The 60,242-nt window shown below is 41.7% G+C and overlaps 6 protein-coding genes across 19 annotated transcripts; 5 read left to right on the forward strand and 1 right to left on the reverse strand.

Moving 5' to 3' along the window:
* Positions 1–264: 264 nt before the first annotated feature.
* Positions 265–32,879, forward strand: mfrp (membrane frizzled-related protein). Of its 12 annotated transcripts, XM_076892176.1 has the most exons (25): positions 265–553; positions 1,260–1,467; positions 2,605–2,723; positions 3,995–4,114; positions 4,371–4,459; positions 6,072–6,243; positions 6,320–6,454; positions 11,170–11,310; positions 11,453–11,737; positions 13,078–13,218; positions 15,044–16,130; positions 18,397–18,460; positions 26,820–27,126; positions 28,366–28,474; positions 28,838–28,975; positions 29,190–29,357; positions 29,432–29,651; positions 30,034–30,164; positions 30,252–30,377; positions 31,061–31,137; positions 31,297–31,445; positions 31,566–31,696; positions 31,782–31,916; positions 32,147–32,277; positions 32,383–32,879. In XM_076892176.1, exons 13-25 carry the CDS (start codon positions 27,073–27,075, stop codon positions 32,605–32,607), a joined length of 1,794 nt encoding a protein of 597 aa, XP_076748291.1. In that variant the 5' UTR covers positions 265–553; positions 1,260–1,467; positions 2,605–2,723; positions 3,995–4,114; positions 4,371–4,459; positions 6,072–6,243; positions 6,320–6,454; positions 11,170–11,310; positions 11,453–11,737; positions 13,078–13,218; positions 15,044–16,130; positions 18,397–18,460; positions 26,820–27,072; the 3' UTR covers positions 32,608–32,879. The 12 variants fall into 12 exon arrangements, with proteins under 12 accessions (XP_076748291.1, XP_076748292.1, XP_076748295.1 ...); XM_076892177.1 differs by lacking the exon at positions 13,078–13,218; XM_076892180.1 differs by lacking the exons at positions 6,072–6,243; positions 6,320–6,454.
* An 18-nt stretch (positions 32,880–32,897) lies between these two features.
* nudt8 (nudix hydrolase 8) lies at positions 32,898–36,217 on the reverse strand. 3 transcript variants are annotated; one of them, XM_076892187.1, is made up of 6 exons: positions 36,068–36,179; positions 35,564–35,631; positions 34,526–35,350; positions 34,292–34,424; positions 33,876–33,953; positions 32,898–33,644 (listed from the first exon to the last, which is right to left on the reverse strand). In XM_076892187.1, exons 3-6 carry the CDS (start codon positions 35,347–35,349, stop codon positions 33,459–33,461), a joined length of 1,221 nt encoding a protein of 406 aa, XP_076748302.1. In that variant the 5' UTR covers position 35,350; positions 35,564–35,631; positions 36,068–36,179; the 3' UTR covers positions 32,898–33,458. The 3 variants fall into 3 exon arrangements, with proteins under 3 accessions (XP_076748302.1, XP_076748301.1, XP_076748303.1); XM_076892186.1 differs by lacking the exon at positions 35,564–35,631 and having other exon boundaries at positions 36,068–36,214; XM_076892188.1 differs by lacking the exons at positions 33,876–33,953; positions 35,564–35,631 and having other exon boundaries at positions 36,068–36,217.
* Positions 36,218–36,473: 256 nt separating this feature from the next.
* On the forward strand, positions 36,474–41,071 carry ftr86 (finTRIM family, member 86). The gene is made up of 11 exons (XM_004567049.4): positions 36,474–37,267; positions 37,589–37,684; positions 37,786–38,019; positions 38,109–38,262; positions 38,340–38,465; positions 38,574–38,624; positions 38,755–38,796; positions 38,894–38,935; positions 39,120–39,182; positions 39,274–39,476; positions 40,516–41,071. Exons 1-11 carry the CDS (start codon positions 36,758–36,760, stop codon positions 40,849–40,851), a joined length of 1,857 nt encoding a protein of 618 aa, XP_004567106.2. The 5' UTR covers positions 36,474–36,757; the 3' UTR covers positions 40,852–41,071.
* A 3,331-nt stretch (positions 41,072–44,402) lies between these two features.
* Positions 44,403–45,982, forward strand: cbln20 (cerebellin 20). The gene is made up of 4 exons (XM_004567046.2): positions 44,403–44,461; positions 44,802–44,909; positions 45,005–45,145; positions 45,233–45,982. Exons 1-4 carry the CDS (start codon positions 44,455–44,457, stop codon positions 45,655–45,657), a joined length of 681 nt encoding a protein of 226 aa, XP_004567103.1. The 5' UTR covers positions 44,403–44,454; the 3' UTR covers positions 45,658–45,982.
* A 1,696-nt stretch (positions 45,983–47,678) lies between these two features.
* LOC101477901 (complement C1q tumor necrosis factor-related protein 3-like) lies at positions 47,679–49,019 on the forward strand. The gene is made up of 4 exons (XM_004567045.3): positions 47,679–47,731; positions 47,823–47,927; positions 48,007–48,147; positions 48,232–49,019. Exons 1-4 carry the CDS (start codon positions 47,698–47,700, stop codon positions 48,663–48,665), a joined length of 714 nt encoding a protein of 237 aa, XP_004567102.1. The 5' UTR covers positions 47,679–47,697; the 3' UTR covers positions 48,666–49,019.
* Positions 49,020–54,350: 5,331 nt separating this feature from the next.
* cbln18 (cerebellin 18) lies at positions 54,351–57,315 on the forward strand. The gene is made up of 7 exons (XM_004567044.3): positions 54,351–54,455; positions 55,731–55,830; positions 55,951–56,130; positions 56,217–56,375; positions 56,462–56,550; positions 56,650–56,730; positions 56,825–57,315. The coding sequence occupies exons 2-7, from the start codon at positions 55,731–55,733 to the stop codon at positions 56,951–56,953; spliced, it is 738 nt and encodes a 245-aa protein (XP_004567101.2). The 5' UTR covers positions 54,351–54,455; the 3' UTR covers positions 56,954–57,315.
* Positions 57,316–60,242: the final 2,927 nt, after the last annotated feature.

The raw sequence follows: 60,242 nt of genomic DNA on the forward strand, positions 1-60,242 counted from the left end.
TGGATACAAATAGAAATCCCTGGAAACAATTCTTTCTGCGCTTAAGAGCAGCTTCCTATTGCAACGCTGGAGGATTTGTCACCATTACTGGATACGCTGCAGAAGCACAGCAAAGCAGTGACTGTGTGGAGTCGAAAACTATTACACCAACTACACTACACAGTCACCCACATTACTCCCTCCAACAGAGGTGGACAACGTCTTTGGGACAACGTCACAGAACACAGAAACGTCACAGGGCTTTGGAGCGTGACGTTACATGAGGCGGGCCACGCCCCCCGCCGCCATCACAGTAGGCCAGACAAAGGATACAGCTTCAGCTATGGTACGTGTTGTGTAGTCGGTTGCAACGTTAGAGCTCACGATCGTGAAGGCAAGAAACTGGATTAATCTTTTCATCGTTTTCCATCCTGGCGGCAACGTGAGGGATCCCATGTATCCGATATCACCAAACAAAGACGCCAGGCATGGATTGCAGCGGTGAGACGAGCGGATATCGAGTTCCGTGCAATCCCCAGCTTTTTGTTGGTTTGCTCGCGGCATTTTCTCTCCGGTGAGTTCTAAAGTAATTCATATCACTATCCGATTGTTCAGTCTGACGTCACTAGCCGTGTCTGGGCCTAAACTCTGCTGCAGGTCCATATATCAAATGATCACTGTGGCATTACTGAGAGTTAAAACACTGTCTTAAGTCTTTCATCTTTAATAAAATTATCAGCGTTCTGCTCTACCAGGTGTAACAACTGAGTTAAACATCCAGGCATCCATGACAATGGAATTTATGACATATGAGTTAGAAGTTAGCAGCAAGTTAGCTCGCTAGCTTCTATCTAAATACAATATAGCATGTCCTGACTGCGGGGTTTTGGAAACAAATTAAAACGTACAGCTTTCTTATCACTTCCAACATAAATGAAGACAGAAAACTAAACAGCAGTGACATTTGTAGGGTTACTGAAGTTGGGCTAGCTGGTATATAATGATGTGCTACGTGACCGCTAGCGACACAGCTATGTTAGCATAATATAAACACGCTAACTTTTTTTCCACTCGATAAAAGTTAACGTGAGTGTTCTCGGTGGTCAGGAACAAATGTAATCGCATGGCAGGATGCTGTAAAAGGACCAAACTAAAAGGCTTTTAGTGGGGGGTTTTTCAATGCGCTGCGGTCATAGATAATGAGATAAAACATGCTAATGTGTGATGCTGCAGAACCACGTCATGTCGACTGAATAGCTTTTGATTTGGCATTATTGCAGGCAAACCAGCATATGAAATGGATGTAACAAATCCAGTGGTGATGGGAGTGACAGCGTCACGGAAGCTGAAGGGCAGACGAAGGACTGTGTGTGCAGTCAACAGGGCAGAGCAGAAATAAACCGGCTGTTGGAGGAGAACAGACTGCTTCGAGCACAGTTGCAAAAGACAGAGCTGAATGAAACTTTCTTAAAGGACGATACCGAAAAAGTAAGATATTACACTGGACTATATTGTTATGCAGTCTTAATGTCCCTCTTCAACACTGTCAAAGATTTCCTGCCAATATCGAAGAAACTGACAGGTTTCCAAATGCTCTTACTCACACTAATGCGTCTGAGACTTGATCTTCCAGTCCAGCATCTTTGTCATCTATTCCATGTGTCGCACAAAACACTGTCTTCTGTCTTCACCGATACCGTTGATGTTTTGGGCAGACTGACAGAAAGAAGGATGACCTCAAAAAGTGATATAGTCCAGACAGAGCTTACAAATGATGTGCCATTTGCTAAACCTGCAGCACACACTGCTTTCTATGTGAAAGAACCATTCTGTGAGAAAAACTCTACTGCTCATTTGATCTATGACCTCTGAAAAACAGTTCATGATTTCCATTACTATTCAATTATATAAAAAAAAGTACATTCCCTGGGTTATACAGCACTGATATGCAAAGCTTAATTGTATATCTGTAACTCTAGAACTGCAGTATTTATAGTTTTCTTAGTTTAATATTTCAATTTCATATTCTTCTTCTAAGTATAAAATCCCTTTTGTTATATTTGTCTCGTTAATTTAACTGAAATACACTGAAAATTGCTCACAAATTAAGGTTTATGTGTCAATACAAATGCAGGTTTTATTGCTGGGAGCTTCCCGTGATGCACTGACTATTTCTTCTTCCATGACACTAATGTTTTGTCTTTGCTTCATCATTTATGTACTGTACTGTATCCCCAGTTTTCCAGCGAGGGCTGCGTACATTTTGATTGCATTAACGTTTTTATCCAGCCTTTATGTGCAAGCTTGAGGCTATACTTTTACACTGTAGTGTAAAAGTATAGCCAATCAGAAGCTGCAAAATTCAAATGTAGTTACTGACAGGCCAAAGTGCAACAGGGAAGAGATTAAATGGGATCAAAGGGAGTGGCATTATAAATTCCTTCCTTCCTGAGATTCAAATCCTCCAATCAAAACGGTGCCAGCAATGCAAAGACAGATTTCTTTAAAAGATTGGACACAATAACAAAGTCAGTCGTTTATTTATTAAAGCACTGTTAATAATTTTAGTTGCTGCTATTTCAAATAAATGTTTGGTACAACAAATTTCTCCGTGTTCTGTCTCAGGCTTTATTCGGGCCCTGGTACTAGAGCTATGGTCTGTTCTTGAGTGCAGCAGTGACGACATCAGAGTGGTCCGTCCCAAACCAACTCCCATTGACCCCACAGATAGGAGTTGCATTAAGGTATTGTATGTATGTGCGTGCGTGTGTGTGAGAGAGAGAGGGAGAAGGAGAAACTTCCTGGAGCCCACAATGCCCCAATTTTTAGATATCTACATAATAGTACAGACACGGATCTCTTAGAAGTTTTGCTTTTCCATCATGTTTTTAGCTCACTGGTTACAAAGGTGTTTAAATTGATTAAAATTAAATTGATTCCAATTATTATTAACCCAGGACTCAGAATAGTGGTCCATGTGTTGCTGTGATACCAGCAGCCATGTAGAAAATTCACTTGTGAATATTCATATTTAAGAAACTGGCAATAGTGATTTTGTTAACAAGAAAGGCCTTTTGCTGATTGGTTTATGGGTGTCTGGGCAAATAAGCCTTACTTTCATAAGACTGCTTTTTTAGTTATGTTTTTGGCAGAATTTCTCTCAGGAAAGCTTCAACAAGCTCCAGCGTGAGCCTGTCTGTGTGTGTCTGATGCTTGGCCTCTGACAGCAGCCAAGTCATCTCTCTCAGAGAGACTAGCCAAGTGAATACGGACAGCCAGTGATGTGTAAACTGTGTCCTGCCACAGGCGACTTTAAAGTCTGCCTTATCAGTGGGTTATACATATATGCTGAGGTCAAAGGAAAACTAAATATACACACACCAGCACTTTGGTGAATTAACTCGAGTCTTTGCTTTAATCTGTGCTAAGTACAGTAGGAGGTTTGGTAGTACATATGAAGATAAGTTCACACATGCACAGAAACATCAGAAGACACATGAAAGTATAGATATTTCTATTTTAGAAAAAAAAATCCATCGTATCTTGTTTTTTTCTTTACGTTTCTTTGAAGCTGTTTAATATAATCTAAGTTGTAGCTCGTTTGTGCAAGTGTCTCTCTTTTTTTCCTTTGATGCTTTTGATGATATGTTTTCCCTGTTCTACCAGACCCAGTGAAAAATGCAGGGAGCTTTCCTCTAGTTTAATATTCTTCAGGCTGCAATAGGTTTCTGCTCAACCACTCTGCTCAGAATATATGTCTTATTCAGTTTTGAGAGTGTGGTAAACCATGTTTTATCTTTGCAATCATAAATTCTTTTTACATTTTGTTTTGCTTTGAATACTACAGATATTATTTGTCATATTATCGGTAGTGTTTGTAGTTGAATAGTGTTATATTATTATTATGTGTTAGGATTTGATCAATCCATGACGTGCACAAATGCATTCACAATGGTCTTTAAAAGCAAATACATTTTTTCTCTCTAACAGCTGCTGTATTTACTTTCCTCTTCAGTCCTTCCTGTACTTGGTCAACCTCCTCTCCTCTTCCCAGTCGGTGTGGCAACTGCTGGGCCGACAGTCTTTGGCCAACAAAAGCGAATACACCCTGAGGGAGATGCCAACCTCCATACCTGTAAGTGTTTTTCTTCTTCTTCTTTTCCACACACTGCAGTTTTTTTTGTCATCCATCTGAGGGCATGTTTGCACTTTTTATTTCGCCTCCAAACACCACCCACCCATTTGTTTTACTTCAAACGCATTCAAATAAACCCTCTCACACTGAGACTGATATACGTTCTCCACCTTACCCATTGTAAATTTCCACACAGTTTTCGTTTTGCACCCTATCCGGTGCATTCTTGTTCAAAGCCTCTCATTTTACTCCACAGGATTTGATTGACAGACTGATTGCCGTGAATTCGGATGGGAAGATTCATTCTCTCTTCCACTACGAAGAGAGTCACACATTCGGCCTAAGGTGGGATTCTTTTTTTTTTTTCATATTACTTAACATCAGTGGGGAAGTACACGATATCAGATTATCACCTGGTGACTGCACACACACTTCAGCCTCTGGCAATAGGAGACTGGCATGGTTCTTTATACTTTGATTACCCAGCATTGAAAGGCTGATGAAAGGATTTCTCTGGATAAGAGAGAAATAAGCGTGTGTGTGTGTGTGTGTGTGTGTGTAAATACTCACATCAGCCTGTACTTTGCATTCTGTGAGAGCCGTATAAAATACAGCAATGCATAAGTGTTTTGAATGAATAGAAATGTGACACATGAGAAGGTGTGTCTGTGACTGTTCCTGTATAACTTATTTTCAGACTAGTTAACAAGTTATGCTCCGGTCATTTGATGTTACCAAGATAGATGTCCTTTTGTAATATAGTTAAATTTTCTTTGTACATTTCATTTATCCAACATCATACATTAAGCCAAGAAGAGTTCATTATACTAACAAGAGGTATCAACGCTGGGCCAAAGTGCAGCACGTGGTTAAAGTTTGTAATCCAGCCGGGGTGTAAATATCACTCAGCAGCCAGTCGCAGAGATGAAGCAGGCAGCATCAACACATAAATCTACTCTACCCGGCTTAAATCAAAAGACCACCTCTGACTGAAAAGCTGTAGATTTTACTTTTTTGCACAAATTAATTCAGATTCACACAAATTCTGTTCACAGCTCCAACAAAATGAGGAAGAGGAGGGGGAGAAACACAAGTAGATTGAAGTACAATTGGATGAAAGTCGAGGAGAAGGAAGTTTAGGATGAGGAGGAAGAAAAGCAGCAGGAGCATCTTTAGGGATCCCTATGATGTCATTGAGGTTTATTTCATTAATATTGTCCTCTCACAAAGAAAGATGACTTGTTTTAGTTCACCTACCTACTTCCTGTATTAAATAGTGATGTGCAAAATGTTGTGGAAAACCACGGAGCAGGCACGTATAGTGCATCTGCAGGTAAATGAACATCAGATCTCTCAGACTAAAATCTGTATTATACTTTTAGTCTTAAGAACATATGTTGTATATTTATCACCCTTATGATAAAACCCATGTCAGCCATTGGTTTATGGACTTTGTATTTAGAAGCCTCAACATTTGCTTTATTGCTATCGCTATGTTGTTTTTTGTGAGCCTTTTAGGACCATATTAGGACGAGGGATCAGAATCTGGAGTCGTGCACACTACTGTTTCATTTAGCGTGTATCCATAAGATTTGTGCAGCAGATCCAAGTTGTGCCTTGAAAACAGGAAGGTTGTCTGCATAGAGGAGAACTTTAATAGCAGGCTTGTACAAAGTGAGGCTTTGTGCTCACATTTGCTGCAAACACTTGTTTTAATTCTGTTACCCTGTTTTGATGCAGAATTGAGTTGAAATCAGGCACCTTCTGTTTTAATGTGTTCTTGTGAATTGATTGTGTATCGCATACATTTGATTTGACTTTCTGCGAGACAACAGTCGTCCGCTGGCCAAAAAAAGTTTTCCAAATACCTCCACGTGATCAAGCCTGGATTTAGAAAACAATAGCAAAAAAAATCTGCACCTCCTGCTTCACATGCAATTTGTGTTTGTGTGTTCAGAGGCGGCGGCGAGAGGGGAGACCTCGGCTCATCCAGCTGGAGAGCCTGACCAGGAGGAGTCGAACATTAACTCTGCTCTTCCAGGGCACCCTGCAGACTTGGCTGCTGGCATTGGCGAGGGAGTGCGGCCGCCGCTGGGATGACGTGAACGCCAATCATAGGTCGACTGCAGGTATGCGAGTCAGACCTTCTCAGGAGGGTTTCACTTTTCTCTCTTCTTTATAATTGACCCTTGTTTTCTCTCTCAGCTCCTTGTCTCAGAGTGGGAGGGATTTGAAGCACAAAGGGAGGAGCTTGTCGTTTGGTTGGCTGATATGGATGTCCACCTGAGTGAGGTTGACCAGCTGACAGGAAACACCTGTGAAAAACTGAAACAACTGCAGGTGTGGGGTTGTTTTGATATGACATATATTTGATATGATACATACGTCATCCTAAACTGGACTAACAAAGAACCATGAGTCCAACATGAAACTTACCTTGCATAAGCAGGGCTCGCAAAATTTCAAAATCCCTGGTAGCCCTTCGGGCAGGCACTCTTCAGTTTTTGGTAGCCCAAAATAAATTTAAGAAGCCCAAATAAAAAAATAAAAAAGAGGACAATTTTTAGATTGATGTTTTGTTTACTTTACAATATTGTAAAGGAAACTTGCAAGAACTGTGTAGGACATGAAACAGTGTGTGTCAGATCCTGAATTTGAAATTTCCACTGAAATCACGGGTAAGAGGCAAGTGGAACCAAGCTGACTTCTGCTAAATGGGTCAAACTGGGCAGAAAGTACACAAACACATAACATCCTTATAGAATATGATGTAACACTATAGATCAACTTACCTCAGAATATATAAAGCATATAAACAATTACAGCAATATGATGCAACAAACACAGCAGTGCTACTAATCCAAAATACTCATAGAACTTCATAGAACTGAAACAAACATTTATTTTTAGGCCTTCGTCGCGTCGCTGTGACGTAATCGGCCTTAAAATGTGGCCTTTAAGGCTGCAGACCCTGAATTGGGATACAGCCTCTGAATCGCTGCATCTTGTAGCTGTGTCGTCTTAAATTGGTCATGTGATTTTGACGCGCCGACGCGTCCGGCAACCCCAGAGGTTTAACTTAATATTTAAGTGTCTCTTGGTTTTAGACTAGTTGTTTAGTCTAATTTGATGTTTTAAACCAGAAAAGGAAGAAGAGGGCTTAGAATTACAGGTAAGAACTGCTCAGTGGTATGTGATAAACTGTAAATGTAAAGCTTACAGGTCAGTCCTCATGTTTTTAAATCAGATTTTGAGTCTGTACATGGCACATTATGCTTTTGCATGTTGTGAAATGTGCTGCAAAACAAACTGAGGTAAACTAACTGGTTTACTGTGATGGATTTAAAGTGCGTGTGACTGGTGCGCAGTGGCTGTGGTGCTCACGGTCAGAGTTCAGTCACAAAGAGGGTAACAGAGAGAAGCTAGCGAGCTAACTTGCTGCTAACTTCTAACTCATATGTCATAAATTCCATTGTCATGGATGCCTGGATGTTTAACTCAGTTGTTACACCTGGTAGAGCAGAACGCTGATAATTTTATTAAAGATGAAAGACTTAAGACAGTGTTTTAACTCTCAGTAATGCCACAGTGATCATTTGATATATGGACCTGCAGCAGAGTTTAGGCCCAGACACGGCTAGTGACGTCAGACTGAACAATCGGATAGTGATATGAATTACTTTAGAACTCACCGGAGAGAAAATGCCGCGAGCAAACCAACAAAAAGCTGGGGATTGCACGGAACTCGATATCCGCTCGTCTCACCGCTGCAATCCATGCCTGGCGTCTTTGTTTGGTGATATCGGATACATGGGATCCCTCACGTTGCCGCCAGGATGGAAAACGATTAAAAGATTAATCCAGTTTCTTGCCTTCACGATCGTGAGCTCTAACGTTGCAACCGACTACACACGTACCACCATAGCTGAAGCTGTATCCTTTGTCTGGTTTTGGTTTTGGAAACAAATTAAAACGTACAGCTTTCTTATCACTTCCAACATAAATGAAGACAGAAAACTAAACAGCAGTGACAGTGGCTGCAAATTTTACCAGGGTTTTAGTCAAATGCCCCCCTGTGATTTTACCTGCACCCTGCGATTTGATTTTTAGTTATTTTAACAGCAAACTGAAGAAAAGCCTTGACTCCGTTGCTCCACTCACCACCAAAAAGATTAACGTAAAACATGCATCACCCTGGAGAAACGAAGAAGTCAAAAAACTCAAAAGAAATTGCAGGGCAGCAGAAAGGAGATGGAGGAAAAATAAAAATAATATCAACCATCAAATATTTTCCGAGCAACTTAAAATGTACAATAATACATTAAGGAAGTCAAGAAATTCATATTTCGCCAAAATAATCAGTATTAACAAAAATAATCCCAAGGTCCTCTTTTCCACCATAGATCATTTATTTAACCCTGATTTTAACAGCTCCCAAAGAACCCCCACAGACTCGCTCTGTGAGCAGTTTGCAGACCACTTCAGGGGAAAGATCAGCGCCATCAGATCTGATATTTTATCTAATCGCGATATGATTGTAAACACATCTGAGGGCTCGATTGTACCTGAGGAGACACTGGACAGCTTTGTCCTGGTTAATGCTGAGAACTTTCAGAAGGTTTTCTCCACAGTGAGACCCACCACATGTCTTTTAGATCCAATCCCCTCTTCACTCTTTAAAACACTTTATGGATTTTTTGAGGCTGAGCTTTTATACATGATGAATTGCTCTCTTCAGTTGGGTGTCTTCCCTGCTGCCTTTAAAACGGCGGTGGTGAGGCCCCTTCTGAAGAAGAGCAATTTGGATTGTAATGATTTTAATAACTACAGACCTGTATCCAACTTACCATTTTTAAGTAAAGTCTTAGAAAAACTTTTTTTTACTCAGATTACTGATTTTCTCAATGATAGACAGATCCTGGAGATATTCCAGTCTGGATTTAGGGTGAACCACAGCACAGAGACGGCTCTCCTAAAGGTTTTAAATGATCTTAGATGTAACTGGGACACCCAAAAGCTCTCAGTCCTGGTGCTGCTGGATCTAAGCGCAGCCTTTGATACAGTAGACCACGCTATTCTTTTAAACAGACTAAAACACATGGTGGGCCTCTCTGGTGCTGTACACAACTGGTTCACTTCCTATCTCTCTGACAGATCTTTTATGGTGAGTATGGATACATGCTCCTCTAAGATCCATAAAATGACATGTGGTGTGCCTCAAGGGTCGGTTCTAGGCCCTGTACTTTTTAATTTGTATATGTTGCCTCTCGGCAGTGTCATCAGGAGGCATGGAGTGAACTTCCACAGTTACGCTGATGACACGCAGCTGTACATCTCCGTGTCTCCTGATGACACCAGACCAATGGATGCCCTTTTTAACTGTATCTTGGATATAAGATCTTGGATGGCAGAAAACTTTTTACAGCTTAACCAGGACAAAACTGAAGTTTTAATTGTCGGTCCTGAGGCTCAGAGAGAGAAACTCTTGTCTAAATTACAGGCATTTTCACTATGTCCTTCGCTACAAGTGAAAAACCTGGGTGTTATTTTTGACTCTGAGCTTGGTTTTATCCCACATACTAAACATGTAACCAAAACTGGATTTTATCATCTAAAAGATATAGCCAGAGTCCGCCCTATTCTCTCTCGGGCCAACACGGAGATGCTGATGCATGCTTTTATTACCAGTCGCATTGATTACTGTAATGCCCTGCTCTCTGGTCTTCCTAAGAAGAATATTTCAACTTTACAACTCTTGCAAAACTCGGCAGCTCGTGTGCTGACGAAGACCAGAGGGCGGGCCCACATTACACCGGTTTTAGAATCGCTGCATTGGCTCCCCGTGTGTTTCAGGATCGATTTTAAAGTTCTTTTATTGGTTTTTAAATGTCTTTAATGGTCTTGGGCCTTCTTATCTCTCAGATCTGCTTTTACCATACGAACCCTCGCGGACCCTGAGGTCCTCTGGTACTGGCCTTTTGATTGTCCCTAAAGTCAGGACACATACTCACGGAGAGGCAGCTTTTCAGTGGTATGGTCCTCGTCTGTGGAACAGCCTGCCGGAGGAGCTCAGGGCCGCAGAGAACGTACATGTTTTTAAGAACAGGCTCAAGACCCACCTTTTTAATTTAGCTTTTACTTAACGTTTATTTATTTTATGCTTATTTATTCTATCCTGTTATTCTATTATTAATTTAGGATTTACCTAATATTTTTTGATTTTATTCTTATTCATTTTTTAATCTTCTTACTCTATTTATATTTATATTTATATTGTATCCTGTTCTTATTTATTTTATCATTTTACCCTGTATATATCGTATTGCGTCATATCTCCAGTGTTTCCTCGGAGGGCGCTCTCTGCACCGGGGCTGTTATTGACCGTGGCTGCTGGTCTCTGGGGTCCTCTCAGCCTGGTTGGGGGGCTCCTTGGCCTCCCTCCTGCTGTGTGCCCAGCCCGGAGGCTGCGGTCTGTGACCGGCTCCCGGTGCAGACGGCTCTCTGTTATAATGTTTCCTCACTTGGCTCATGCGAGCCCAGCCCAATTTTTACTCTTTAAGTGTGCGCGTGTGTGTGTGTGTGTATGTGTGTGTGGGTGGGGGTGGGGGGATATATGTGTATTGAGAGTGTGGGGAGTGAGTTGGAGGGTGGGGTGGGCTGCTTTTAACTATGTAAAGCACTTTGTGCTACATTTTTTCTGTATGAAAAGTGCTTTATAAATAAAGATTGATTGATTGATTTGTAGGGTTACTGAAGTTGGGCTAGCTGGTATATAATGATGTGCTACGTGACCGCTAGCAACACAGCTATGTTAGCACAATATAAACACGCTAACTTTTTTTCCACTCGATAAAAGTTAACGTGAGTGTTCTCGGTGGTCAGGAACAAATGTAATCGCATGGCAGGATGCTGTAAAAGGACCAAACTAAAAGGCTTTTAGTGTTTTTTTTTTCAATGCGCTGCGGTCATAGATAATGAGATAAAACATGCTAATGTGTGATGCTGCAGAACCACGTCATGTCGACTGAGTAGCTTTTGATTTGGAATTATTGCAGGCAAACCAGCATATGAAATGGATGTAACAAATCCAGACTGGGCACCAACACTGCACATGGGGCACGACGACAAACCTGTGTCAGACTCGGACCGGCACGCAAGGCGTATGCAACGGAAGCGAAAAAGAGCACCCATTGCAGGTAAACACCCCCCTCTGAAAACATACTAAATTGCTCTTATGGTACACTAATCCGCACATAACTTAAAGATGAATCACACACCTGTCATTGGAATATTGGTGTACATTAACCTTAAGTCTATGCACTATTTTTTATCTTACAGGCTTGATGATCGATGAAGGTCTGACAGAAGAACAACAACCATGTCATGGAGGCAGTGGACAGCAGTTGTGTTGGACAAGTGGAGGTTGACGTACCAGCTGCAAATGTGGACAGTGGTGATGGGAGTGACAGCGTCACGGAAGCTGAAGGGCAGACGAAGGACTGTGTGTGCAGTCAACAGGGCAGAGCAGAAATAAACCGGCTGTTGGAGGAGAACAGACTGCTTCGAGCACAGTTGCAAAAGACAGAGCTGAATGAAACTTTCTTAAAGGACGATACCGAAAAAGTAAGATATTACACTGGACTATATTGTTATGCTGTCTTGATGTCCCTCTTCAACACTGTCAAAGATTTCCTGCCAATATCGAAGAAACTGACAGGTTTCCAAATGCTCTTACTCACACTAATGCGTCTGAGACTTGATCTTCCAGTCCAGCATCTTTGTCATCTATTCCATGTGTCGCACAAAACACTGTCTTCTGTCTTCACCGATACCATTGATGTTTTGTATGCCCACTTAGGAGCACTGGTGCACTGGCCTGAGAGGCACTGTCTGCAGGCGACAATGCCTCCACAGTTTACTGAAACTTTTGGAAAACGAGTAGCCATCATTGTTGACTGTTTTGAGATTCGAACAGAAAGACCATCTAATTTAAAGGCACGCGCACAAACATACTCTCATTACAAGGGTACACAGACCATAAAATACCTCATCGGGATTACACCCCATGGAGCTATTTCTTTCATTTCCAGGGGATGGGGGGGTCGTGCATAGAGCAGGGCGATATGGCCAAAAATATTTATCACGATATATATTTGAAAATTTGCGATAACGATATAACCGACGATATAATTGATGCGAGACAAAATACAACTCCACAACATTACTAGCGCAAAAAGACAACCTTCCATTTATTTTCACTTAAACAAGAAGCTGGTTTTTATGTACATTAAAGCTTTATAAAAATGTAACAGTGCAAATGCAAATTCCTTGCTGAAAGTTTAACCAAAAGGCATTTCCAGTAGAAATGGGCTGACATATTGTGATATTATTCTGTTATTATATGTTACCTTATATATGTAATCAAAGTAGTTGAATTAGAATACTGCTGTAGATCATATTATACCCTTTAATATAGAGTGTGTGATCTGTATGTAGTTTAGTTCTCGTTATACTTTTGAGTTAAAAGAACATATTCACTGATTAGTTTATTAGATAAGTGTGCATCACTCTGTATCCTTGATCTGCTGTGAATGTATTACATGCTTAATTGTTGAATCATGAAGAGAAGATTGTAAGCAGGAGACTCTGTGTCTAAGACAGGGGAGATAGACAGACCACATTCCATACCCCCACCTTACAGAAAAGCGGAGAGACAACTGCCGAGGTCATAACTTAGGAGCTGTAACAGAGAAAGAATGTGATGTTTTGGCTTTTACGACTAGATGGGGGCCACTAGAGACTATAAAAAGCTGAGCAACCTGTCACCATTTTGAGACTTGCTGTGACCCTCTGCATGCAGCTCTCCCCATCATGATGGCTTAAATGCTCATAAGTGTTGAATTCTATGGAAATAAATGATTGTTGATTGAGCATTTATACACCGAGTATTGTCCTTCCTTCAGCCCAAAGATTCAAAGAATTGGGAGATTTCAACAACTTGGTGCCGTGTGACCCGGATCTTTGGTGTGCTGAGGAAGTGCAGATTTGGCTTTTTGGTGAGATCGTGGGGCGAGGTGAACAGAAGGCCGGCCTAAAACAGAAAGGTAAGCACAGCCTGTTGTATTATAAATACCAAATGTGCATATTGGGCTTTCCAAATTAATCTGTTCACTGAGTCACATGTATTTTCACAGTAAATTTGTCGGTGTCTGGTTTTTGGCGCAAGATACTAACAACATAAGTTGAGGCTGAATTCCAGTGTGTTAAATAAACTGCTTCTACCGAGACACTAATAACATACTACGTTGGACTAGTTGCAGTAAACTGCTTCTACCGAGATACTAATAACATACTACGTTGGACTAGTTGCAGCCACTTTACCTTCCACATTTAATTTTGTCTAATACTGGCTTCTGTAGCAATAATACGTTAGAATTTCTTCTGAAGACGCGGCCATTAGTCCAGTACATTGAAGTCGAGGTTTGTTTATTTTGTTTATGGTGTCAGTGACGTCCTGGCTTTTGCCGGCTATGAAATAGAAGTTGATTTAAGGAAAAGCAGATGCTGGCTTCACGGTGCAGTTGAACGCTGGCAACGCGAGAGCGAAACACGTCCGTAGGTTTGGTTTATGATACGGCCGTGTTCCGGTGGTGCGGCCGTGAAGTGCAGTAGTGGTTGGTGCTAATTTTAGTACATTGGATAGAGGTTTGACGGTGGTTTGTGGCGTCAGTCGAGTTTTAAGGGCTGCGGTCATAATACAAAGTAAAATTTTAGGTACATAGATTAGTAAAGAAATAAAAAGGTTAAAATTGTTGTGTGCCTGTCCCCTGACGAGTGAGAAATTAAAATAAAGAGGGAATTTGGAGCCACATAGAGATAGACGGGCATAATTGGGTGTATTACTCTGTGGTGTAATAAAAATAAAAAGGAGAGATAGTAAGAGGTGTGTAGTGGAGACTTATGGAGGAGTAGAGAGAGGAATGTGTTGGGAGACTGCCGTGCAGTTTACGTTGTCGAGGTAGGCGTGTTGCCTGCTTATCGGTTTAAAAGTGATGAAAATGAAATTAAAATAAATCTCTTAGTGTGTTAATACAGGAAGCTGCGGACCTGGACCAACTGCCCCCACAAGCACAGCGGCCGAAGCAAAATTATAGGTAATGGGAACCACACCCAGCACGAATCAGCAGCTGTGAAACAGACAGCAGCAAGGAGAGAATTAAGAGAAGTTTTTAACTCATAAAATTGGGGCCAACGGACTTGTGGAGGTTGGGAAGGCGTCCGGAGCATCACAACAAAAAGGTGACACACAAGTAGAGAAGTGTGAGAGAAAGGCTCCTTTTAAGGTAACGCCTAGTTTGAGAAAAAGTTAAAATTAACCTGCTTTTATACAAATGCACATACACGCAATGAAGAAACAGCTTACACTCATGAACACGTGAAGATTTTCCAGCAAAGTTAAAGAAAAATTTAACATACTTAAATGATGAAGTCTATACATTACTGACAAAGAAACCCTCTGGGTTGCAGGACAACAATTTAACTAAAAAAAAAAAAAGGGGACACTGGTCTAACCAACCAGGCAAGACACAACAAATTTAGGGGTTAAAAGATTCAAATTGTGACATGTTTTCTGCTGATTGATTACAAGTGATTACTGAATGAAAGAAAATTTCTTTTTGGGCTTTTAAACATGATCTTAAGAATTTTAACAGGTGCATGTTGTCCTGTCAACTTGGTGGGTTAGGAGTTGATTATATTGGGAGAGAAAAAAAAACAAAAAAAGGGGGAGAGAAGGCTGACACAGGGCCTGGTCCCGGTGTTTCTCCCCTCTCGTTGAAATACAGCCAACACAACATCATTTTCCTGTTCGTTTGCTTTTGTTTTTTGTCTGTTTTTGTTTTTTGTTTTTCTCTTTATGTTTAATTACAGGCTGCTTTGCCGGCCCTGAAAGCCGAGGCTGACTGGACTCCTGCTCTCCCCCATACGTGACACTGACCAAATGCTGCAACAGCTGGACCCACAACAACGACCTGAGAATGTCAACAGACCTGCAGGAATGTGATCTCATGCAGACGAGACGGAGAGCACTAAACCTAACCTGACGAGAAGCCCGCCAAGCCCAGAGGAAAAGTAAGGCCGAGCAAAAGAATGCTGACCTTGATAACTTTGCATTCACACTGTGCAGGACAGTGATGAACCAACACGGATGATCGGGCGGCAAAAAGGGCGTGACCGAGACAGGAGGAGTAACTGAGGTCAGAAGGCACCTCAGAATGGACAAAAAAACACAGGAGAAGATGCAGGTTTCACCTGCGGTGAGCATGGACACTGGAGAAAGGACTGCCCCAATTGGGGTCAGAACCAGGACGGACAGAATTTTGAGCAGCAGCAGCAGCAATGGTCGCAAACAAACTGAAAAGGAGGAGGGCAGGACCCCAGGGCATGCTTCAGGCCGTGGTTTACCCAGAACACCAGAACAGGAAAGTGATGAACAAACACACACACACACACACACACACGTCTCCAAATACACAGATTCAGAATGAAGTGAAATAAACACATGAACACGGGCACTCGTTGAGTGAGTGAGAAATGACACACACACACACACGCACACACACACATGGGAATGATGATTCACTGAGAAGTGATGCACACACATACACATGCACACGCTTGTGCAATGAAGAGTGATCCACACGCACACACACATACACGCTGATGCAATGAAGAATGCTTTGCTTATGCTGATATGCAAAATGCTGCACACAAACATCCAGATGCATAATTTTATAAGGAGCCATTGATTACCATTGATTACTTAGAATGTGTTATATGTCACTCAGAGGGCATTTGTGTAGATTTTAGGAATAAGGTCTAAAACGGTTTGGTTATGAAAACAATGTCTGTGCGTGATGTCTGTTTATGGCTCAAGGCCTTGACTGAATTCTTTGCTGTGCTTCACACAGCCCTGATGAGGAACAGTGGCACAGAGTGAAGATGATGAATTAATAGGGTAAGTTTAGGTTGGAGTATGGCATTTTCTGTGATTGAGATCTAATTCAAGGAGGAACAAAAGGAGTTACGGCACCTGAGGTTCTCATTCCCACACAATATTGTCCCGGCAGGAAGCAAAACGTTCCTGTGAATTTCTGGTTGATTTTTTGGTTTTGCTTAGCGCTAGCTTGATGTTATCAGTGAGCTTTGGCTTGTGTTCTTTCTCGTAAGCGAGAGAGGGATAGCTTTATGCTGGACATGTCTGCAACGGGCCCTAGTTTGTGTTATTTTAGTAGTATTTTGTTGGTTATGTCTGTTTTTGTTTTTGTTACAGTGCACTGAGGAGAAAATCTGAGAGGTGTGATCCACCGGTGGTGATATGTTGATATTTTGGGAGTTCATGATTTAACAATCAGCTCTTTAAACCAGGCCTGAAAGATTGAGGTTTAAAGCGCTATAAAATATTATTACTGTAAACAGTTGCAAAGTGTGTTTCTCCATGATTGTAATTGGCTTGGGAGAAATTCACTTATAGGGAACACTGAGAAGTTCTGAGTCTAAAAGGATTGCACCGAGTCAATCCGGCCCAAAAAACTGAGCATAACCATGTATAATATCCACTGAAGTTAAAAAGAGGTGCTTTGCAACATTAAACTGCAGTGTGCAGTACGCATTTTTCGGACAATAAGGTGCACGGGATTATAAGGCACATTAAGCGAAACAAAGCAGTCAGATAAATCAAACTTTATTAAACTCATTCTTCTTGCTTCCTCCACTTCTGTACCATTGATTCATTAAAACCCTTGGTAGAACCTGGGACCATTTCGTGGCCTTTCCGTTTTTTAATTCCACGCCATTTCCACTGTGTTTAATGGAGTATAGCCAAATTTTCAAACATGTATTTTTTTCCCATTTTATTTTAAAATTTCAGTCTGAGTTTTTTAAATGAGCTTAAATGGCTGAATAAAAGGCATACATCCACTATCGAACCTCGTGGCCGATTTGTGCCCCATTGAAACCCATTATAAACGCTATTTTTCACGCCAGAAAAATTACGGTCAAAGGGATCGTCAGGTTTCCAGCTTAGGTTTTGTTTTGGACTACAGGCCTTAGAGTTGTAATTTTTTTATTTGTCCACCGGGTGGCGCCCTTGCTCCACATGTGACGCCTGCTGGAACATACACACCTTCTCCAGCGGCCTGCTCGAGACAGATACCCGGAAAAGGCAGACTAATTTCCCGCGTACAGCAGCAGCTTGGCCCGCTGCTCGTTCCGGACCATTTTCTGACCTTAGGATCATTTGAGGGTGCATTAATTTTTTTTAATCAACAGGAAATGACGTATTTGTTTTCACGTGGTAGCGGAAGTGTGTGCTGCAGACACGGGAACCGAACCATATGCTCCGGCGCTGCGCAAAACACACCCGCGGCAGAGGCACTCCTCCCCGGGGGAGCAGGAGCAGCAGCGCCGCCTGGGGACATTTTTGGCTTCTGCAAAAAAAATTAAAACCGGATCGAAATTAATGTTGGTGCCAATCTTTTGTCCATCTAAAGGCCTAATTATAATAACAATAAAATATTACTTCAAATGTTTTTTTTGGAAAATATTTTATGTTTTATGTTTTATGTTTTTGGGGCAAAAAAAGCAGTGCGCTCATGTGACGAAACCGGGATATAAAGGGTTAAAATCCGCGAAATGTAATTAAAACTTGACATGAATATTTCAAGGAGAAGTAGGTCTAAAAGATTGGCTAATTTAAAGTGGAATAAAATATTAATATATAAATTTTTTATAGCACTTTTTGGGCGTGGTCGATAGTGTGCATTTTATGAAATACGCTCCTGGAAAAAAAATAAAAGGCGATCGAAATGACTGTTGGTGCCAATCTTTAGTCCATCTAAAGGCCTAATTATAATAACAAACAAATATTACTTCAAATGTTTTTTTTGGAAAATATTTAGTTTTTTTGTTTTTTGGGGCTAAAAAAACAGGGCGCTCATGTAATAAAACTGGGATTTAAAGGGTTAAAACAATGAAAATATAATTAAAAGTTGATATGGATATTTTAAGCAGAAGTAGTTTTAAAAGACTGACTAATTTAAAGTAGAAAAAAATATTGATATATAACATTTTTAGAGCACTTTTGGGGCGGGACCATTTTTGGTCCCGAGGTTCACGAAAGGATGGGATTTTGAGGTTTTACCAACAGACACAAGGTGATGATGTCAGGAAGAAGAACTGACTGAAGATCACATTATGTAGGTGATTAATTATCTTTGCTGCAGGTTTGCTGGCTCTGATGCATCTTTTTACAGTTTTGGAAGAGAAACTAGGGATGGCAAAACACAGGTACACACACACACACACACACACACACAACAGAAATGTTACCAAATAATAATTAACTCACCTCCGTTTTTTGTAGTTCCACTTGCCTTCTTATGAATCCTACAAGACACTGTTCTTTATATAGAGATCAGTATCATTAAATACTGATCAGATATCAGTATTTGATGAAAGGTCTGCCCCTCACAAACTCCTCCCAGCTGACCCAGTTATAATGAGTTTGGTGGTAAAGATGTGTTGATAAAAATTATGAACCAAAACTTTTTTATCCATATTCTGTTTGCATTTAAAAAATATTGTTTATAGCACCATTTAATCTATTTAATAGCAGTATTTCAAAGCCCGAACTTATTTCAACATGAAATGCTATCACATATAGATTGTCTGCAGTCCAAAATCCAGTGTAACCTAAATTTGTTCCAGTATTATTCTTAAAGTGGTTTTAGCTGCAACACAAACAGTAAAGGCTTTAGAGTGAAAGTTGCTTATTTTTCTGGAATTGAAAACTCAGTTTCTATCTTTAGGGTTAAGACTGGAGTAAAGCCGTATCCATGCTGTACTGTTTAATCTTTTTTTTTTTTTTTGTTGCCTGTCCCGTTTAGCTCTTTTGCCATCAGAATTGTTGTCTAAAGGCAAAGAAAGCACCACAGACTAGAAGTCCACTTGTTTGGTCTCTGTAAACAACTAGTCTGTCTGTTGTGGTGCTTGGGAAGTTGACGCCCTCTTGTGCTGCTAGGCAAAGGTCTCGAAAAGCATCTCGTCTCTCGCAGACTGTGAGGACACCCAAAGATGGTACTGCCTCCCACTTTTCTTGGTCTCTGGTCTTGGATCTCATGAACTTTTTGGCAACCCTCCAGACCCACGCCACGGTCCCAATCAGCCTTCTCAGGTTGCTGAATCGCCTTTCGTCGATTAGCTGTTGGGTTGCTACTCCTCGTGGTCTTCTCGACTCTACGTGTGCTGAGTCCTGAGCTGCCTTGATGTGGACTCTGGTAAGGACCGCAACAAAAGTCTTTTTCTGTAGCTTTGTGACCTTTTCTCGAGCTTGGGCAGCGACTTCTCCGGCGGATTTCTTCAGCCACTCATCTTCAGGAAGTTGGAGAAACTTTGGGCCCGACTGCCACTCGGAGTCCTCGGTTAGGGCATCTGGACTGGCCCCTCTGGTGAGAATGTCTGCAATGTTTGCTGACCCAGGAATCCACCACCAATCTTGGACATCAGTGCTACTCTGGATTTCACCAACGCGGTTTGCGAAGAAGGTCTGGAAACCGTAGCTCTCACGCTGGATTGCACCCAAGACGGTCTGGCTGTCAACGAGGTGGTACCATTTTTTGACCTGGATTCTGCAGTGTCTCTGGAAGTAGGTCTTCAGACGGGCAGCAAAGACTGCGCCACACATCTCTGCTTTAACAGGATCGCCTTTGTGATTGAGAGGCGTCAGTTTGGCTTTGGACTCTACTAGTCTCACAATGACACTATGGCTGCAGCTCCAGCGAAGGTACATCACTGCACCATATGCATGTTCACTGCCGTCAGAGAACGTGATGGCACTGGGCTCTGCACAAGGATCTGGTGGAGTCAGGGCTCTAGTGAAATGCAGTTTCTTCAGGTCAGCATACTCTTCCAGAAGCTTTATAGCGTCTTCTCGGAGACCTTCAGACAAGGCTGCGTCCCATGTGTCTTCGAGGCAGTGCTTTACTTTTGCTTCTTGGAAAGCTCTCCTTACCAGGATGGCACCCTTTTGTTTGACGGGAGTCACTAGACCGAGTGGGTCGTATAGGCCGGAGACTTGGCTTAGCAGTTCTCGCCTGGTGAGTGGATCAGGTGTTTGCTCTCTGACTTCTTCTCTGAGCAGGTCTTGACCAAGGCGCATTTTCCTCCTTTTCTTTGAGAAGTTCACTGCAACCATGACATGAAGCTTGTCATCATTGATGGTGTAGCCAAGGCCAAGGGCTTTGTTGTCATCTTCCGTCAGCTGGTTCGGCAGGATCATAGTCTTTGGCTCTGATCGAGGCAACTCTTTCTTCGACTCCTCCCTCCCACTTTGACTGGAGTAGACCCAAGGCTTCATGTAGAATCCTCCAGCTCTCAGGATGTGCTCAATGTTGGCTGTTAGGCGTCTCAGATGGTCGAGGTCATTGTGTGATGTCAGGATGTCATCGACATAAGCATCTTCTTCCAGCACACGTTTCTCTTCTGTGAAGTGACTGAATGAAGGTAGGTTTGCAGTTTCTCTCATGGCGACTTGGGCCATGCAACCAGCAGGTTTGTCTCCAATGTTGACTCTTGTTATGGCATAGTCTTCTATGTCTGCATCTTCTGTGTCACGCCACAAGAATCTGTGCAAGTGGACTTCTCGATCTTCCAGCCAGACGGAGTTGTACATCTTGCGGACGTCACCAAGGGCGGCGTAGACACCAGCTCGGAACCTCAGCAGGACAGCTCTTATCGGGTTCAGGACATCAGGACCTTTGATGAGGATGTCATTCAGGCTGAGGCCTCTGTACTTCTGGCTGCTGTTCCACACCAACCTCACTGGGGTAGAGACAGAGTGTGGATTTGGCGCGATGAGGTGGCTTATGTACCATACTGGCCCAGTCCAACTCTGCAGGACTTCTTTGGACAGCTTCACTGCAGCTCTGCGGTTTACCATCTCATGAACTTGTGCAGCATAGGCCTTCTTCCATTCAGGTTCTTTAGATAGCTTCATCTCGGTTCTGATGAATGTTGCTTCTACTGCTCTCCTGTTATTTGGCAAGGTTGCTGGATCTTCTACCCATGGGTATTTGGCATGCCAATGCGGTTCACTGTTGTGGTCATCTCCAGTTGAGTAAGTCAGGCCATTCCTCACGATCTCCATCTCCCTCTCTTCTGCAAGCGTCATTTCTTTACCCCCTGGCTGGCAGCTCCCACAACGACACCCTCCACATCTCGGCTGGCAAGCGGCTCCGATGCTTTCCCACCTCCACCACTTCAGAAAGTCTCTGCTGCTGCTACCTACCTATCTACCTGGTCAAAATAAAGTTGAGTGAAATTCAAAGTCTGGTCTTTTTCAAGTGTGGGCACCTCACAGTCAGAGAACACTTGACAATGCCCAACGGATTTACTTTACCAAATTGACCATCCCAGCCTTGCCGTAATGGTCCATTTGATTCACCTTTTATTGTTTAGTTTATTTTCACTTGCTGAATACGGGACAGACTTGACTGGGGGAAAGAAGGGGATAAAGAAAGAGGGAAAGAGAAACAGCTGAGAAGAGGGACGGGGGAGAAGGGCAAAAGACAAAAACCAACAGAACGGGCAGAGGGGAAGAAAAAAAAAGGAAAAAAATGCATATATCGATCACCTGGATCACCTGCTGAGAAAGAAAAAAGAAAACAAGCAGAAGAGAACAAGAGTAATAGAATAAACAACATCACAATGATATATGGGAATATGACAGTAAATACTAAATATTAAACATTATTGTGCAGCACGTAAGATCAACAGAACACAGTGTGCTTTGAGTTAGGAGCCAAAAAGGGTGTAGTTTGTGGGTGTCATCACCCGTGTGTACACCTGTGAGCATGGACGCGCTTGTGTTTTTTTAAAAGGTTCCTTCATGTAATGATCTGCTAGAGGGTGTGGGGGGGCCACAGCCCCGTCCTCCAGGGCATGAAGCAGGTATGGAGGAGATCAAAACTCCAGACATCCAGAGGCCCCCAGAACACAAGAGACCAAGGAAGACCAACAGAGGGGCAGCCGCGCCACTGTCCCAGAAAGAGCTGAGGAGAGTCCCAGATGAGGGCTCACTCAGCAGCCGTGGAGCAGAAGCCAGGGGGAGTTGCAGTGACGCGCCCGTGAGCTCCGTCGGCAGCCAGCCGTGCCTGAGTGACCGAGCCCCAGGCCGAGAGGCCGGGGCCACCCCACCTCCGAAGTGGCCCGAGCGAGCCCCAGGCTCCAGGCCCCAACAAGCGGCCGCCAAGGAGTGAGCCGGTGTGTACCTGGACGCCCATCCCCGGACACGGAGAACCACCAACGCACCGATGTCTGAGGGAGTCCGCCACTGGCAGGGGAAGTGGTGGTAGGGGGAGATAGGCCTCCAAACCTTGGAGGGCCCGAGATGTCCCCAGAGAGGTGGCGTCTGACACCCAACCTGACATATAGACACAGACATACAGGCACACACATATACAAACATCCATTCCCCCCCTCATGCTCTCATATGCACTTACTCCACACTCAACCAACGTGGAGACAGACATGAAGAGACGCTGTACACACGATCACACTCCCCAAGCGTACTCTACGAACCGGGTCTAGGTACCCTTGCCCCTGGAGGGGGGAACTGCACCCAGACCCAGGTGGTGTTACCCTTTTCCCTGCGGTGGGGGGAGGCAGACCGCCCCGACTCCGCAGCAGCAGGGAGGCCCCACACTCCAGACCACAGTCGGACGGCCAACTCCTCCTCCTAGCCCCCCCGCTCCAGCAGGCCGCAGAGAATGGGGGTGAGAGAAGACTCCAAACCTCCCTCCACCCGCTCATTGTAGTGTTGATGCATGTGTGTTCTAAGGTGCATTGAAAACCCAGGCGGGCATGGAGCTACCTGCCAGAGAGCAGCAGGTAAGCGCACGGTCCCTCCTGCTAGCCCTCAATGCCTACGTGTATTTAAAATTGAGAGGTGGGCAACGACGCCAGGGGTGAGGTGTACACCCTGATGGTAATTTGGAGTCCGTGTATCGTGCCCACCCCCAAGATCCTATATGTATGTGTAATGAGAGTGTGAGTAATGTGAATGTCTAAGTTGTGGGATAAAATTGAGGCTCCTCCCAAACTCCTCCCATCTGCTCCCAATAACTGAGATGTCATATAAGATGTATAAGGAGTTTCATGAGTTTCAAATGAGTAATAAAAAAAACTAAAGTCAAAGTAGAATGGCTACACCACATGATTTCCCAGAAACCATGTGACTTAAGTTTCACCTTATTGATAAGCTCATTTATACACAGCCTATGATGGATTGAACAGCTGTTTCCAACAAATCTGTACAGCTGTGGACAAAAGTTGTCAGTGACACAAAGTTTGTTTTGCAGTTGTTTTTCTTTTGTTTTTTGTTTTTTTGTTTTTTACACCTTTCTACACTGTAAAATCGAATTAGTTCCCAGAACTTTAAATAAATTATTCAAACTTGTTGCCCAAAAAGACTAAGTAAAGGTCATTTAAGATAACTAAGTTAGGGCAACTTATGATGTTGCGAAGAACAAACATGGGAAATTCAAAAGTTTCAAAACCTTTTTTTTGTAGCAAATAAATGTTAAAAATTGTTTTAACAGTGGTGCCACCACCAGTACTTTGCTCACAACTGTACTCACTGTAATCAAGTGTTAAAAAGGTGCAGTACAGGCTCTGCTATTACCTGAGTAATTAATAAATCTCACTTTGGAAGACCAAAATCTTTCATAGAAAGATCAGCCATTGTTTCATGTTGAAGATGTTTGGAATAAACATTCTAGGTTCGAGACCATATTGCCATTATCATATTAATTTACATGTTATTATAATAAGTTAGATAAGAGATAACATTTCAGACATAGATATCAGGTATGCGTACATGAATGTCCACGTTAATTAAATGTACAGAACTGTGTGGAGAAACGAGAGAGAATCCATCCTAACTAAAGTGAGTGAGGGATGTTTCTGTGTTTGCAGGATGGTAAATAAGGTGTGACACTTTGGAACATTTTTATTCAGAAATAAGATACCAGCACCCCACATAGCAAAACTGGTATTGCCCGGATCTGGCCCACACAATGTGCCTACACATGGCCCACATACCGCAAAGAATGATGGCCCTTTGGTGGCCCACACAATGTGCCTACACATGGCCCACATACCGCAAAGAATGATGGCCCTTTGGTGGCCCACACAATGTGCCTACACATGGCCCACATACCGCAAAGAATGATGGCCCTTTGGTGGCCCACACATGGACCAGCTGCAGACACACTGGTGGTCCTGTGCTGGCCCAGCTTCAGCTCTGGCTCCAGATGTCAGCCTAATGTGTACCTTAATCAAGCCACGTAATAACAACATGTGCCGGAACATAATAGTGCAAAAGGAACATGACGTGCTTCCTAAGTACTATCATACTCTTGACATGCAAACTGGAGGAGCCAGGGATCGAACCACTAGCCTTCCAATCAGGTGACCTGCTGTACCTCCTGAGCTACATCCAGCCTGTGGTAGATGTGCATAAACCCTCACTAGGTTTTGGATAAAGTGTACACTCACAAACCTGTCAAATCTGCATTTAAAACGTTGGCTACCATAGCAGTATAGTATTGCAACGTGGCATTTGGGTCTTCTAACTAAAATTGGAAAATAGGAACATAAATAGTGCCTCATTGCCAGACCTGGCCCACATCTGGTAGACATACACCCGGCCATGACACCAGTCAGTCAGAAGTGACAGCTTGATGGCAGATCTGGGCCAGGCCTGATTTCTATGAGCCTGGGCGACATAAACAAAACTACAATTGAGCCAGATATGGCATGCCATCACATAGACAGTGCCATCTATGCCAGGCCTGGCCCATATCTGGTGTCAAGCCAGCAGTGCCGGCTTGACACCAGATCCGTGCCAGACCTGCATGCAATGTGGGACCCTGCATCACAGCTCCCAACATTAATGTGACAGCATATTTAACCTCCCAAGACCTGAACTCTTTCATGGCATGCATTTTTAACTTTTCTTTCCTATTTGGGCTGATTGGGACCTGATGAGTGTAAAAACAAAGAATTACCTGATTTTTTTTTTTTATCTGATCTTTGTTTCTGAGAAAAATTGGATCCACATAAGAGGAAATTTGTTTTAAATTTTGATAGACCAGTGGCGTTACAGTAACTACGTTATTATTGTGGTAACGAGCACGGTAACTAGTTACTATCACCAAAATCAGGAACGCGTTAGTCGTTACTGGGATTTAGATAGGGTCGTTACTCATTACTTCGTATGGTGGCTATCACGGAGCTTCCACAGATTCAGTAACATTAGTAAGTGGTGGAGGCCAGCAGGTGGATGAGAGAAAGGGGACAGAAGGAAGAGAGACCCGAGGCAGCCGCCGGTGTGAACTGAACTTCAGGTAAGAAGTTATGACCTGCAGTCTCTCTGGGTCAGATATAAACCAAGTTTAGGTGGAGTTTATTTTCGTTATTCTGACTTTTTCCGTACTGCGTGCTAGCTAGCATGACGGAGTTTCTATACAGCTGGGTGGGTGCTATGATGTTAATGATGTTGAACTTTATTTTGTTCATAAGGTTAATTATTAGAGTTGCCAACCGTCCTGTAAAAAACAGAAACATCTGGTATTCAGAGCGTTTTGTATTGTGGTGAAAAGGAACAGTTTGTCCTGTACTTCAGCTACAATGAAAAAGACACAAAGCTGGAGTTATTGAGTGTCTTTGCTGCAGAGGTGCCTCTTTTTCTCTCATTCTCCCCCCTCCCTCTCCTGTTTCTACTTCAATCATGAAACTGATCAATGATCAGCTTATCGGCTTTTCTCTCAACTGTATTTATAAAGCACTTTGAAACAGTAAATGCTGACCAAACATTAAGGACAGAATAAAATTACAGAAAAATAAATAAAATAAAATAATAAAACACAAACATGAATAAATAATAATAATAATAATTGATCCAAAAAATAAAAATATATATTTAAAACACAGAAGGTCCATAAAAAGCACAATTTAATTAAAACAATTAAACTAAAACCAATTTTTTTTACATTGTTTTTTAAATGTTTTAATTAAAAAAAAAGAAAGAGATTAGACCTTAAAAACCCCCACAAATATCATAAATCACTTCTTTTCAGATGATCAGTTTTTGGCACAACACACAGTTTCAGATCTCACAATCAGATGTCACTCCTGCTTCTCCACACTGAACGCTGCCGTCGTTGCTATGGTGCCATCTTACCCAGAATCCGTGTTAGATGACTGAGACTGCTCCGTTTCTGCAGCAGCGTTCTCGTGTGTTTGCTCACTCGGCTGTGCGCAGGTGCACATTTCAGTGAAACATTTTAGGAGCTTAAACCATCATTAAGGGGATTACCGAGATTTAACAGGGACCCCCGCACCTCCACCCCAACCCCATCTTTGGCATTCCTTGTCCTTCTTCCCGCCTCCTCCAGGGCTCAGTCCTCTCACCTGACAAGGATTTGCTCAGCAATGTGAGCAAGTTTCTAAAACCTTTTTAACCAGGCACACAAACACACGTAAAAGAAAATAATAATAATTACTGCGATAAACTAGACAGACAGCAACCACAGTCATCTCTACTGCTGAAGATCGGAATTTGATTGTACTTTTCTCTCATTTCTAGCAGTGTTTAGGCCCCATTTTTGATGGGGTCTAAACAAAGGACTGTGCTGTGCTGGGGGATTGAGCGCTGTAGGCTTTCACAGCTCATGTGGAGGTTTGCAGTCAGGGCAAAAAAGTGAACAATGACAAGAAAACTCAGGGGACCATCTTTAAAATTCCCTCGCGGATAAAAGGATATCTTCAGGATCATATCCCAAATGTTTTCAGAACAACATTGGAGTCTTTAAGAAGAGGAGCGCACTGAGAGAGTAAAGATGTCTGAACTCAGCCAAGTCGCTGTATACCCTGACTCCTCAGACATTTATAAGGTGAGTAGGATATGTTGATTTTGACTCCCCATGTTTTTGGATTTTAACCGGATATGTTATGGAGCTACGGCGCCAATTTTCCTGGTTGTAGTTGGATTACCAAACTGGGCAAATGTTCTAAAGGTTCAGATCTCGTGCTTTAGTCAGCATCACTTGGACTTTAGTAATTTGTAGAAAGGCCTTATATCAAAATCTAGTTTTAAGAGCTTAAGTAGTTTGGTTTGACAAAACAATCTCAGCTCAAGGCTGCCGTCGAGCTTGTTTTCCACACCAGTCAGCCTTTAGAGTAAAGCCATTCAGCTGTTGTGGAGATTAATCTGTTAAGGGTTTCACTTCAGATGATGAAGACTGGGTAATATTGTTGAAACAAGAATAGAAAGGTAGTCCAGTGTAAAATGTCTGCACATTAAGTGAGCCGCTAATAGGCTTAAGAGACGATGTTGGCAGTTATTGTCCTGCACATTCTGCCTCTGCTTTGAAACATGTATTTGTCGTCTAGAAAACAAACTTTTGCTGTTTGAGTATACTGCAAATATATCTATGCCCACTGTGTGGCTTTGCAAACTCTGGCTCTTTCCTGGACATTTCTTATGATACTATAATGATTTGTTTGCTTTTTTGAATTTTTACAAAACAGCAATGTGAGAAAAGTGTCTAAGCACACTGGTAATCTCACAAAGAAGTTCTTACCCGGTCATAGGTCATAGTTTAGTTTCTGTAACTTTTTCTCATTGCTGTTTTTTTTTTTCTTTTAGCAAGTGGCTAACTTTATAGCTATAACAAAGAGCAGGGTTCCCACGCAAACATCAGACACAATCAATAACATATAGAAGCTGTTTACACTACTGAAAAACAAATTTTTATATCTCAAACTTTCAACTCATTAACACAAGCTTCTGAGAAAATAATTTGAAATTTTTCAGTGATGCAGTTAGAATATCCTTTTTTTTTTTTGTAGCAAAAACTAACTTCCACAGTAACTAGCTGGTTAACATACCTGGACATTTAGCCACAAAGGAGTCAGATATCTGGCTAACCAGATCTGAAGGTAATGATGGGTCAGTGTCATATGAACTGTTACATGTAACCCGACCAGTAGTGAAATGGAACCATAAGATGTGTGTGTTCTAATAACTGAAGGTGTGTTTTGTTGCTTTTTATTTGAAAGCAGAGGAAGAGTTTAAAAAAGCTTTTTTTAAAACCAGCACTTGTGTGAATCTTTGATTTTTACATCCGCAGAATGTCTTTTGCAATCCCGCCTTTGAGCTGGAGGGGGAGAAGGAGGAGAGGGTGGAGGGATTCAGGACAGCCTCTTCTACTCCTGAGCCAATCAAACCACCAGGACCAAGTGAGTCAGCCAATCAGCTTGCTGCTTCTTGTGCCTCTACCCTAACGGGATCATTTTATCACTTAAGCTCAGTTTTCTTGAAATATAGGTAAATGTGGCCTCATGATAATTGTACTCAAGTTGTAAAAAGTGTACAGTTGATGCCTTCTTTAGCTGTTCTCAAAGGAAACAAATCCCATAAACATATCATAGTGATGTCATCAGGGTTATGTCAACTTTAAATAGACGTGGTGAGTTTGGAAGTTTTCAGTGATGTCCTTATTTCCAAATGAATGCATTTCCCAGAATACAGTTCTTGAAAAACAAAAAAGAAAACAAAGTGGGGGAAAAAGAGATTACAGATGTACTATGCATTTCTTTCAGGCCTAGTCTGGGGATTTTTCGGTGTGTGTGTGATGCGTGTGCGTGCTCCGGGCTGCGGTTGGGGGGTGGTAGTGGTCTCTGCTGCTGTCCTGCTCCTATTAGCAGCCCTAGGACTGATGCTGGTCCTCATTCTCACACGTGAGTCACTGCTGCACATCAACTGCTTCATTACCACAATCTCAAACTGATTAAAAGTATTGAGTGATTTCATAAACCCAGGATCCATGCTAAAACCTCAAAGTACACCATGAACTCACAGATACTGGAGTTTAAAGGTTTCTCAGCATGACTAGTGCTCTCACTGCACATCATAAAAATCTTCTGACCCAGATGTATTTGCTTCCTTATTTAGAGATAAAGAACCAGGCAGTGGAGGATCAGGTGCTGACCACTGCCACTTCAGGCCTACAGCATGCAGGAGATGGACAGTCCCAAGCTTTACCTACAGTCCCTATCAATAGAAGTAAAGAGGACAGTACAGCTGCACCACAACCTGCCAGAATCCCTCCATCTGAACCAAGTAGGTCTGGCCTCTCTACCCAAAATACTTATTGTTGACCTAAGACACAAGGTCTCTCTCTCTCTGCCTCTCAGGATGTGGAGGTGTTTTAACTGACACTGAAGGAAGTTTCAGCTCTCCAAATCACCCTGCGTCCTACCCCCCAAACTCACTGTGTGTGTGGGTGATTCAGGTCCCGCCCCCCTACCTGGTCCAGATTCATGTCTCCTCTTTGACTGTGGAGGGACCCTCTCCTTGCCTGTTTGACTGGGTGGAGGTGCGGGAGCAGATCGAGCAGACTTCTGTGGTCACCAGGTCAGCGATCATGAAGCATACCTTCTTATGAACATCATTCACACCTCCATATTTCCACAAGCAACATTTTTATACACAGAGTAGGAGCATTATGCTGTTTCACTAAACTGCTGATAGATGGCGCCAAAAGCCCGTGCATCATTGGAAAGCGTTTCCATGTACTGAAGGGTTTTTGGAAATTTTGTACGTATCAACACGTTGACCTTTTTGCTCACATTCCTGGACAGTGTCGTAACGTGATTCATTAAATTCCTCTAACTACGTAACACATTTCCTGCTTACAAATCCTTTTAAGAATTTATAGCTGCATGGCTCAGGCACAAAGTTCAATCCAAAGCTGAACAAGAATGAGACTGATCAAAAACAAATGTCTCCCTTGCAGGTTCTGTGGTAACGTAGCGCCACCGACGGCCAACACAAACAGCAGTACGGTGTGGGTCACCTTCCACTCTGATGGCAGCATCGCAGGCAACGGCTTCACTGCCCAGTACAGGGCGGTACTCCCCGGACACAGTCAGTAGCCTGCATCTGGGAGCACAAGCGTTCACTCTTGTATATGTTTTGCAACAATGTTCAAGTTAGCACATTGTGTTTTCTCAGAAAGCTGCTCCAGAGAAGAGTTCATGTGCGACGGCGGCCGCTGCCTGCTGCCTGTGTCTGTGTGCGACGGTCATCCAAACTGCCACGACCAGATGGACGAGGCAAACTGCAGCCACAAGCACAAGGGTGAGAGTCCACATATGGAACTAAAACAGAAACAGGAAAGGTCAAAGGTCACAATTCAACTCACTTTTATTTATATAACATTGGATCACAACTGTCACCTCAAGGTGCTTTATATTGGAAGATGAAGACCCTGCAATAACAGAGAAAATCCCAACAATCAGATGAACCCCTACGAGCAAACACTTGATAACAGTTGGAAGGAAAAACTCCCTTTTAACAGGAAGAAACCTCCAGCAGAACCACAATCAGGGAGGGGCGGCCATCATCTGCATCAAGAGAATCCCCCAGCAGTTAGCCTAGTCTACTGCAGTGTAGCTAAGGGGGGATCCAGGGCCACCTGATCAATCCCTAACTATAAGATATAACAAAAAGGAAAGTGCTAAACCTAATCTTAAAAGTGGAGAGGGTGTCTGTCTCCCGAATCCAAACTGGCAGCTGGTTCCATTGAATAGAGGCCTGAAAGCTGAAGGCTCTGCCTCCTTTTCTGCTTTTTAAATACCCTAGGAACCACAAGTAAACCAGCAGTCTGAGAGCAAAGTGCCCTATTGGGTTGATATGGTACTATGAGGTCTTGAAGAAAACATGGGGTCTGATTATTCAAGACCTTGTATATGCGGAGAAGGATTTACTTCAATTCTGGGATTAACAGGGAGCCACTGAAGAGATGCTTTTCTTTTTCACAGAATGCGGTGGGCAGAAGATTGGGCCGTATGGTTACCTGGCAAGTCCAAACCACCCCGGGCCTTACCCTCACCAGCAGGTTACATTCTAAACCATTCAAACTGAAAAATAATCCTAATAGTAATTGAAAACACCAAAATTATAAAGATTCAGAAGTACTTCCACATGCATAACACATTCTCAGTCCGACAGCCACACCACACCACGCAGTTTTCTCCACTAATCTGATGTTTTCCAGTTGTGTATATGGCATATATCTGTTGAGGAGGGTCACGTGATCACGCTGAGCTTCAGAAACTTCAGCCTGGAGACTCAGGATGTGTGTGAGTTTGACTATGTGGAGGTGCATGATAGCGTCAGCACCGGAGCTGGAAGAGTCCTCGGAAGGTGAGAAGTGCCACAGTCTTTAATTCTGAGGGTAACTAAGGACAAACACATTTACCTTCATGCTAGTTAAACAACCAGTTTTCTGGAGTACCTTTTGTGTCTCTTCTCCCTTTGTGCCAGGTTTTGTGGTACCACCTTCCCCCCAGAGCTGACCTCCTCTGGCCCTCACATGACAGTGGTGTTTGTGGCTGATGAGGGAGTGGCCGACAGTGGCTTCAATGTAACATACCAGGCTGTGTCTGTGCTGGGCAGTGAGTTTTCATACTTTAATATTACTTTTTTTTTTTTTGCATTAGCTTTCTATAAACCTCTTTTACATCCTTTTTATTTTTAAAGGGACATGCGGCCCCAGGCAGTTCGCCTGCAGCACAGGGGAGTGTGTTCAGCAGCAGTGGCTGTGTGACGGCTGGAACGACTGCCCCGATGGTGCGGATGAACAGGGCTGTGGCAACTCCACCTATCCTCCCTTTAGTGAGTCTGGTTTATCTCTGACCTCAATCACAGCCAGTTTTTGTTTCCACTGCCAATGAAAAGCAGCAGGAAGAAACTTAAGTGTTGAAATAACAGGAATTGCCGATGGCTTCATATTCTGAGAAAACCACCAAATAGAAATGTTACCACTTTTCACCTCTATGTCGACATGGTTTTGTGGTTTCTATTTGTAAGTGTTTCTCTGAATGAATAATTTCCTCTCATGAAAGTAGCCTCGTCTTGTGAGCACATTGAAGTAGAGATGTGTCGGGGCCTCAGCTACAACTTCACCTCATTCCCCAACATCTGGCTGTCCATTGCTGACCAGAGAGAAGCGGCCACCCTCCTGGGACAGTATCGGGTAAAAGTCACATCAAAAAGCTTCATCAGACATCTGGAGCTATAGCTGGCAACTGTTTCAAACCAGGCATCGAACCATCCTCCCTCCCCTCCTTTTGTCATCCAGGTGCTGATGGAGCTGGCGTGCTTTGAGCCTCTGCAGAGGCTGGTTTGTGGGATGTTTCTGCCCCAGTGTAGTCCTCAGGGCGGCGTCCTCCAACCCTGCCGCTCAGTCTGCTCCTCGGCCGAGCAGCAATGCAGCCAAGCCCTGGATCTCTTTTCCTTCAGCTGGCCCTTCAATTGCCACCTTCTCCCAGACTCACAGGACCCCTTGGAGTGCTCACTGCCTTGAAGCTGGGACAGTCCAGTTACCTTTGAGATCATATCAGGCCCAGGCAGGAAATACCAGAGCGTTCGAGGACCTTACTTACCTTAGTGGAAACAAAGGTTTACAGTTTTAAACACAGTTTGTAATACATGTGCTCAGTATATATGAGACCACATGCAGTTTTAAAGTAGACAGCTAAGTAAAATGAAAGCTTTCGATCTCCAACGGGAATCAGACTGTTTTACTGTAAATTGCTGTATTTATTTAATGCTTTGATGTCAATCTTGTAAATTAAATAAACCATGCAGAGAAAATATGTTTAAAACAAAGTTTATTGCATTGTTCTTCAACACACCACATCACTCCTAAATACTCCGATTACTTCAGTTGATCTAATGTTAGCTAACACAGGAAACAGGCTGTCACAGTGGTACTTTGCTGCCCTGACAAACATTTAACAATTCACAGTCATGTGACATAATTGATCTGAGAAAGCAACTCACTGATTTTATTTTAACCCAGGTGGTAACTTTTATTATAGAAATAATTAAAAGACTTACCTAAAAACGTAAAGAGTTTGAATAAGAATCACTCGGTGTAAAATTATAACGTTGACCCACCAGGTTCACGTTCTTCCTTAGAAAAGCTTCCAACACCTGCTTTTCATTTTTAAACAATCATACAAATTTAAGGCTCAGAAAGTGCACTAGCAGAAAGAGCTTCTTCCTCACTCTAATAAATTCAAGAGAGGAATTTACCTTCCAAAACAAAAGCGGCTGTATTAAACCATTTTGGATTTGCTCAGATTCACTTGGTGCAAAGCTTATATTTGTCAGAATAATCCTTCAGTTGTTGAGTTCAGTTGTTGTGCTCTATTATGGAGGGACAATGAGTTTCAGGGTATGGTCTAGGGCAACAGCAGTCAGGCCCCACACTCGATGTTTGCCATTCCTAAACACCGGAAGAGTGTATCCGTATTTGTCACCGGTGCGGAAGTGTGTGTAGCCTCGGTTTTGGGGGTTACACAAGTGAGACAAGGACAGGGTGAAGATCTCATCCACCTGGAAGCGGGAAACAGACTCTCAAACTTTTGGCATTTTTATTCGATTCAGCTTCAGTAATTATATTTTTAAAAATTGTCCAGCTCCTTGGAAGCAAAATATAAAGCAATGAGGAGTTGCTCAAGACTTCTGCACAGTACTATATATTAGGGTCAAGAATAACATGAGACTAGTCAACTCTAGTCTCACCCTGTTCTTTTCAAACAGACAGAAAATGGCAGATGATCGTACCTCCCCAGGGTTTGGTTTGAAGTTCAGCTCCTCTAGAGGACCGAGGTTAGCCAGCACAGGAGCAATAACCATGCCCGACTGGACCGAAACACATGAACAGATTTTTAATTCAAATTTATCTCAGGTATTCGAATGTTTTGAAGGTTTTTACAGAAATTCCTGCTCATTTCTATTTTATCTACTTGTATAAGGAATCTTTGGGTATTTTGGGCAGATGGTCAGACCAAATAATCAACACAGAGCTCTTACAATGTCACATAATCCTTTTTCACCATTATTTATCAACCAAACAATGAATTTACAAAAAGAAAAGTGGTAAGTGCTTATTTAGGGTAACATAAATATGGTATGATTTTGTCAATTATTTTTTAATATGCATTTCTACTTGAGAGTTCTACCAGCACAGCTCCACTCACCGCATCTCTTAGTGGCTTCAGGACACCCCACACCTTTTCTATTCTCACATTTACACCCAGCTCCTCCCTGGCTTCCCGCAATGCTGTGGCCACCACATCGCTGTCTGAAGGATCGCTCTTTCCTCCAGCAAAGCTGGACGGGAAAAAAAAAAAGAAAGAAAAAAAAGGCAGGACTCATAAAGTACTCCAATAAGTAAGATTTAAGACATAGCCTGCTTCTAATCTACCACTAACCTGACATCTCCTTTGTGCCTGCCCTTCAGAGTGCTGGACCGCAGGGTGAAGAGAAATGCAGGCTCCCCATCAAGAGAGCAGAGGGAGACCAGGACGGATGCCCATCTCTGATTTCGTTCTTTCCTCCCCTTCTGCAACTCGTAGAGCTTCAAGTTAGGGCCCAAGTGCTGTCGACATCTGTTTTCATTCCCAGGGGATAAGCAATCTCTCCAGGTATCTGACATGCACGTGGCAGCCTGATGAGTAGCTATGGTTTTGTGGAAACTAAGGCTAGGGAGTTGTGGTTTATTGTGCTTGTTTTCTAAAGTCCAGGGACTATGTGCTGACAAGCTGAGAGGTCTAACGAAGTCCTGTCCATGAGTTAAATGGCTTTGAAGAAGGCTACACTGAATCTTACTGGTGCGGCTAAAAGAAGGCAGGTGAAAGTCCCAAGGTTTTCTCCAGCGCTGAAGGCAGGTTATTTTGACTAAACAGTTCCAGTAAGTGCGCACAGGATCACACACTTGTTTGGTTTTTGTAGAGGCAGAATGGTGGTGGTTTAATAAAATGGCTTTGAATAGAGGGTTTTCAAACCGTGTCTGTCTCAGCTTATAATTGAAGCTACAAGAAGATACTGGTGCTGAACTATAAACAGTCTCTGTGGATGGTCCATCCTTGTGGGTGCCTGTTCCACTTATTTCTGAGTGTCTCCTTCCTTTCTCGTGACTTGCTCCCTGCCATCCAGCACATGTGATCTCGGAAAAACCACAGAGATGAGAGTCTCTTAACAGCTGTAATGATCTTTTGGGGCAAGACCAAGTCAGAATCCGAGAACTTGCCAACATCCTATAAACGGAAACAAAACATACCGATATGATCGTAAATGTATTAGTCAATTAGTTGTGTTCATTAGCTAGTTAAACCAACTTGAAAGAAGTGAAAGATGAACTAAAATCTGCTCGTCTCTGCCAGCAGGGGAGGTGAGGGATCAGATAACATGGGTAAACAGGGCTGAAGATACCCTGGCTTAACCGAGATCAGAGGCTCACCCAAACCTACCTACAGTAATACTGGTCACTGTGCTCTCACAGTCATATCTCGGTGTTACGTTTAACTGTTGTTCAAAGCTGTTAAGACACAGAAACGTATTTTATATATTAGCTTCGAATACGGAGTTCACGTTTGGCTCAAGTTTCTCCCAAACTTGGGTTGAATACAGCTAGCTAGCTAGCTGTATTCATTTGTTAGCAGTGATGACGATATATATATATAAAATATGACATTGTCAATGTTCAGACGTCCTCATCGCCAACTAAACCCATGCAAAGAAGGCTTTTTGGGCGAGAAAATCTTCAGTGTCTTTAAAACGAGTAAGGAGCGCACGCAGGCTAACTGACCGAGCGATCAAAACAAAAACCAAACAGCTGAAGTAGCTCATACCCCAAAGCTAACACTCAGATTTGGCTTATGACAAAGCCCCAACGTGTTTCACGGTATGTCAGAAAACACACCAAGGTGCCAAGTATGACAGTAAAACGTCATTTTAACACAGAAAATGCTCACCTTGAAAGCTGAATCAGCAGCGGCTGGGCGGCTGCCAGCAGTCAATATGGCGCCGGCTAGCTTCACTCGCGTCAGTGTTGCCCTCACCACGTCGTGATGACGCCAAACTTATTGCACAGCATTCAAGCTTAGCCTGTTGTGCTTTCTTTATCCCCTCCCGAAGTTTGGTTTTAAGACACGACGTTTACGTTATTTAGTGATTAAATCACGTGGAAAGCACCAAATGATGTCAGTTTATGTAACAGGTTTTTAAAACCAGTCCTTCTCGTTTGGACTGTGTAGGCCCGCTTCCTTTACAGAGGAGACTAAAACAGGCGCTCTTTACAGTTTTTTGCCTATGGGCAGACTGCCTGGCAAGAATGAATGTGACTGGATGATTAAACTTAATTAATTCGTTTGAGTAGCAAAATTCATTTTTCCATTAGGAGGCTCCAACAAACTGTTGAAACCCATGATGTCAGATTGATAGACTCCTCACTCCACCTGTTTAACCAGCCCCACCCTGAGCCGTTTCTTCATGTTTTAAGCAGCAGGTGATTCATATGAACTGGCATTTTAGCCTCGTCATTTGTTGGGTGTCATTGCTTTAATTTCTCTGACCTGTTTGCTGTAGTATCAGTTCCGTGACTTCACACAGAGAACTTTGTGATCCATACAAAGAAAGTTTAAGCTCATCTCCTCCCAGCGAGCATGGCCTCAGGTTGGACTGAAGAGGAAAGCTTTGCCTGTCCAGTATGTCTGGAAACCCTGAAGGATCCAGCCACTCTACCCTGCGGACACTCATACTGCTTGGCTTGTATTCAGAGCCACTGGGACAAAGGGGGCAGCAAAGGTCAGTATAGCTGCCCCCAGTGTAGGCAGGTGTTTAACCCTCGGCCCTCGCTGGCCAAGAGCACCCTGCTAGCAGAGGCTATGGAGAAGCTGAGGACCAACAGCCTGAAGCAGCACTCCTTCACAGCTCCTTCCCCCGGCCCACCATCCATGCCGGTCTATTTGGAGGTCCAGCCAGATACAATGCAACGAAAGGGCAGCGTGTACCCACAGCTTCCCTCTGTGGAACCCAAACCCTGTCACCAACACGGCCGACCCCTGGACCTGTTTTGCCATGACGACAGGGAGTGTGTGTGTGAGGTGTGTTGCCAGCATGGACACAGTGGACACCGTGTTGTCAAACCGAGAGACGAGAGAAAAGAAAGACAGGTGTGTAATTGTAATTATTTCAGGTGATATTTTCACTCTGCTTTTATTTTTGTTTATTTGTTTTTGGGTCTCTAAACAACTTTTAAAATTAAAGTAAAATGCTGGTAAAAGAAATACACCACTATAAATGCAGTTTCCAAGTGTAGCTAAAACATTTCTTAAGCTAATCTTGAAGGACTTGAAAAACAAGTCTGAAGCGCACCTTACTGATGTTATAGTGATTCCCAGCAAAACTATGTAACAATATCACAAATAGCCTGTACAGTCTCAAGTACAGTCATTACTGCCTCACAATGTATGTGTGCATGTGTTTGTGTATAGAAAGAGCTTGTTCAGATGCAAGCAGAGGTACAGAGGAGGCTCCAGGAGACGGATAGGAAGATTAAGGAACTCCCACATTTTGCACGTCAAGACAAGGCATGTAGAAAACCTTATTAATTCATGCCATCCTTGTTTACTTTGAAAAATATGAAATTGTGGTGACAATATGTCCTCATCTTGCTTGTCTACACTACCAGGCCTTGGTCCAGGCTCTAGAGAAGGAGAGCACAGATTTATTCATGGAGCTAGCCAAGAACGTGAATCTAACAGGCACCCAGGTCAGCGAGCTCCTCTCTACCCACGAGGCCTCTTTAGGCAGCCAGGCTGAGGGGCAGCTCAACAGACTGGAGCAGCAGGTTGCACAGCTCAACTGGAAGAGTGAAGAGCTGAGCAGACTGGCTGACATGCAGGACGATGTCTGTTTCTTGAAGGTAACGAGTGTGAAGCGGAGTGCACATATTTTAGTGCTAAACTAGATCTGTAGTCTCTGACTGTGGAATTTGTGGTATTTGTTCTCAAGAACTTCCTCCTCATGGAGCCGCTGGTTCAGACTGATGCCACAGTGATTGGGCAGGAGGAAACCATGGTGACGTCAGTCCGCTCAGTCATGAAAGAACTGCAGGAGTCAGTTCAGGATCTCTGCAAAGGCAGCCTGGAAAAAATCATCACAATAGGTCAGCTCTTCTCTTCTACTCTCTTCTCGTCTTTTCTCTTCTCTTAATAACATAAGGTCAAAATTTTCCTTTTGCAGTGAATAACCCCTTGGCTTTGACTACCAGTGGTCCGGAAGCAGCAGGCCCGCTACCAGCGGGACCAGTACCAACAGGCCCACTACCTGCAGACCCGCTACCAGCTCAGGTTCCTGCCCAAAGTACAGGTACGTTAAATACCAGTCCAATAAAAGCACAAATGAGCTTTATTTTGACTGTTAGCTTTTGACTGTGGAAAGGACACCTTTTTACATGTAAACCCTTTTCTTCTGTAGTGTATGAAATGAAAACAGACTCTCCACCCTTGCCACCTTTGCGACCTCAAGGTAAAACATGCACGCACGCACACACACACACACACACACACACACACACACACAGAATATACTTTAATGTGGCATTTGAAAAAACACTGAGTTCATATTTTACTCTTGTTTTTATTTTTTTTCACCTCAGGGCCTCTGCCTTCAAGGTCTGGTGGTTCTGCTTACATTCAAGGTAATGCTTGAAAGGGTTTCTCTAATGTTGGCTGTCATAGAGTTTAGATATGCTTTAGTTTAACTGTTCTGTTTGTTGCTTCTCTCTGTGAATGAAGCTTCAGCCCCACCTCCACCCTTGCCTGCTCCTCGACGTCAAGGTAAAAGCACAAACATTATCATTGACGATATCCACGTCAGGCAGTTACCCCGTCTTGTAGGAGATAAAAGCTGGCTGTGGACAGCTTTGCTCACCTGACCTTTCACAGATACCTCTTAGAGTATCTTGGGGTTAAATGTTACTTTTCCTTTTTACAATGGTGTATTTTTTTTCTGTCTTAACAGCTTCTGTATCATCAGTGGGATTTATGAAACCAGAACCAAAAACTCGAGATGAACTCATAAAATGTAAGTCTTTTGTACTCCAGAATACAGACCCCTTTATCGAAGCCTTTGTTTGTTCCAGTCTTAGGTAAAATGACAAATCCTCTTTCTTTAGTTCGTTTCGAACCCACTATGGACCCCAACACAGTGTATCGCCACGTTCTGCTGTCGGATGGCAATCGTAAGGCAACGATGCGGGCTGAGAACCTGAACCCACCAGACCATCCTGATCGATTCCAGTTCTGGAGACAGGTTCTCTGCAAAGAGCCGCTGGGAGGGAGCCCTTATTACTGGGAGGTGGAGTGGACTGGCCAGAAGGTGCTTGGATATGATTGTGTGTGTGTGTGTGTGTGTGTGTGTGTGTGTGTGTGTGTGTGTGTGTGTGTGTGTGTGTGTGTGTGTGTGTGTGTGTGTGTGTGTGTGTTTTCAACTGTAACTGTTTGAGTCGTAGAATTAGTTAACATGCTTTGTTTGCCCAGTCAGTGCTAAGTAATGGTTATGAAAGAACTCTAATGCCATAAAAGTCTTCAGACCTAAAAGCAAAATAGAAGTCTCACAATAGTAAGTCTGACTAAAGAAGGCTTAAATCAATATTCTATGTCCTACCATTCCTTTTAGGATAGGTTTTGGCTATAAAGCATTTTTAGTTTTATATATTTTAATTAAAATAAATGTTTTTGAGGATTTAAATCATGCAGCCAGCATTTGTCTACACAGGTAGTCTGGTAATAGAGGGAACTGCCCTTTGTGCTCCATTTTTATTGGCTAATGGAATCCATGTATACAGAAACTTCAAAGGAAACCAATCATTTCAATTACTTTCTGCCTGGAAAGTAATTCATTTTCTCACACAATGCACAGAGTTGCATCATAGTTTATGCCAAGTCATACTGTATTAGAGTACCAGAGAGGCCCTAAGGACAGAAGTGCTATAAATACAAAAATTACTGACATTTCTATTAGTCACGGCTGCGCTCGTTAAAAGACACAATCTGTTCAACATACATATTTGTCATATGTTATTTTTGTAGGTTATTTTTAAAAAAGAGCCACATGACCTCCAGTTCTGAAAACCTGTTTAATGCACTTGTGCATTAAACAGGCTCTTTTAATAACCAACAGGGGGCGACTCTTCTGATTGCAAAAGAAAAAGTAACATTGTATAAAAATCTATGAAAATTTGATCCTACTTTTGAATTTATTTATGACCTTGATAAATATATTCTTAGTCATCTTATGGTCTCAATTTGTAGTTTAAAGTTCTGTTGTTTCCCTTTTTGTTTTTTAAAGTGATTAGCAAACGACTCTTACATTTGTGCCCCTCACTGAATTTATTTTCCTCACTCCCATCATGCAGGTCACCATCGGAGTTTCCTACAAAGAAATAGAACGCAAGAGTAATGATGACAAGAGCCGTTTGGGCCACAATGAGCTGTCTTGGAGTCTGTACTGGTCTGGGAGCGGATTTTCCTTTTGGCACAATAACCAGGAAAAACTGCTGGGTGCACCAAAGGCCAAACGGATCGGCATCTACCTGGACCAGCATGCAGGGATTCTGGCCTTTTACAGCATCACCCAAAACCAGGCTACCCTCATCCACAGACACCAGCAGCAGTTCACTGGCCCTCTGTTCCCAGGATTCAGATTCTGGGCAAGAGTAGGTGCTACAGTAACCATTTGCCAATTAGACTGATGTGCACAAGAGTAATTATCTGATGTTTTTGATTAAAGATGTTTATCTGGCTGCAAGAATGTAACAGCTTAAGGTTTTTAAAAAGGATGTCAAGGATGCCTTCTTGCTCTGGAGAGAACTAGTTCAGTCAGTTCTTGTTTACATAATGATTCATGTAATATAAATTAATTTTAATATGTCTATGTAAGTAAATAAAAGATTAATAAACTTGCAACACATACCTCTGTGATCTGTTTTAGCATTTTTTTTTTTTTTTTAAATGAGTTGACTGACTGTATCTTATAGCGCATTGGGTCTATTTCTTCCTTCTTATGTGACCAAACACATAACCAATATAATGCTGATCTTCTCTATATCTCACTGACCTTTATGCCTAGAGCTTCCCCTCCATTCTGCACTTACAATATATTTAGTATTCCCATATTTATTTCGATCTTTCTCCACACACAGATACGATGAGCTGAAAAGTCCTGATTTGTGTTTGGTCTGTTTAGCCTTAACTCTGGTTCTTCCTTACTGACTTGTTACTTTTCCGAAGGAAACTCTTGTGTAAGTCTTTTCTCTCTCAGTGCAGATATTCAGAAAATATCTTGCTTTGCACTAGTTAGTAATCAAACACTATTCACAGGAGAACAAGGAAGAGCTCATTTTACATGTTTTGGCAACAGTTTGTTGCAACCCCGCCCTGATTGAAAAAGTTGGACACGCTAAATAGATACAACAAATCCCAGCCTTCTAAGATAACAACATATGCTTTAGAATGGCACTGTTCTCATATATATAAATATACTACAGCATTATTGGTTAAACCTGGTGACGCTAGTGTTGCAATCATTAATATGACCACAAAAGTATATTCAGTGCAAAATGACTAAGCATGTACTTGTGGACACAAAGTAAAAACACTCACCTTTTTTGGCCCAGAGGAGAGGTGATACCTGACCTACAATGACAACAAAAGACCTGGGAGGTGCACATGTTGGCGTGCTGTTAGCAAGATTATCTGAGGTGAGACTAGATATGGTTAGAAAAAAGATGCAACTTTAGGAAACGCACCTGCTGTGAGGTAAATGTTTTGTTGAGTTCCATATCTCACTTCTTTGCCAGCTGTTATTTTAATCTGAATTTAGATACAGAAAATGATACAAATAATACTGCCTAAGGGAAGCATGTATAATATAAACAGAACTGGTCCTAGTGCAGAACCCTGTGGAACTCCATTATTAACCTTACTGTGAGCAGAAGGTTTCCTACTTACATGAACAAAGTGGATGGATGGATTGATTGACTGATTGATTGATTGACAGGATGAAGGTGACTGATCTGCAGGCTAACTGTTAGGTGGCAGTAGAATACAGAGAACATTTTCCCTGGTTTTCTGCTGTATGCTACTGACTGAGTTAAGGAAAAATAAGCTGCTCTGGGATTTGTGGAAACTTAAACCTCACTGATAAACTTTAAATATCATCCACATTTATCTGAAGTAACAGTAGTGTAAATTGTTTTGTTTAAACCTGTGCAATTAACAGCAGAAAGCTGTAAATTGATTTAGTGGTTGATATTTATCAGTCATGATGGATGGATATCCTAAAAAGTATCAAAAAAACAAAGCAGAGGTCTTTCATTTTATCTGCTTTCTTCTCTCTTGTTTCATGCTAAAATTGCAAATATTCTCTTGAGACTTCAAGCAGAGATTAGGAACAGGATGATTCTGCTTTTTAAACTATGCTGTCTCCAGCAACATCATTTGAGCCACTAAGTTGTACTTTGAGAGTCGAGCATGCAAATGGCCGCTAACTTCTTTAGTTTCTTATCTTTTTTGAACTTTTGGTTTGGTTTATTTAGCTGAGACTCACATAGTTGGAAACTGCTGCAAGTTGAACCAAGGTCAAGCTGCAGGAAGGACATTTTTTTGGATTTGCATTACTTTTTCTTTGGATTAAATTCCACGCAAACTACATTAGTCTGGATTCAAGTCAACAATCTCTTCCTGTGGAGTAGTAGTTTTTTTGTGCATAAGAAAGTACAGTAGTTTTATTAATCTTAGATTCATCACAGGTCAAAGAAAGCCCAAGAAAGTCTGCAGGTGACACATGAAAAAGCATTAGGGCAGACAAGTAAAACCAATCTGCCAAAAGTAAGGGGAAAGTGAATCGTAAGTTACTGTAATGCACTAATACACATGATCATTATAAAGAAGAGCATTGAATTTTAAATACAGTGATTCCGATCTGGAGGTAGACTGTAATTTAATGGGTTGTTTACAGTTTAAATGAGTGTTTTCATACAACATTCAGCTGTTGTAAATACTAATGAGTAATTATAAGCTTTCATTTCAGCATAGAAAGCAATACCCCTGTTTGCTCAGTATAAAGCTATCAGAAGCAGATAATTAGCAGAGATTAACAGAAAGGCTTTAAACATGAGACACACTGTGGTTCCACTGTATTCCTACTTGTGTGCCTCAATACAGATTTCTACTGGGCATTAAGCAGGTACGCAGTGACCACTGGCCACCCAATCAGCTCGTACAGGTTCTGTGTTGAGTCACACGGGGCTTACACGTGTCTTAATTTTTCTGCCATCAAAATCTCCACATTGGCCCTCTTTACTGAATAGCCTGTTTTTCAGCAAAGAAAGCAAAAGATTTTTTTTATTTTGTCTATGGCTTGCATAGACCTCTTCAAACATAATTAAACATATTTCCCTCTGTTTCAGTCTTTCTACTAAGCAAATTACAGCCACACAGTCATGACAATGGTATCAATCATGTGATTCCAAAGCGACCAAGTATATAGTCCACAGCATATAATTATTTAAATAATTCAACAGCTTATAGTGGTGCAGCACTCTAATATTGATCCGCCCAAACAAATTGGTCTGGACTGAAATAGTTCATCAGCATAAGTAAGAATGAATGTCTTTTAGTTGTACTTTACCTATAAGGTTAATTAGAAAGTGATAGCATGCTAACATGGTAAGATGGTGTACATGATTAATGAAATGTTTGATCATAAATATGTTAGCATTGGCATTAGGATTTACCTCAAAGCATTGCTGTTTTCTACCTGACTCTAACAACATGCAGGTGAGCTTCCATGTAGGACTACTGGCAGTCAGAGGGTCGTGCTGATCTCAGCAGCAGCTTAATGAAATAAATCCTGCTTACAATCAGCACAGTTTATCCTTCCAAAAAGGCAGGTTTGTTGTTTGTTTTTAACTCAATCATGAACATGGAGAGTGCAAAAACAATGTTTAGTAATCTGACTAGAAAAAAAAATTGCTCATAGCAAAGATATGTGTGTAACATCAAACAAGGCACCCTGGAGCAGCACTCACACATAAGCTGTCTGTCAATGTGTGGATTTGAGAAAATGAGAGCCTCTAGTGATGAAAAAAAAACAGATTAATCTTGAGCTATAAAGTCACAGAGGGAAAGGGGATGAACAACAAAGAAAAAAGAGAGAGGAGGAGTCGTGTGAAAAGAGGTTACAAGGGAGGGGCTTTTAGAAAACTATATATCCATTACTTTCGTGTCATGATCAGTCAGTACAAACTTCCACCCTTCAGAAGCATCATCATTTGCCATATATCAGCATCAACATGAGAGGTGAGACTAGATGGACGCTGTATCTACATTGAAATAAGATTTTGGAGGAAGATTTTTTAATTGCAAAGAACATTAATGGATTTAGCTCAGGTTAAAAATATTCAGACTCTAGTAGGCAAAAAGGACTAAAGACTGCGTGTTAGAATTTTACATTTAGGAAACTAAACCATGTGAAAATGAAAAGTATATTAGAATAATCTTTTACATTTTGGGATGTTGAATGTCTCCAATTAAGCTCGTCAATTCCACAAATTGAAAAAAGGTAGAAAATAGTAGTGGTTTAGAGTCAGTTCAACATTTCAAAATAACAAAGATGTCTGATGCCCTTCTTTTTCTCCAGCAATTGTATTGCTGTGTCTTCTGCATGCAGCTTTCGGTCAGGACAACAAGTTTTCCTGGCTTGGACCTTTGGAGAATGTACCGCAGCAAGCCCCCGTTCAAAGCCAAGGTGAGAGGCTGTTAAATAAGAAGGTCTGCATTCATGTCTCAATATAGCTCTGCATGTTTTTACCTGAAAACCTACTCATTTGTGTGTGTATGCAGTGTGTGTTACTGACCAGGCGTCGTGTGGCTGCTGTCTAATGCAGAAACAAATAGGCAGGTTGGAGAAGTTCTTTAACATGAGCATTAACAAACTGAAGGACGAGCTCATGAGCTCCAAAATGATCCTCAACAATATGAGAGGTGAGTGACATCAAGTGGCCAATAAACTAAAAGTCGAAGCTGATAGATTTCTCATTTCGCTAAGCTATTTCTTCTCTGCATTTCCAGGAAGCCGCAGCGCCTTCTCCATCGCTCTAAACAACAACTCAGCCATGGTCTCCTATGGCCCCTTCTCCAGTGATAGCATAATTAAGTACAAACATGTCTTCATCAACTTGGGAGACGGCTACAATGTGGAGACTGGCATCTTCACCGTGCCCCGCTCCGGCGTCTACAGCCTCTCCGTCACGGTTTACAGCTCTGCTCGCGTAACCCTGAGCAACTGCGTCACTCTGCAGGTTAACGGCGAAAATGTGGCTGAAGCCATTGAAAGAAGTGGTCAGGACCTTGAAGACAGCACCAGTGTTGTCGTGGCTGTGCAGCTGAACGCCGGGGACCAGCTGTCTGCCAGGCTGCTCCAAGGATGCTCCTTAAGCGATGACATCAACCACTACAACACTTTCACTGGTTTTCTGCTTTATGCTTCTGATTAAGTTGGCATAGTGTGCTTTGTACCAACGTTTGCCTAATACAGCCAAAATGTAAGCCTGCTAGATGAAAATTTTCTATGGTGACATCAGTGACTTGTTTTGTTCTTTCTGAGATTGTATGTCATTATGCTGAAGAGATGTTTCTTAAACACTCTTATGTGGATTAACCCTTGAATTACTACAGCTGTATCTTTTTTTTAGATTGTTGAAGTGTCTTGGCTATAACTGTTATTGATTTTGATTTAGTTATAAATGTTATATTACTTGTCTGTGAAATCTGTCAAGCCTATAAAAATGATGAAATAAATCAGATCTTTAAAAAAACACAGTTGCCTTTGTTATAATTTTTGATCCATTCTGTAACAAATAAAGCAAAGTTGTAACGGTGGTACTAGCATAGTGTGCTGTTCACAATTTGAGTGGAAAATAGAGGATATATAATCATTATCTTCTTTGTGAAATAAAAAGATAAATTGAAATAAATGCTATTCCACACCAATGAAATTCCCAATAAGTCCTGTGATGGCCTAGCAACCAGCGCAGGGTGTAATCCAACTCTTGCCCAAATCAAATGATACTTGTGTACTGGCTTACTACTCCTCAAGTTGAGCAGTCAGAGAGTCTACGTATCATTCACTATATATATATATATATATATGTATATATATATATACACACACACACACACACACACACAAACTGCACTTTTATTTTCGTACTTTGTGTCTAACATTTACACACACTCTAATAGATTCATCAAGGGTTACGTTGGGGGTATGTGTGTTTGCCCAAGGATGTCTTGGAGGACCAAGAACTGATCCAATTAGTAGACAACTCACTTGAGTCAACCCTCTATCTTAAATTTGATAGGATGGATGGATGCTTTCTAAATAACGGGCAGCATGGTGGCATGGTGATTAGCACTGCTACCTCACACCAAGAAGGTCCTGAGGTCAATTACACCACTTTTTGTTGGGAGTTTTCATGTTCTCCTCATGTTTGCGTGGGTCCTCTTGCTTCCTCCCACAGTCCGAAGCCATGCACTTAGTGGGGATAGGTTAATTGGAAAGTCTAAATTGCCCATAGGTATGAATGTGAGTGCAAATGGTTGTCTTTGTCTATGTGTTAGCCCTGCGACAGACTGGCGACCTGTCCAGGGTATCCAGGGACAGCTGGTCCGTACCAGCAACCCTGAAAAGGATAAGCGGAAGCGGATGGATGACTAAAGCAAGATTTAATCATGTCCTAAATTGCAACAAACAGTGCAGCATTAAAATATATTATTGGTGTATATAATTCTGAATACATTCTGTAGCTAATTAAGATGCTGTAACAATGTAACAAATCATGTGAAACTACGAGTACTGGCAGCTTCATTTGTCACCCTTTCATTTCACTCTAATCTACACAGATTATTTCCTAATGTAAAAATGATCACAGCACCACACTGTATAATATACACAGTATAAGCCTGCAGTGTAGAACGTTGCTCCAGTCTTCCTACTATATACATATATTCTCACGTTCAGTGAGAGACTGAGATTACCAAAAAGCACCACTGAATGACACAGGAAATCATTCCTACCTGCCATGTGTATAGAGCCCTTCTAACACATTTCTGTTGGACCAAAAATATGTCAACTTATCTATCACACTGAAAGCACAAGCATGTAAAATGACTGCTTTTGTAAAGGCAGGTTAGAACTGTGCATAGAAAAGTACACTAGACTATCAACCAGCACTTTACACCTTGTCTGCTAATGAGAACACACTGACACCTCTTTCCAGATGATAGATGACACCTCACCGGCATCCACAACAAAGCCTTAGAGTCAGGGTGTGTACCTGCTTCTGTGTGATTTTTAAAGCTGAGATCAAGTGGTGATGATACAGCTTTATCAGTTGCACAGGTAAAAAGGACAGGGAAAAAACCCAACAAGGGGCGTTGTCAAAGTTGGAAGGCAATAAGGGAGGAGCGCTGTGAAAAATATATATCCATGACTCTTGTTGAGATCATCAGTCTCTCTTACCTTTCATTCATTCATGAAGCTGCCATCATTTAGTGTCGGCATGAGAGGTGAGCCTACGTTTACACACAAAACAGGTATCTAGTAAGTAGCGCTTTCTCTTTCTTAATTGGTTTATCTCTTTCACATTTTTCTCCACAGCTCTTGTACTGCTGTGTCTGCTGAATGCAGCGTTTGCTCAAAACGAATATTCCTGGAACGGACCCGTCCGGATTGCTCCAGATCCCGACCCCAACGCAGGCAGTGGTGAGGAACTATGACTGCACAAAAAGTGTGTGCTCATATATTCTCTGTTGCAAGTGTGTTAATGTGTCTTTGTGTTCAGCATGCAGCACGGACAAATTCTCCTGTGGTTGCTGCCTGATGGTGCAAGAGGTGAACAGGCTGAAGACCTACTTTAACAAGAGCATGACTGAGCTGGAGAAGGACTTCCAAAAGACAAAAGAAAGTCTCAGGGTGGTTGAAGGTAAGTGATCAATTATAAAGGACATAACAGCAAAAGCAGATTTTTTTGCACTGCTAACACACCACCTCCCTTTTGCATTTCCAGCCAGCCGTGTTGCCTTCTCTTTCTCTCTATTCAGCGATGAGAATTTTAAGTGTTACGGCCCCTTCAGCGAAATGAACAAGGTCGTCATCTACAAAAATGCCTTCCTTAACTTGGGCGGAGCCTACAACATGAACACTGGCGTCTTCACCGTTCCTTTCTCAGGCGTCTACAGTCTCGCAGTCACCATCTTCAGTGACGCAGGGTCTCCCGGCAACATGCTGGCTGCCTGTGCCAATCTGCAGGTTAACAATAAAGTGATGGCAAGAGCCAAAGAGTTTAATACCAATGACCAAGAAGATAGCGCCACCATAGTTGTGGCCATGCACCTGAAAGTTGGAGACATGGTGACTGTTACCTTAAGCAGTGGCTGCTATCTCTGTGATGAAAGCTACTACAACACCTTCAGTGGCTTTCTGCTTTATGTTACTGAATAAGTTGGAGGATGGTTGGTTTTTATTGCAAGTTTTGCTCCACTTTTAAGGTTAGAGTCTGCTAGGTGAAATTTTCTGCATCAGTCTATTGTTTGGGGATTCTTTTGAGAAAGTCCCGGTTTTAAATTCATCGTGCTTTGATTCAGCTTGTACAATCTGAAAGCTTAAACCAAGAAACTATAAGAGTATCTTTGTTCTGAAAAAAACATATATTTTCTTGTTTCAGTAATGGCCTGTAATGTGTATATACAATCAGCAGCCATGCACCTTGTAAAATTACATGAACTGTAATCAAAAGGTTTGTTTTACCTGAACAATTGTGTGATTGTTTGGAAAATTAAACTATTGAAATACTGATGGTACTATGCTGTTTATTTTTTTAGGTATTGATGTTTTCCACAGACCAACTTTATATTGAACTATATTTAGTAACACACATATATCAATTAAATTAAAAAAAACTTTATTTACAATCTTGTGAGCATGAATATGAAGCCTTATTTAAACCATATTACCACTCTGGTGACAGACATACATGACACATACAGTATCAATGAGATGAATGTCTTAACATTTAGTATATGGTGGATTTCAGTCCATTTTAATATACTTTATTTTATTTACCCAATAACATCAGTCAGATGCATCCAACTAATCTTTCATCCGGTACCACCTTAAACCTGATCTTATACCTGTCACCTGTTCAGGGGTTCAGAGAACGATGTTCGGGTGAAGGACTTTCACCATGTTTTTACATGTTAAATTGTACAAGTACATGCTGACCTGGGCACCTTATAGTCACTGAGTCGGCCATGGTTTGTATACCAAAGTGGTCTAGAGTCATCTGGTGATTCTTAAAGGGGGGCTTCAATTCTCACATCGGTAACAATAGTGAGACCCGAAGGCGGGTCTGTCATAAGACTTCTTTGCAAATAGTGATTTGTCCATAAAGGTGTCCATATCAACTGGTGGTAAGTTGGGGAAAGATGCTGGACACTATACAAACGTATAGTGAAGGTGCACTTGGAAAATCTGGCAGAGGCCCGGTCTGTGGGATCTTTAACACCGACCTGAGGCAGAACTTCAAAAGCAGGGACGCTGGGCATGTTGAGTCGAAATGAAATAGGTTGCACCGGAGCGGTTCGTAGCGTAGAGTGTAAAGCGACAGGAATGAGAATTAGCACTTCCCAGTTTCTTGAGCGCCTCCTGGGTGAAGTGCTCTGGGCATTTCCTACTGGAAAGAGGCCTTGGGGCAAACCTAAGTCATGCTGAATAGATTATATCTGTCAAATGGCCTGGAAATGGCTCTTTGTTCCCCTGGATGAACTCAGGGAGGTGGCTGGGGAGAGAGAGGTTTGGGCTTCTCTGCTTAGGCTGCTGGTCCCACGACCAGGTTCTTGATAAGCACGACGGATGGATGATACCCGAGTTGAATCACAAAGACATTTAATAGACTGAATATCCACATTAGTTTTTGATAGCGTGATCAGTAGAAAAGTCATCAGTAGAATAGCCGTGACTCGTGATCAAAAGAGTTTTTAAAACTTGCTAAAAATTAGGCCAAAATGCGTCTTAAGTCTAAAACTGCCTCTAGCTAGATGTTAAGAAGTTAAATTTGCTGGGCAGTTTTTATACATTCTGTCACAATAAGTTGAATTATTAAATCTGAAAAATAAAAGAAATGAAAACTGTTCAAAGAATTAGTAGTATTTCATTATACTTTTCAAACAAACAGCAGTGGGACCTTTTTACTAGTTGTTTTACTCCAAAAGAAAGCAGTCTTTTTCTGGATGGGTTTCGTCATACTGAAATGAACTCGGGCACATTTTCACACCCGTATCAAACAATCTCTGGTTTGAAATCACATCTGAGGTTATAACACTGCATGCCAGTTTTGTCCCCAGGTGCTACATGAATTATCTCGAGGACAGGAAATCAGACATAAAACACCTGAGATACCCTGGCATTGAGAAGATCAGATAAGAAGAACATGAAACTATGCGATGAACCAGGTCAACTGATTTGAGACTCCGTACACACAAGTGATGAACAAAAGACAAATACACTCAACAAAAATATAAACGCAACACCTTTGTTACTGCTCCCATTCCCCATGGGATGGACGTAGAGACCTAAAATTCATTCCAGATACACAATATAACCATCCCTCCCAAACAGTGGTCACAAATCAGTCCAAATGTGTGGTAGTGGGCACATCTGCTATATTGAGATAATCCATCCCACCTCACAGGTGTGCCACATCAGGATGCTGATCTGACATCATGAGTAGTGCACAGGTGTACCTCAGACTGCCCACAACAAAAGGCCACCCTGGAATGTGCAGTTTTGTCTCACAGCAAAATGCCACAGATGCCACAAGCAATGAGGGAGCGTGCAATTGGCATGCTGACAGCAGGAATGTCAACCAGATCTGTCGCCCGTGCATTGAATGTTCATTTCTCAACCATAAGCCGTCTCCACAGGCGTTTCAGAGAATATGGCAGCACATCCAACCGGCCTCACAACCGCAGACCTCTTGTAACCACACCAGCCCAGGACCTCCACATCCAGCAGGTTCACCTCCAAGATCGTCTGAGACCAGCCACCCAGACAGCTGCTGGAACAATTGGTTTGCACAACCAAACAATTTCTGCACAAACTGTCAGAAACCGTCTCTGGGACGCTCAACTGCATGCCCGTCGTCCTCATCGGGGTCTTGACCTGACTCCAGCTCGTCGCCGTAACAGACTTGTGTGGGCAAATGCTCACATTCGATGGCGTCTGGCACGTTGGAGAGGTGTGCGCTTCACGGATGAATCATGGTTCACATTGTTCAGGGCAGATGGCAGCTGAGAATGTCCCAGTTCTTGCATGGCCAGCATACTCACCGGACATGTCACCCATTGAGCATGTTCGGGATGTGCTTGACCGGCGTATACGACAGCGTGTACCAGTTCCCACGAATATCCAACAACCTCGCACAGCCATTGAAGTGGAGTGGAGCAACATTCCACAGGCCACAATTGACAATCTGATAGACTCCATGCGACGATGTGTTGCACTGCATGAGGCAAATGGTGGTCACACCAGATACTGACCGGTTCTGGGTCCCCAGACCCCCAATAGCGCAAAAAACTGCACATTCCAGGGTGGCCTTTTGTTGTGGGCAGTCTGAGGTACACCTGTGCACTATTCATGATGTCAGATCAGCATCCTGATGTGGCACACCTGTGAGGTGGGATGGATTATCTCAATATAGCAGATGTGCCCACTACCACACATTTGGACTGATTTGTGACCACTGTTTGGGAGGGATGGTTATATTGTGTATCTGGAATGAATTTTAGGTCTCTACGTCCATCCCATGGGGAATGGGAGCAGTAACAAAAGTGTTGCGTTTATATTTTTGTTGAGTGTATAATACATTTTTCCAGGAGTACGGACATTTTTAAATGTGGTTGTCAACACATGAAAAACCCTGTTATCAAATAGGGCCACGTCTTTTTGAACAAAACACCTGGTTTCAGGTTAATAACAAACAGTAGAGGTGAATGAGGATCTGCTGTACAGCAAACCCTTGTTAATGGGGCCAATATTTTAATTTTAAATGCTTAACTTTTATGCGTAAAAAAATATCCAACTATGATTTCAATATATACACTTTGGTACAATCACGTTATTTGTTAACTTCATGCTAAGGATGATGTTGTATTAAGCGCACACACAGATTTATCTATTTGCTTCCCCATATGATGGGGCAATTCATTTTTATAGCTAACAATGGGTTAACAATTGGGCCATTTACCATACAAAATCTTGTCAGGTAGTCACTAGTGGCCAGCTGGTTACATAGAAGTTTGGGTGTACAGAAGTCTAAGAAAATGCCTCCTAGAACCCTTTTTCAATAAACTCTCTGTAAATGATTTTATAGACACAGTCGCTAGTTTCAAGTCCTAGTGAATCAAAACTATTGTTTATTTTAATAAATTGTGTTCAATTAGAGTAGCCGGGATATATCCTCAGTGCAGTCAGATCCACTGCTTATTCATCATGTCAAGTTTCGAACACTAAGATGGTGGTGGTGAAAATGCTTAGTTCAAGGTCTATTTATAGCCTAGAGGATCTTTTTTTTAATTGGAAATACAACATCGGCCTCAGCTGGTCATGCATGCTCTGCATCTTACTACTATTCAAAGGATCTATTAGTCTACAAAGGCTTTATATTGGACTGTGCAGTAAAAGGTTGGTTGTCAAGAAGGAGCTGAGTAAAGAGGTAAACTAGTGTGCCTACAGCCTCTCTAAAACATGGTGGAGGCACTGTCATGGTTTGTGGCTGCATCAGCCAGTGGCGCTGGAAATGCTGTCAAAATTGAAGTAATTATGAGTACAGAAGAGTACAGTCAGATTTTTAAACAATGCAATACCATCTGGAAAGCAACTAATTGGCAACAGCTTAATTCTTCAGCACCACAATAACCCTACTCACATTGGCAATGCAGTAAAAGAATACTTGGATAACAGACAAAGAGTGGATTGATCTCTCCAGGGCCTGGAACTCAGCATTATTGAAGCAATGTGGGATCATCTTGACAGAGAACCGAATGAAAAGAAGCCAAGATCTAAAGGTTTGAATTTTCCTTCAAGACGTCTGGAGAACTTTTCCTGAAGACTGCTTAAAGAAATTATAAGAACGATTGAGTAGGTGGTCAAACCAAATATTCATTTTCAAGCTCAATACTTTGTAAAAACTCAGATTTGCCTTATATACACTGTACTACCACTTATGTTTGTATATTTCTATAAATAATGGTGGTTGGTTAAAAAATATGATTTTCTGCACCAAATGTTTTTGGTGCAGTTCATTCATTTATTTTCCAAGTATTTCACTTGAAACAACTTCACCATTCTACCACATGGAGAGCAGAGTTTAACCTCTGTAAAGCAAAATTTCATACTCAAACGATCAAAGTTTCTAAGTGAGATAACAAATGAAGTGTCTATGTTATCAATCTACTCCCAAATAATGGCAATCGTGATTTCTTATCTACACATAGACATATCTAGGCACATATTATAGGCCTCAACAGAATGCAATATCTTATGACGATTGTGCAGTCAGCTAACATATTCTTGCACAACAAAAGACTTTATTAGGCCAATTCTCTGAACCAGGTTAAAGTGTTTCCCACTTTTTTTTTTTTTATTTTATCTCATATCGATGATAAACTGGGCTACTACCACTATCTGAGTTTCCAACAATACTTAAAGAGAAAGCAATCGTGGGAAAGCAATACTGTATATTGTTTTTGTTAAATCAGATAAAACTCAGCTCCATTTGTCTTCTTATCTCAGTGTTATTATATTCTCGGGGACCTGACAACTATCTACATTTTTGAGCAGCTGGCATCATTTGAACAATGGCAACCAGATACTGCTGTCCTAAAAACGAGTATTACTGTCCACACAATAAGTGCTAAAAGGTGCTGTGAGAACACTTTTTGTTCTTTTAAACTAGAGGAAAATGATCTACAGGACTGTATTACAGAGGCAATTGAGGCTGTCACCGTGGCAGGGATTGGATAGCTAGTGCTTAGCTGTCCAATGTCTACTTGTGTGTTTGTGTGTGTGTTCATGTGAAAAGGTGGAGCTACTGTCATTCGCACCCTCATGGGCTGGATCACCCAAAGTGTAACAATAAGAAGCTGAATTCATCCTCCGCCATTAACTTTCTTAAATTCACAAGAACCTGACACAAGCCCAGTCTTTCAGAACAAGAAGAGGACCAGAAAAACAGTAAGTTTTATGATTAAGTCCTTACATATACATTATAAAAATGTGAAACAAATACAAATGAAGAACGTTACATTGCTTTCGCAGGGGGATGATATATAATTAACCTTTATTTGAAACATATAAAATTTAAAAAAAAATACTGCTGTATGTGGGACTGAAAAAGGAAATTGTTTATATGCAGACATTAACTAATATACATGTTATGATGATTACAGTAAGATAACCAAAATACTTAACACTCTAGCTTTCAACTACTGACTTATGGCCTTGATAAAGAGTATCACGGGTACCAGATTGATGTATATTATCAAGGTCAAATTCATTATCTCTGCTTTCTGCTACATTTCAGTTTTACCCATTTTAATTTAGGTTAAAAAAGCAGTCCAAAAAGTCGGTATGAGTTACAAAGTCAGTCATATTTTAAAGCTAATACTGAAAAAATTTGCCAGCCAGAGTTAAGTGGAACTTTTTTGAGACAATCTTGAAATTAAAATTTATGAAACATCTAAAAATTTTGAGTAACGCCTGTGTAAGTCAAAATTTTGAAATATTAATGTGAAACTTGGACTTAGCCTAGATGACAAAAAAATTCTTAAGAAATAAGAATCCATACACAGAGGGCTAAAAATCCAAGTAGACATCTAGCCGACATAAACATCATGTTCTTAGAGTTTAAGCTGGGTATATACTAGCTTATTGGGATTTTTCTGAGGAAAGCATAAGTTTTGGTATTTTTACTTGCTAGCAGCTAGCTTAATTGGCTAGGCAGATAACATAGCTCAGAGCAGGTCAAAACTAAGCCTAAACCACACTAAATGTGGCTGAAAAGTAATAGCCATGTTGTACACACTCAATTAGCAAGAGATGAAACCAGCATTTTTAAGTAACGCAGCACATTCGTCCTTACCATTGTTGTTTGGTGGGAATGGCTTCAAGCATTTAACTCCTCCTTACAACACACCTCAGAATGAAGATCAAAAATACACTGCTAAAGGTTGGCAAAATCTAAGTAGAATTTTCTGAGTAAACATGAGCTTCTTCACTTTACACACAATACTTAAGTTGTTGTATGGTAAGGTAGGTAGCTAGTTTTAGGTAATTCCAGCAGTTATGTTAAAAAGTTCAGTTACTCAGTTAAAGGTGTGAGAATTAGTGCTGATAGGCCTGAAAATGCTTGCATTAGCTCAGCAGTGTTTAGCTTACTATCTATAAGAAAGGAGTACTTGGCCTCTCTAGTCTGATAAAATACTGGATTCTGCTTTTTGTTTTTTTCAGATGGTTGTATTACCAGTTTTGTTCCTGTTGGGGTCACTGTTTCTCTGTAATCCAGTGCAGGCCCAGTCCGACACCATCTTAATGCTGAAACAGGCAGCACGTATGTTATCCGGCCTTATTTTGTTGACAAACTCTTATATAACATTAAGTTTAGTAACTTTAGTTTGACGGCTGAAGCCATATCTGTTTGCCCTTCTTGGTGTTCCTCTGTTTTTTCCAGTTAACTGGAAGGGAGCTCTGACTTGTGAAACATCGGACTGCAATTGCACTTTCAATCAACAGCGCGGCTGCTGCTGTGCAGCAAGGGACATGCTCCAATTAGAAGAGGATATCTTAGAAAGGATGACCTTTTTGTGGCATGACATCAGCACACTGAAAGGCAGAGTACAGTCACTCACAGGTGAACACCCTTGTTTATTAAATTCAAAGTGTTTTGAGGCCATTGACCTCTGTTGTTCAGTATTAATTCTCCCTTCTCACTGTCAGATAAAATCAAGGTTGCCTTCAAGGCCACAATGGACCCAAATATTGCCCTTATGGTTCCTGGATCAACAGAACGTTGCTTTGGTCCATTCAATATTAATATTCCAGTTCCCTTCAACTCTGTTCTTCTCAACAGTGGCAATGGATATAACCCGTCCTTGGGTAAGACACACACAGAAAAAGAAGGCTTAAACTCCTATGACTCCTATGAGTTTAACTCACTAACTCTGCACTCTCTGTCTCTTCAGGTATCTTCACTGCCCCCTTTCCTGGTGTTTACGTCTTTTCTTTCACAACCTACTCATCTGTGGGAGAGAATGGGCGCCTCTACCATAAAGTAAACAAAGCAGATTGAAATTTCTGATATCAGATAACATTTGACTGGTCTCGCTGTATAGCAACAACAAAATGAGTTGTACCTTACTTTTCTGTGCAGGTCCAGCTTATGAAGAATGGGAAGCGCGGAGCCAGTGTGTGGGAGAATAATCGAGAGGATACGGAGGACAGCGCCACGCAGGTAAATTGGTTGCTACAAATACAGTTACTAAATGTGAGACTGTGTCATTTTTGAGAGAAACAGTGAGAAACACAATTTACCATCTGTTTTTCAGGTCGTTGCACTGGAAATGCAGAGGGGCGATCAGGTCTACCTTGACCTGACGTCTGGGAGGAAACTCTGTACAAATCTTCAGTACAATGTCTTCACTGGTTACATCCTGTACCCCTACATTGCTGCCTAATACACCACCTGGAGAGCCAGGTCACTTCATCTTTCTCATTCCAGGACCTTAAATGGATTGAAATCAAAATACTAGTGTTCACCCACCAGATATAGGTTTGTGATTTATTGTGGGGCAGGTCCCATTGTTTAAGAGCCCCTGCATTAGATTTAAACAAAAAACTACAAAGATGTTTGTTGCTATCACATAATATGCCAAGAAACACAGTTTGTGCATAGTTAGAAGAAAAACAAGAAAATCACTTCTTCAAAGTCATTTCCATGATTAAGATCTAAATCTGTGTCATTAAATTATACAAAGTCTGTCTGTATAAAGATAAAGTGTGAAATTTTTGGGTTATGACATAATAAAAGCTTAGTTGACAGTGATGGCGTGTGTTTAATTTCAGAACTCGTACACACTCACATAGGCAACATCCATGAATGGAAAAAGCAGTGAGAGGTTTTTCTAAAAAATTAGGAAGGATGACAGTGGATCATAACAATGCTGCTGCTACTGCTGATGGCATCTGGCCACGACCCACCTTCAGTTAAACAAACACATGATGTAGGAGCAGATTACACACACATGCACGCACATGCTGTGAGAAATTGGACATACCAGTCATTCCAATAGGAAGCTTCTGTGTAGAAGCCAGAAGCACAGGCTGGTGGGTCCATGTTGTTACTTTAAAGCTGGGATGTCAAACTCATTTTACATCATGGACCACATACAGCCCAGTTTGAGCTTAGAAAAGGGAAGTCCTCCAAACTATACATTTAGTTCAAGAGATATCTGAATATGAGAAAAAAGGTGCAAAAAGAGCATTTCTTATCCTACACATGAAAGAAATGCTGCTGTAGTAAATCAAAGGCTTACAACTGGAACTTTTATGTTACTTAATTGTTCATCTAATAATACCAATAACCATGAGAGAGGTTTTTATTGCTGTGAAAAGCTGTAAACTTGTGAATATATGATTAATTGTTTAATATGTAGCTACTTCTCAGAGGAGTTTAACTTAGCACAAAGACTGGTAAAACACGAACAGCTAGCCTCTTGTTTTCTTCAGTTTGTACTCAATGCAAGACACACAACATGTTAAGTGTTGCCTGTTTGCATCAGGATGCAGATCCATTATTCTATCAACACATTCTCATCCCAAAGCATAACATACTGACACTATGTGACAAATCGTTGGTATGTTACTCGTTCAGAAACATGAGAACTATTTGGAATGAATCTACACATGTACATTTATTTTACTTTCTCATCATGAATCACTTTGGAAAACACAATCTAATACGATTGAGGTTAGGGATAAGGTTATGGTTAGGGTCAAGGCTGGAATCCAAGGCTGGAACGTGTGTTACTGCCAGGAGCATCATTCTATTGGACTCCATCCACAATCCATATGGATGCAGAAGGTTACCTTTCACGTTCCTATGTGATGCCTCGGGACGTGACAAATCATCGGTATGTTATGCGTTGGGAATGAGAACAGTTTCATTCTATTATCAAACTAAGGTCAAAGTTCATTTCTGACCACAGAAACAGAGATAACAGGCTCACTCATGGCATATTAAATTCCTGATAATGGTGAATATTTAAGCCAGACTGAACAAGCAGCTGCTCCTAATGACACACATTTTATCTAAATTGTTTGCAGACTCTGAAGTGGGTGTTGTTACTGGTTTTTAGACCTTGCGATGAACACACTAACACAAGAGGATGGATCACTAATGCTAGCTAGCTTGTTTAGAAAAGTGCTAATTAGAGACACTCAAATAAAATACTGGAATTTCTCGCACCACAACAGTACAAGCTATGTGATACTGGATTAAAATGCTCCCCTGAATCTGTCTTTACTGTGGAAGGTTTTCACTGTGAGTGAATACACAAAGTTTATCAAAGTAAAACGACGGGGACCACAACAAAAATGCCGATAACAACAAACTTAATGAAACTGACAGATTTTTAAAAAGATATTTTAAAGATGCCAACAAAGGCAAAGTTAAAGCTTTCAATTAGGTAGATAAAAGGCCTGGAGTTGATTTGAGGTGTGGTGCTTGCATTTGGAAGATTTTGCTGTGAACCGACAGCATACGTTCAAAGGAGCTCTCGATGCAGGTGAAACAAGCTATCCTTAATCCTTGAGCTGTGAAAACTGAAAAAAGGAGTGGCAAAGTCTACAGTTTTGTGATTGGTGGATGATCACAGAGTCATTTCCTTGGTGATGAGAAACCCCTTAACAACATGCAACCAAGTGAACAACACTCTCCAGGAGGTAGGCATATAGATAACCAAGTCTACCATAAAGAGAAGACAGCTTGAAAGTAAATACAGAGGGTTCACTGCAAGGTGCAAGACACTCATAAGCCTCAAGAATACAAAGGCTAGATTGGAGTTTGCTAAAAGACATCTAAAAAAGCCAGCACAGTTCTGGGAAACATTCACTGGACAGATGAAATCAAGATCATCATCAGCAAGGCTCACAAACAAACAGCAACTGAAAGCCTCAGCAGTAAAGGCCTGGCAAGCATTAAAAAGGAGGAAACCCAGCATCTGGTGATGTCAATGAGTTCAAGACTTTAGGCTGTCATTGCCAGCAAAGGGTTTTCGAAGAAGCATAACAACAGTATTGAACATTTTATCTTCGGTTATTTCATTTGTCCAATTATTTTAGATCCCTTGAAATGAAGGGATCGTGTTAAAAAAGCATTTTCCTCTAGCATTTTTATGTAAACTTTTTGTTCAACCTGCTAAAATAAGGCTGAAAGTCTGCATTCAATTGCATCTGAGTATTTCATTCACTAATGTACAGAACTGTACTCTTTGCGGTAGCAGAGCACTTTATTTTTAGTCGTTAAAGTGAGAGAAGATCCCAACTTACTGCAGATTGGAGGTTGGAGGAAATTGTATAAATGATATATGATCTCACTTATAGTTCTTAGAAAGAAAAACAAAATATGCAAAACAACCCAAACCTCCCCCCATCAGCCTGTCTCTGATTATCACTACAAACACGTTGGCGATACCAGTCACGCTGAGTTGACTCCCTGCAGACAGCAAGAGGCTAAGTCGGGACCCCATCATTTAAAGCATGCTCAAGTCTGATAACACACAACTTTAAAACTCTATTTAAACAGGTAACATATAAAGAAAAAATCCACACCCTGAAGGGTTAGGATGCAAAATTTAGCACAAGTATTTATTTCTGCTGCAGCTTAGCGTCTTACTTTGGGGTGTATGGGAACTGACTCACTTTTGGAATCAGCTTCAAGTCGTCCTTTTAAGGAACTGGGCACTA

Source organism: Maylandia zebra, linkage group LG14, assembly GCF_041146795.1.
Source record: "Maylandia zebra isolate NMK-2024a linkage group LG14, Mzebra_GT3a, whole genome shotgun sequence".
In the NCBI taxonomy this organism is placed as follows: Eukaryota; Metazoa; Chordata; class Actinopteri; order Cichliformes; family Cichlidae; genus Maylandia; species Maylandia zebra.

What these genes read in the sequence shown, in the direction of transcription:
- nudt8 (XM_076892186.1), bottom strand. Translation starts at nt 35,349, where the DNA reads ATGTTGGCAAGTTCTCGGATTCTGACTTGGTCTTGCCCCAAAAGATCA. An exon ending in AGGCACAAAGGAGATGTCAG is followed by an intron (nt 34,425 to 34,525) that starts GTTAGTGGTAGA and finishes TTTCCCGTCCAG; the next exon opens with CTTTGCTGGAGGAAAGAGCG. An exon ending in TGAAGCCACTAAGAGATGCG is followed by an intron (nt 33,954 to 34,291) that starts GTGAGTGGAGCT and finishes GTTTCGGTCCAG; the next exon opens with TCGGGCATGGTTATTGCTCC.
- LOC101477901 (XM_004567045.3), top strand. Translation starts at nt 47,698, where the DNA reads ATGAAGCTGCCATCATTTAGTGTCGGCATGAGAG. An exon ending in ATTTAGTGTCGGCATGAGAG is followed by an intron (nt 47,732 to 47,822) that starts GTGAGCCTACGT and finishes TTTTCTCCACAG; the next exon opens with CTCTTGTACTGCTGTGTCTG. An exon ending in CGACCCCAACGCAGGCAGTG is followed by an intron (nt 47,928 to 48,006) that starts GTGAGGAACTAT and finishes CTTTGTGTTCAG; the next exon opens with CATGCAGCACGGACAAATTC.
- ftr86 (XM_004567049.4), top strand. Translation starts at nt 36,758, where the DNA reads ATGGCCTCAGGTTGGACTGAAGAGGAAAGCTTTGCCTGTCCAGTATGT. An exon ending in GGAAAAAATCATCACAATAG is followed by an intron (nt 38,263 to 38,339) that starts GTCAGCTCTTCT and finishes TTCCTTTTGCAG; the next exon opens with TGAATAACCCCTTGGCTTTG. An exon ending in GGTTCCTGCCCAAAGTACAG is followed by an intron (nt 38,466 to 38,573) that starts GTACGTTAAATA and finishes TTTCTTCTGTAG; the next exon opens with TGTATGAAATGAAAACAGAC.
- cbln18 (XM_004567044.3), top strand. Translation starts at nt 55,731, where the DNA reads ATGGTTGTATTACCAGTTTTGTTCCTGTTGGGGTCACTGTTTCTCTGT. An exon ending in TGGATATAACCCGTCCTTGG is followed by an intron (nt 56,376 to 56,461) that starts GTAAGACACACA and finishes CTGTCTCTTCAG; the next exon opens with GTATCTTCACTGCCCCCTTT. An exon ending in ATGGGCGCCTCTACCATAAA is followed by an intron (nt 56,551 to 56,649) that starts GTAAACAAAGCA and finishes TTTTCTGTGCAG; the next exon opens with GTCCAGCTTATGAAGAATGG.
- cbln20 (XM_004567046.2), top strand. An exon ending in AGCCCCCGTTCAAAGCCAAG is followed by an intron (nt 44,910 to 45,004) that starts GTGAGAGGCTGT and finishes GTGTGTATGCAG; the next exon opens with TGTGTGTTACTGACCAGGCG. An exon ending in GATCCTCAACAATATGAGAG is followed by an intron (nt 45,146 to 45,232) that starts GTGAGTGACATC and finishes CTGCATTTCCAG; the next exon opens with GAAGCCGCAGCGCCTTCTCC.
- mfrp (XM_076892176.1), top strand. Translation starts at nt 27,073, where the DNA reads ATGTCTGAACTCAGCCAAGTCGCTGTATACCCTGACTCCTCAGACATT. An exon ending in GGCTGTGTCTGTGCTGGGCA is followed by an intron (nt 31,697 to 31,781) that starts GTGAGTTTTCAT and finishes TTATTTTTAAAG; the next exon opens with GGACATGCGGCCCCAGGCAG. An exon ending in CTCCACCTATCCTCCCTTTA is followed by an intron (nt 31,917 to 32,146) that starts GTGAGTCTGGTT and finishes CTCTCATGAAAG; the next exon opens with TAGCCTCGTCTTGTGAGCAC.